The sequence below is a fragment of the Oryctolagus cuniculus genome, chromosome 14, assembly GCF_051225735.1.
Source record: "Oryctolagus cuniculus isolate XC-2025 breed Fujian yellow rabbit chromosome 14, ASM5122573v1, whole genome shotgun sequence".
NCBI lineage: Eukaryota > Metazoa > Chordata > Mammalia > Lagomorpha > Leporidae > Oryctolagus > Oryctolagus cuniculus.
The window spans coordinates 88,519,948-88,592,036 of record NC_142880.1 but is presented as its reverse complement, the minus strand read 5'-3'; the positions used below and the strand labels follow the sequence as shown (position 1 = coordinate 88,592,036).

General features: G+C 42.7%; 1 long non-coding RNA gene across 1 annotated transcript; it reads left to right on the top strand.

Annotated features, from left to right (window-relative positions):
• Positions 1 to 26,923: 26,923 nt before the first annotated feature.
• On the top strand, positions 26,924 to 54,184 carry LOC149122424 (uncharacterized). The gene is made up of 2 exons (XR_016220291.1): positions 26,924 to 27,480; positions 53,466 to 54,184. It is a non-coding gene; the product is annotated as an uncharacterized LOC149122424 (long non-coding RNA).
• The last annotated feature ends 17,905 nt before the right edge of the window (positions 54,185 to 72,089 follow it).

Genomic DNA, 72,089 nt, shown 5'->3' with positions numbered 1-72,089 from the left:
TTTTCCTTATTTTAACATATGATGCTTGTATGTTCACATTTCTTACAGTGGAATGCATTTTAAACTTGATATATGAATATAATGTAGAGTTAACTTTTCTTCCTAAAAAGTTACATAATGCATTATGTATTTTGCATTTGATGGTATCTTGCAAAGGAAGACTTGATTATAATACCTACATAAAATAGCATTTGTAAAGCACTTGAAAACAATGTGTACACATTCTATATATCAGTACCCAAATTCTACAGAACTATATGTTTGTTTATCTTGCCATCCCATCCCCCACTCAAACAATGCAAATTCCCCATAGTGTAGGAGGGATCATGTCAGAGAAAACTTAGGGCAGATTTCAGAAAAGAGCAGCCAGAAAGATAGTGAGGTAGTAAGATATGCATCGATGTGTGAGACAAGTTCTGCTTTCACAACTCCTTGAGCAAATCATTTAGCTTCTCACCTGTCAAACCAGGGCCAGAAAGTGTTTCTCCAAATTAGAATGGACTTGTAATTTCATGAAGCTGGAGCTAAATGGAAAAAAGTTCGTCATTACCTAACCTATGCATTGCTCAGATCATTTGACTGTTAGTATTTCCTTTTTTTTCTAAGCCAAATTAAGACATTTGATTTGATTTTCAGTTTGGCCCAGTGTTGATGACTGATATTTCTTCTCAGTTGTCTGATACCATTTCTAGGGTTAAACCTGAGTGAAGGCTACACCCTGTTAAGGCCAAATGGAAAGAAACAGGAACTATTAGGAGGGCAGGAAGGATAATATTTCCTCTTTTGGACTCAGTATTCACCAGAAAAAAACATGGATAAAAGCAACTCCAACAGCAATTCGAATTAACTTAAAAGGATGATGTATTGCAGTCCCAATAGTTCTCTTAGAAATCACACCTGAAGGGTATTTTAATGACCTGAAATAGCCTGGTCAATACTTGGTATTGAGATTATGGGGACACCAGGAAAGGTGAGAGAGAGTCTTTTTGTGTGGCCATAGTTGATTTCAATTCCCTGTTTCCGTATTTAGTTATGATTTCTGTTTTAATTAATCCCAGCCAAGTAGAGATTGCTGACACACTGATCATAGGAGGAGTGAGCCTTCCTATCTAGCAACATGGCCATTCCTTAGAGAAAGTGGGGATTGCCGTGTGTCTCTATGGCTAATGTGTTCTAGCTACTTACTATATTTTCTATTTTATGATAGTTTTCAAATCTGTCTTTCCTTTGAACAATCACAATGCACCATTCAAACAGCAGTAGCTCCCTTGCCTTAGACATGTCCCTAGTTCAATCTTTAGCACTCAAATCAAAATTTAGAGAAAAGTACAAAAAACACTTGATGCACAGAAAATTCATAAATTATGCTTCATCCAGGCTTGCTTGTTTCTCTTAACGTTTTTCTTTATTGGGAGGAAAGGAAAGCAGAGAACCCATTCCTGTCCATTGGTTGACTCCCCACATACCTATAATGATCAGGAGCAGGCCAGGCCAAAGCTAGGAGCCCGAAGTGCAATCCAGGTCTCCTACTTGGGTGTCAGGAACCCCCTTATTGGAGCCATCAGCACTGCCTGTAAGGTCTACATTAGCAGGAAGCTCTAGCAGATGCCAGAGCTGGGTATAAAATCCAGGCACTGTTATGTGGGATGCAGGATGTCAACCACCAGGCCAAATGCTTGCCCCTCCATTCAAGGTTTTGTTCCATAAGAGATTTTTTAAAATTCATCCAAAGTGGGAACTCCTAAGCACCAGCATATATAACACCTGCCAGGTCCCTATCAACAGTATATGCCTAAGACTGGCAGTTATCTTCTCTGTCAACATACTTGTCCCCTTGGTAACAATTTCCAGAGAAGGTGGCTGAATTTCCTCCACATCATGATCAATAAATCGTGCTATGACATGAACAGCAGAGAACGTGTTAATTCTGCTGATGAGAAGTTGACTCAGGTCACAGGAATTCACATCAGGGATTTATCAAAACAAAAACTGCAATGTAAAATATTACCTTCCCATCACTCCATGTTCCCGATAAATCTTTTTGTGAGTCTATTAATACACTCAGCTGAAAAAATGTTTATTTTTTAAATTTTAGGCACAGTCACACTACTAGGGGATTCATTTTGGTGGAAAGGTCTCTTCTTTCTTTTTCGACAATCTCCACTTGCCTAAAATATAGCAGCAATGATTCAGAAAAAAAATCTTGAACTGCATAAATGCTGTACAAAGAACTGATGGGAAATGCTGTTCCTTCAGATGGTCTAGCTATTTCATAACTACTCGAGAGAACTACCAACTCCTCTCCTCCCCCAGCCACACCCTGGGACCCCTGAGTTGACACGGTGCCAGGGCTATGAGGATGCAGAACATCTCAGCAAAGCCCTGCAGGTTCAGCCTTTAAAAGCATCTGATTCTCATTTTTTCATTTGGCATTTGCACACATATCCTTTTACACACTTGATTCATTTCTTTTTTAGCTCTGGAAAAATATTCTCCAGTTGGAATGAGAGGTCAGGAATGTGAGAATTCATACATTGCGTGCATGTGTGGTTAGTGCTGTGTGTGCCAATTGCACACATCACTGGCTGGGGGAAGTTAAATCATTTTTGGATGCAGTTTGTGGCAATAGCATCCAAAGTGCCAACTTGAGGTCTTTGAAGTAGCGTTCTGCACAACCTGTTATTGAGGCATTTCTTGCCAGCTTGAAGCAGAGGAAGTACCCATTGAAAGTGGAATATTTTCCATCTCTTGCCATTCAAGCCACTCAGGGACATTCTTTCAATTGATTTGAAAAATAGAACTTCTACACTTTTCTTTATTTTCTTTCCATCTGGGAGGACACAATGACTTATGATACAAATATTTTCTCTTCTTAAATCTTTATTTGCCTCTCATCTTTTCTAGAGCCGAATTTAAGAAACAGATGTGCAAATAAGAGATGGCTGAAGCGGGCAGGGATTGTGAACACAAGAACTGACTTTAGGAGGTGAGCGGCTGGCTTCCCTTAGGCAGACGTTAGAAGGGTAAATGGCACTCTTGCTCTGAGGTCTAAGGTTGGTTTCCGTGCCAAGTGCAGATGTAGACTCCAGCACTTCCAGCTTCCTGCTTCCTCTCTTGACCCTCCATGGAGGAAATGAAGATAGGATGTCTACGGCATCAGTCCCTCTCTCGGGGCTGTCCTCTCATCTCCCTGCACTCCGAGAAAAACACTTTGGGAGCACAAAGTGAACTGTAACAACCTTGGCTGACCTTGGTCCCTGTACTTTGTTCTCAGGGTTAACGGACCTGCTTCTCACAGAGCTTTTCTTAAACAGTTCATTCTACTGGGTTTTCAATGTGCTAAGAAGTAAAAAGCCACACGAGAAGAGAATTTTAAAAGACATTATCAGCTCCAACTGTGTGCAGCAAAGGTGTTGGATTTTCATTGTGGATCCGAGCTTTTCAAGCCAGCAACTGGCTGAAAGAGCCACCAACTTTGTCACAGAGGTGGGTTTGATTAACTCCTAATTCCTGAGTTGGCACCATGGCTCTCTGCTTCACGTCTGCTTTCCAATGAGAAAGACACGGGGCAGCCAGTTTCCTTCCCTGACTGTGGCTGAGAGTTGAGAACCTGAGTGAGGCCGACAAGCCCCTCGGCAGACCCTCCCAGGCACGGAGCTCTCTCTCCCTGCCCTGGCCCCCACAGAAGCAGAGGAAAGTTCCTGAATCCAGAGTCTGCAGCAGCCCGGAGGGGCCACAGGACAGCCTGGCTGGGCCCCTTCTTTCCAAAGGGCTCTGACTGTTACTCTAGGGAAAGGCACAAAGAAGAGGGAGTCAGAGCAAGGTGCAGGAGCTAAGTGGTGATTGTAAGAAACACAGAGATGTAAATTGCTACTGGCTTCCTCATCAGGTCAGAAAGGCCCTGGCTGAGAAACCTTACCCAGGCACCACCTGGGTAGCTGGTTGTTTCTGAGCAAAAAGGAAATGCTTCCCTAAGTATCACATGTGGCAGTGCTGTTGAATGACTCCCAAGGGACGCCTGCCTTTCCCTTTCTTCCATCAACATTACATTGTCACAATGAAATCTGTATTTTTTTAAAGCTCCCCAACTCTGTAACCCCACTCCAACCAGCCGTTCCCCTGGGGATTCTGAGAGCTGCGTTATCAGCTGTGAGATAGCTTGACATCTATCTGAGTCCTTTATGTTCTTGGCTCCTTGTGTCACCGAAAGGAGAGCTCACAGTACCTGCATGCAATTTCTGGTAGAGGTAGAGGCACCTGCTGGTGAGGTGTGGGTGCTTGTTTGAAAAACCCTTTTCCCCATCCCTGTCATTGACTAATAGATGCCCTTATTCTCAGAGACAGAGTCCTCTAAAAATCCACAGTGGACAATGTGAGAGGGTCCCAAATCAGGGTGGCATTTCTTAGGTCCAGAAGTTACTTTTGCTCCCCACTTGCACCCATTTACAAATTACCATTGATATGATGACGATGAGGGTTTTCTTTCTGGGGAAATCCCAATTCTCCTGCAGCTTTAGGTCTCTCTGTGTCCCTGTCCCAGTACCCGAGATGCCCTTTGCAAAGCGACCTGGGCCTTGTAGCGCACAGGCAGTGGGCAAGTATCACAGCTGGCAGAGAGGCCAGAGCTGCAGAAAGGAAGACTCCTCAGGACTAGGGGAGGGAGGAAACAGACAGGCCTGAAGCTCACATGCGCATTCCTCTGGCAAGCCTCATTAACAGAGTCTGGTCAAGGTAGTGGAAGCAGAGGTTCAAGAAGCTTCAACAACAAGATGGAGCCTCTTTGTAATACCAGGAGAGGTGGTTTTACTAGCTCTACAAAGTAAGGATGAGGGACTTCAGGCAGGAAACTGTCTTGACTCTCATGTGCCAGGAAATGTGCTAGACACTTGGGGTTTGTTCCATTTAATCCTCTCATTAACCGTGAGAAGTTGAAAGTGTCGTTCTTATTTTAAGGATAAAGAAACTGAAGCTTAGAGAGACTAAGCAACTTGCCCGTGGTGAGGCAGATAGTAGTATTGTAGTAGTCATAGGGTATGAACATTGGACTCAGATTCTGAAAACTATACATAACTCACTAAGCCAGTTCTGCTTGGACTTTTACTTTGAACTATTTATAAGACAACATCTGTGGTGGTGGCAATGTGGATGGGGAGGCTGTATGAATCAGCTTTTCCTCACTACAACCAAGTACCTAAGACAAGCTCCTTATGAAGGAAGGGGGTTTATTTTGGCTCATGGTTTTGGAGATTCACAGTCCAAGATTGTGTGGTCTTACTAGTTCAGCCATCAGATGAGAGGGAAAAGGGCTTTGGTGCAGTACATGTAGAGGAAGGGTCATATTGTGAGCCACGAAGCAGAGAGAGAGAGGCTGGGCCCTGCCCAAGCTTTATGACCAACCTCCTCTCAAGACTTTCATTCCAAGGGTACTCCCAGTGACATGGGAACATCTCACTTGGCCCACCATCATCGGACCACATCTCCACCTTTTGAGCTCCTTTAATCCCTGTTTGGGAAGTTCAAAGTCTCTTTTTAAAATTTTTAAACTTATTTATATAAAGAGAACAGACTTCATGTATTTCATATATATAATTGTAAGCATATGATGATACTTCCGGCCCACCCTTCCTGCTACCCTCTTCCTCCTCCCTCCCTTCTTTTTTGTCTCTTTTCATCTTTGTGATAACATGCTTTCAATTCACTTTATACTCACAGATTCAATCCTCCACCAAATAGAGAACTCAACAAGTAGAAAGCAGAAAGACTACTGTTCTGCAGGAGTGTAGACAAGGGCTATAAACAAGAAGTTCAAACTATAGTGGGGCTGAAGTGTTATTTGCAGATTCTAGTGTTACAGCATGTAGATGTCCGACAGTATCATACATTTTAAGGCCTCATGTTTTACCTTAAAAGTGAATGATGCTTATTTGTTTGCTTTAATACAAAAATTTAGCTTCTCTCTCTTTAATAATGTAATAGACCATTGGACTAGGGGGCTTGTTCAGAATGTGGCTTTGAATGTCTATTGGGTGCAACCAGCTGTAAATAACACGTCCACTTGGATGGTGCAGGTATCCAGTCTGACTAATGCCTGGCTCTACAGTGCTGCTCCCCTAATTGGAGGTTACAAAAGCCTTGACAACCATGTGGAGAGTGTGGTACCAAGCAGATCTGTGCATGCGGTAAAGGGTTGGACTAGAGGAGGCTGAAGGCCTGAGAACTTTCTGGGGAACAATAACATAACAGTTAAGTGCAAGCTTTTAGAGTCAGATGGACCTGGGATTTGAATTTGGGCTCTGACACCTGCCAGCTGTGTTGCTTTCGCCAAGCCTCAGTTTCCTCATGTGTAAAAAGGAGTTAATTATACCTGCTGCATAAAAAGCATCGTGAGGATTCAAGTCATTCTTGTGCGGCAGTCCTTAGCTCAGAGAGTGTTCACAGGTGTCGGTTACTGCTCTTGTTACCAAGGAGGCTTTGGGGCCTGACTGGAAATGAGTCCCCTACTCCAGTGATTTCCTGAAGCCTTTCTTCTCTGTGCCCTCTCCCCTTTCTGCTTTGCCCTAGGAATGGATGGAGATTGGAACCCTGCCTGGCAGGAGATGATGGACTGATGATGAGCCATTTCCTCTGCAGCAAATAAAAATGTTTGGCCTTTCTATTTCCTGCCTGTGGTTTTGCACTCCTGGGGAGGAATAGTCATCTGCCCAAATGCACTTCTTCCTCCCCTCAAGCGCTCCGTAGGTGCCTGGGAAGGAGCCTGTGGTCTTGGCTGTGGCCAAAGATGTTCACCAGGGGTGTTCGCCTTAGGACTGTGTAGTAGCACATCTAAGAGTGTGGCCTTCTAACATGTATCACAAATAATAAGAGCAAGTGATAAAATATGGTAAGGGGTGTGGCTTTTATACAGAGAAAGAAAAAGCAGGAACCTCTATTTTTTTATTTTTATTTTTTTTGGTTTGTTTGAATGAGTCAGACATTGTAACCACATCTCTTCACTAACCAGTTATTTGCAATACATAGAAATTCAGAGTCAGGAAGAGGCTGTCTTCTAGCACGAGCAGTGCCAAAGCCGGCAGAGGTATCTGCTGATGCTTCCACAACTGTGTGTGCCACTGGCCATGATTGATCATGAGCTGTCTTCCTGGCTGGGCTATAGCACAGTAGTCCCCACGTGCTTTTGTTCCTTGTTTCTTCTTCTTCTTCTTCTTCTTCTTCTTCTTCTTCTTCTTCTTCTTCTTCTTCTTCTTCCTCTTCTTCCTCTTCTTCCTCTTCTTCCTCTTCTTCCTCCTCCTCTTCCTCCTCCTCCTCCTCTTCTTCTTCTTCTTCTTCTTCTTCTTCTTCTTCTTCCTCTTCTTCCTCTTCTTCCCCTTCTTCCTCTTCTTCTTCCCCTTCTTCCTCTTCTTCTTCCTCTTCTTCCTCTTCTTCTCCTTCTTCTTCATTCTTCTTGGTATCAAAAACATCCATGTTGCTTTCTGTTTGTAAAAACTCTGCACCAAGCAAAATTTGCCAACAGTCAGATCCCTGGCTCAAACAAATTCACACTATCAAAGACCACAGCAGGAGGTGTGAAATGCTGAACAAAATCTCTTGCTCAAATGAGCTGTGCTGCAGTGACTTAGCATGAACCTTTCTCAAAACCATCAGATCCTGGGTGGGAAGCCAGGTGAATGGGTAGCTAACTGCTGATCCACCTTTTATTTCCGGTGAACAATTTGATCCCCTTAATTGCTATTTTTAATCACAAAAGGGCCCAATAAAAGGACCTTTTTGGTGGACATTCAAAATGAGAGTTATTGCAAGAGTGACCAAAAGGTTTGTGAATGGGGCTTCTTGTCCTGGCTAATGGAATATTTCCTTTGTCCTGGCTAATGGAATATTTCCTTTTGATGGAAATCAGTTGTTTGGCCAAGAAACCTGAGGGAGTGATTGGGAGATTTTTACATATTACGTAAGCAAGTTTATTTTGAGAGTTGGGGTATTGTGTGCTGTGGCTGCTGCTTTTAACCACATCTGCTCCATTTCCATAGCGACCACTGCACTCCTGGGCTGCACGGCATATATTAGTACCGACAGAGCAGCCTTGAAGAAGGAGTCAGACTTCAAAATTAGAGAAAGGCTCCCAGGAAGCTCGTTGAACTTCGCCTAGAAATCAACACAGTGATTTGGACATTGAAAGACCCCCACCAGTTGAATCTATCTACTACATTTCAACTCCCATTCACAAATGCACCAGGAGGTCCCTTACCATCTCGCCTTTTGCTCTCTGAGTGAATCTCTATTTTTTTTAAACTTTATTCAGTTAAAATAAATGTTGATTGGAATTTCCTAATAGAGTCACAATGCAAATTTCTGTGTGCTTCAAACTTCAAATCTTATGTAGTGTTATTTTCATCTGCGAAGTTCATGTCTTTCCCAGAATTTTCTCAGCTGGACTTGCTTCTATTCCCATCTTTGAAGTTGCTCTGCAGCCTACACACTTCTGAAGGGATATCCTTTTCAACTTCCTGAAGTTTGCACTTTATCTGCTTTCTCAAATTTGCATTTTAAACTGGTTTGACAGGGGCAGCCCTGTGGTGTAGAAGGTTAAGTCACAGTCTGCAGTGCTGGCATCTCATACTGATGCCGATGCCCTTGAGTCCCAGCTGCTCTGCATCTGAACCAGCTCCCTGCCGGTGCACTTGGGAAAGCAGCAGAGGATGGCACAGGTCCGTCGCCCCTGCCCCTCATGTGGGAGACTCAGAGGAGGCTCCTGACTTCTGGCTTCAGCCTGGCTGTTGCAGCCTTTTTGGAGTGGACCAACAGATGGATGATCTCTCTCTCTCTCTCTCTCTCTGTTATCTCTGCCTTTCAAATAAATAAACCTTAAAAATGGTTTGATGTTAGAGTATAATTTTTAAAAGGTAAAAATCATGATTCTTTAGCAAATATAAAATAAGTGCATGACAATAATTTTATCCAACTAATTACTAAAGGCAGAGGCTGATTCTATGTTAAAACCAGTTCCAAGAGCACTTGAAACATTATGTGTACTGTCAGTTCATCAAAGAAAGGTTAGGATAAGATTTCTGGTTTAGATACAGTACTGATAAAATCCAACATATCCATACACCTGGTTCACACTGGTAATCTACTTACTCTGGATTGAAATTACTTTTATCTCTACTGGTTAAAAATCTCCATGTTAATCTTTGCTACTACAGAGTTGTAAATTGCTGTAAAACAGTTGTAAAAAGTGGATCCTACCACTCTACAAAATTGCACTCAGTCATTGCCTTTCAAAATATTGGATATTTTTTCATATACAATCTAGTCACATTGCAAAAGAAAAGATAGAAAAACTTTAAAAAGGTTATTTTACTGGATTGCTCATCACTACCCTTTCTTCAGAAAGGCCCTGTCCCCTTTCACAGCCAGAGTACTAGAAAGAGTTGTTTAGTTTCAATGACTCCACTTCATTACCTCCCACTTGCTCTCCTACTCACATCAATATGATTTCTAGCTCCACCTTTTTTTTTAATTGTTCAACTTACGCTGTAGTTAATAGCGACCTCTTTGTTGAAGCCAATGAATTTGTTTTTATCTTATCTGACCTTTCAGTGGCCTTTGAATTTGATCATTCACTCCCTGACGCCCTGGCTCTTCTTCATGAGATGCTTTGTCTCTGTCACACACTTGTTCTAGTACCCTGCAACTCCACATTGGAATTTCTCTGTGTTGGATATAAGGTGCTCCCGTATTCAACACTGCCCTCTTTTCAGACGGCTAATCCTGTCAGTTATCCTCATTTGCAGACAAAGCACAAATTGGTATGTCCAGGCTACATGACTCAGCTCCTATATATACATCTGTCTACCAGGCTCCCTCTGTTGAATTCCAGAAACATCTCGAGTTTAATGAGAATAAACCCAAAATTATGAACTGGACCACAACACTCTTGACTGAAGCCAGTCATCCCATGTTCCCTGTCTTGCTGAATGACAACACTAATATTCAAACAATAGTCTAGGAGTCCTTTCACCTTCAGACCCACACTCAGTTTTTACCTCTATGCATAGAAGCTCTTGAGAGTTCAATGAAATGACCTTTAGACTGTAGAATACTCTCACAAATTATGAATTTTTTATATTTTTAAATATTTATTTATTTTAAAGAGTCACAGAGAGACAGAGACAGATAGAAAGAGAGAGAGAGAGAGAGAGAAATCTTCCATCCACCAGTTCACTCCCCAGATGGTTGCAACAGCCAGGGTGAGGCCAGGAGCCAGGAATTTTATCTGGGTCTCTTACTCGGGTGGCAGGGGCCCAATCACTTGGGCCATCTTCTGTTGCTTTTCCCAGGCCATTAGCAAGGAGCTAGATCGGAAGTGGAACAACTGGGACATGAACTAGCTCTGATATGGGATGCTGGCTTGGCAGGTGGAGGCTTTCCACACTATGCAACAACATTGGCCCTGGAGATTGATTATTTAACATGTCAGTTATGTCCGATAAATGTACGGTACTTTAGATTCTATTGTTATACTTTGGCATGTGCACCTGGGTCCAAATATATATAGTGTACAAATGGGAGTTAGTGTTCCAGGGAAGCATGAGTGTGTTGGTTCAAAAAGTCTAGAGATAGGCATGGAATACGCATCGTCCCGTGAGTTGAGTTAGTACTGCTTTTCCTTTAGATAGGGAAGAAACCACGATTGTGTTAAAAAAAGGGCTGAACTTGAAGCAGAGTTACTCAGGTTTTCCCATGTCCTACTTATTTCTTAATGATATTTACCTTTTTATTATGATTGCAAAAATAAATATTCAGGTGCAAGTGTTTGGCCTAGAGGTTAAAGGTCAGTCAGAATACTTGCATCTTATATCCAAGTACCTGTGTCCAATACACAACTCTGGCTGCTGACTCCAGTTTCCTGCTGACACAGACTCTGAAGGCAGTGATGGTGGTAACTGGGTTCCTGCCACTCACCTGGGAAACCTGGATTAAATTCCCAGCTTGTGGTTTTGGCCTGGTTGCGACAGCATTTTGGGAGCAAACTAGCAAATGATAGGGTTCTTTCTCTCCCACTCTCTCCCTTTCTCTTTGTTGGTCTCTCTAGTTCTCAGATAAATTTTTTTAAAAAGTATTCTCATGGGGGCAGGTGATTGGCGTAGCAATTAAGACATTGCTTGGAATAAAAGAGTGCCGAAGTTGGATTCCCAGCTCCACATCTGGCTTCAGCTCTGTGTTCATACACACTCTGGGAGGCAGCAGGTGATGGCTCAAGTACTGGTCCCTGCCACCCATATGGGAGACCTGGATTTAGTTCCTGCCTTCTCACTTCAGTCTATCCAGTTCTAGCTGATGCAAGCGTTTTGGGAGTGAACTAGCAGACGGAAGATCTCTCTGTCTCCTTCAAATAAATAAAAACACATTAATCTTTAAAATGTATTCTTGAAAATTTCTTAAAGCCCAGGAAAATATAATGTCTAGAATGCAAATCAACCTTAAACACATCGCCAAATGCAACTTGCTAATATTTTGTTGTGTATCATTTTAAATATTTCTACCTATAAGCATTTATATATATATATATATATATATATAATTAAAGTCCACACTGCTTATAACAATGGAGAAAAAAATTCCAATTTCAAGGGTAAAAACATATTGACTTTTAGTATCTGTTAGTTTTCTTAGATATTTACTTTCTGAAGTCCAAGCTTTCAAAGCCAATTTAGGTATATCTGGAATACTAGTCATTATATTTGGATATTTCTTCTGCTGCTTGCCATTATTAAGTTTTTCCGTTTTACTGTGTTCTGATCTTGAACCACACTCAAGGTACACAGTGCCGGTAAGAATAGCAAAGTATCGGCCGGTGCTGCAGCTCCCTAGGCTAATCCTGCGGCGCCGTCACACCAGGTTCTAGTCCTAGTTGGGGCACCGGATTCTGTCCTGGTTGCTCCTCTTCCAGTCCAGCTCTCTGCTGTGGCCCGAGAGGGCAGTGGAGGATGGCCCAGGTCCTTGGGCCCTGCACCCCATGGGAGACCAGGAGGAAGCACCTGGCTCCTGGCTTTGGATCGGCGCAGTGTGTGTTCTGCCTGTCCAAAAAAAAAAAAAAAAAAAAAAAAAAAAAGGCAAAGTGTCTGCCTTGGAAAAATTTGCACAGGTGAGAGATGGATAGTCACAACAGGGTTGGTGGTCTACTTGAGATACAACAGCCACTTGCTGACAATAGCAATGACTTCCTTGTGTTTTGTTTGTTGTTAACCTCCTCCATTTAATTGATTTTATTTTACGGTAGTGTGAAAAATGAAATCATAAGAGAAGGAACTGAGAATAGGCAGTGTGAAGTGTGTGTGTGTGTGTGTGTGGTAGATGTTAGATTAACTTGTGTCAAGGAACATATTTTTTATCTTGCTATGAAATTCCATGACAAAAATTGGAATGTACCACATCAGATATTAAGTTGTTTTGTAGTGAACACTTGATTTCAAACTGAGAAATTATGAATTCAAGGAATATTACTAGTACTTCTTTTATACTGGCTCAGATTACTATGGAAGAAATGTTTCTTTTCAAACATAAATAGTTTAAATTATAAATAATTTAAAAATAATAACATGGAATAAATATATCTGTCAGAATATTTGATGGAGAAATAATATATATATTTATTTCTCCCTACATGGAAAATGTGTTAGAAAGAAACTGTTACACAATAAAGGACTGGTGGTACCAACTGGGCACTCCTAATATGAAAATTCAAAATCCATAATAATGCAAAATCTGAAAGTTTTTGAGCACAATGTTAAGTTTGGTATAACATATGATTAGGGAATCTCGAACAATGGAGTCCATGAAAATATTCCAACATTCAAAAAATGTCAACATCTGAAACACTTATGTTCCCAAACATTTCTTACAAGTGCATATTATTTAAGCTGATTTTTCAGTATTGATCAATGCTTCAGAGTCTGTGCTTCCAACTCTCTGTTGGTATTAATGGAACCATATAGCCACATATAGAAAAGGAGTTGCAGTATCGAATTAAGTACTTGTGAATTCTTGTGATTTATTGAAAGTAGGATGGCACTCTGTGGGCAGTAGGCTGAGAGCGAAAGAGCTGAGGCAATTGTTACCTGTACGTGCTGCTAGGGATGGTTCTGCCCACATACTCAGCAATGCGCCTCGCTTCTTGGAAGAGGGCCAGAGAGGACCACATGTTCTAGTCCAGCTTTCCTCTTTCTCCTGGACAGCTCTAGGCTACATATTCCAGCCTTCCTCGCAGTTAGGTGTGATCTCGGAACTTAATTCTCTCCAGAGTGGACAGAGGTAACAGAGATCACACTCCAGTTGGCCCAGTGATAGTTCTCTCTCTCTCTTTGTTTCTTTGTTTCTCTCTCTCTCTCTTTCTTTCTCTCTCTCCTCCCTCCCTCCCTTCCTTCCTTTCTCTCTCCCTTTTCTCTCTCTTCCTTTCTCTCTCTCTCTCTCTCTCTCTATTTCTTCCTTTCTTTCTTTCTTTCTCTCCTCTCCCTCTTTTCCTCCCTATACCTGTTTGCTGACAGAAGCAAATGGCTTTGGATTCCCCCAGAGTATAAGGGCTGCAGGATGAAAGCAGACTGGGCCCCAGAATCTCTTCCTGAAAATCTGCCTACCACACATCAACTCTGTTACATCAGCCAGATATGAACTTCAATTCTGTGAAGCCACTAAGATGCTGGGATTTAGCAGGGAGAATGTGCTTTACTAAAAGAAATTCCAAAATTACGTATGTCCATTGTCCATGCTTTTGTGTTGATTCAGCGTAATCTGGTTTCTGTTGGGGCCACCCTTCCTGTCGATCTTTCTTTTGCTTCTGCCTAGGTTGCCTTTCCTTGATTTAGCCATTTTTAAGGAAAAAATCATTTTCCTCTCTCAAGAAACAATTTAAAGTCACTTCCTCTGTGAAGGCACTCAAATCTCTCAGTCCTTCCTCTTGGCTTCTTTCTTCTTCCATCCGTTCATCCTCCTTGCCATTCATTTAGCAAGCATTTGCTGAGCATAGCAATAGTATCGGGCCCCAAGCAATGGAGACCAAAAGTGAATGATGGGACTGGGGCTATGGCAGTTAAAGCCCTGGCCTGAAGCGCCAGCATCCCATATGGGCGCTGGTTCTACTCCCAGCTGCTCCTCTTCCAATTCGGCTCTTTGCTATCGTCTGGGAAAGCAGTAGAAGATAGCCAAGTCCTCGGGCCCCTGCACCTGTGTGGGAGACCTGGAAGAAGCTCCTGGCTCCTGGCTTCAGATCAGCGCAGCTCTGGCCATTGCCACCATCTGGGGGGTGAACCAGCAGATGAAAGACCTCTCTCTCTGTCTCTACCTCTCTCTCTGTAGTGCTGTCTTTCAAATAAATAAAATAACTCTTAAAAAAAGTGAATGATGGCACATACCGTCTTTCTCTGTGGTGAAATCAGGGTTCAGTTTGAGGGGAGAGACCTAGAAACTGACACTTAGATAGTCATGGGTGGAATAAAGCAGTAGAGAAATATTGGGTCCTCCAGAAACAAGAAGAGGCTTTGTGTTCCTCCCCTGGAATGTGCTTTCCCAGCAACACGCACAAGTGTTCCCTCCCCTTCCACCAGTCTCAGAACCCCAGGCATATTTTCTTCATATCAATAATCACAAACTGTCTCACTGTCTCCACTTTATCCCTCGGCCTGTTTGTTGTTTGTCCTTCTCACTAGGGTCTAAGAACTCGCCAGGACGGGATGCAGCCTTTCTTTGCACCACTGCCTTTCCGGCTTTAGCAAAATTACCCCCTCCCACACACACGTTGGACAAATGAGTGGAGGCCTGGAAGCAGCCTGCCTGGGGGTGGGAAGTTAGGACTGATTTCCTGAAAGAGTTGGTACCTGATGGAGACTGTGAGGAACAGTGGGAATGTGCGGGAAGACAAAACAGGGCAACTCCAGGTGCATGATGCACTGTGAGTAAGAACATAAAAGCTGGCTTGATGGGGTGGGAACAGAAAAGAAATGGGGACTTGTGGGAGCAGACACGCTAAGAGAGATGGCTGCGGTTGAAGTGTAAGCAGCAGGCAGGTTGTTGTTCCAACTTCAGGCATCCAACTAAATAAGTGTGTGTGTCGGGGTGGGGGCAGGAGTGGGCAGGGGGAGACAGAAAGAAAAGAGGAAAGGGAAAAATGAAAGCCACAATAGAAGCCAAGCGAAGACATAATAGAGGCTTGCACATCGCAGAAAGTGAGATTTTTAAGGGACTAATTAAATAAGCAAAACTCGACGGTAATAATCATCAGAAAAAGAGAGAAGGTACAAAAAAGAGAAAGTAAAGAGGTAGGGGCTGGCTCTGGCATAGTAGGCTAGGCCTCCATCTGGTGCACCAGCATCCCGTATGGGTTCTGGTTTGTGTCCTGGATGCTCCTCGTCTGACCCAGCTCTCTGCTGTGGCCTGAGAAAGCAGTAGAAGATGGCTCAAGTGCTTGGGCCCCTGCACCCACATGGAAGAGCCAGAAGAAGCTCCCGGCTCCTGACTTTGGATCAGTGCAGCTCCGGCAGTTATGGCCATCTGAGGAGTGAACCAGCAATGAAAGATATTTCTCTCTCTCTCACTCACTCTCTCTCTCTCTATGTAACTTTACCTCTCAAATTAATAAATAAAAACTTAAAAAAAACAAAGTGAACAGGTAGAATGCTGATAGAGATTAAGAAGATATTAGTGTCATAGAATGAATTTATTCTTGCCAGTGAATTTGAAAGCTTAGATAAAATGGATATTTTTCTTTACACCTAGAAAAACTGATTGTAGAGGGAAATGGAGAAGCTGAAAAGGTCTTTGACTATTGAATCAATATTTTAATTAATGGGAAAGTGCTTGGTGGGCCTAGGGGAAAGGGAACTCCCTTATTAGGCTCAAGGCATCTCAGAGCTGATGTATTTCAGTGGAAATCCAAGGGGTGAGAATGAGTGCACTATGCAAGAATCCAGAGAACAAATTTCAACAAATGTACGAAATGTCAAGTGGAGCCAGTGCTGTGGCATAGCAGGTTAAGATGCTGCCTGCAATGCCAGCATCCCATAAGGGCACCAGTTCAAGTCCTAGCTGCTCCACTTCCAATTCAACTCCCTGTTAAGACACCTAGGAAAGCAGCAAGCATGACCAAAGTACTTGGGCTCCTGCACACATATGGGAGACATGGAAGAAGCTCCTGGCTCCTGGATTTGGCCTGGCCCAACACTGCCCATTGCAGTCATCTGGGGAGTGAACCTACAGGTACAGAGTTCTCTCTCTGTCTCTTGCTCTCTCTCTCTGCCTCTCAAATAAATCAATTTTTTTAAATGTCAAAATGCAAAGTGTGTGAGGCAGTGATAAAGAAAACAACAAAAATCAGAAATCAACAAAAAAGTTCAATAAAACAACAAAAAATAAATTTTAGACCCTTTCAAATGTCTCATAGCAGACGTGTATTGAGTTCTACCTTGTGCCAGTCGACGGAGTCCAAGTTTCATATGTGATTCCCAGTCCTTCCATGTCCCTACAGGGCGGGTCCCTTCTCCATGTTACAGAAGATTTGATGGAGGCTTCATGAGATTAAATGACTTGGCCACGGGCACAGAGAGAGTGGCAGTCCAGGACTCAACCCAGCCTGCCAGCGAAATTTGAGATTTGTTTCCCTTGGTCTGGCCCTCAGGAAGAAGTGCTCCCACGAATGCCATCTAGGGTGGTGCCTCTCTGGGCGTGGTCCCTGAGCCAGTGGTGTCAGCCTCCCCTGGGAGATGATCCAATTTACAAATTCTGAAATTCTTGAACCATCAATGGCAGCAGCAAAGTCCAGCCATCTGTGCTTTCATAAACATTCCAGGTGATTCTGAACCTCTGATGTGGATCAACTGGAGAGGTTGAGTGCTCCGATGAAAATGACACAGACTTAAAAGTTAGAGACACCTGGGTCTGTGTCTCTATTGTATGATCTTGCACATCACTAACCATTTCTTTTAAATAAGGATTTATTAATTTACTTATTTGAAAGACATAGTGATGGGGGGGGGCAGCGATTTTCTGTCCACTGGTTCACTCCCCAAATGGCTGCAACAGCCAAGTCTGAGTCGGCAAAAGTTAGGAGCCAGAAACTTCATCATGGTCTCCCACATGAGTGGTAGGAGCCCAAATGCTTGAGCCATCATCTACTGCTTTCTGAACTCAGAAGAAGGGAGCTGGCCGGCGCTGCGGCTCACTAGGCTAATCCTCCCCCTAGCGGCGCCGGCACACCGGGTTCTAGTCCCGGTCGGGGCGCCGGATTCTGTCCCGGTTGCCCCTCTTCCAGGCCAGCTCTCTGCTGTGGCCAGGGAGTGCAGTGGAGGATGACCCAAGTGCTTGGGCCCTGCACCCCATGGGAGACCAGGAGAAGCACCTGGCTCCTGGCTTCGGATCAGCAAGCACGGTGTGCCTGCCCCAGCGCGGCCGCAGCAGCCATTGGAGGGTGAACCAATGGCAAAGGAAGACCTTTCTCTCCTTTCTCTCTGTCTCTCTCTCTCACTGTCCACTCTGCCTGTAAAAAAAAAAAAAAAAAAAAAAAAAAAAAAAAAAAAAAAAAAGAAGAAGAAGGGAGCTAAATCTGATTCACCAGGACTCAGTGCTGCCAGTGGTGGCTTAACTCTCTGTGCTACAACATCTGCCTCACTAAACATTTTTTTTTCTTTTCTTTCCCCGAAGATATTTGAAAGGCAAAGTCATGGGGTTGTTATGGGGGGTGTGGAGGGAGAGAGAGAGAGATCTTCCATCCATTGGTTCACTCCCCAAATGGCTGCAACAGCCAGGGCTGGACCAGGCCAAAGCCAGGAGTTTCTTCCAGGTCTCTGGTGTGCATGTAGGGGCCCAAGCACTTGAGTCATCTTCTGATGCTTCCCCCAACACATTAGCAGGGAGTTGGACTGGAAGCAGAGCAGCTGGGACTTGAACGGGTACTCATATGGGAGGCCGGCATCATAAGTGGTGTCTTAACTTGCTATGCCACAATGCCAGCCCCGCTTCCCACTAAATATTTCTTGCTTCAGTTCTTGTACCTATAAATTAGAGATAATTATGGCAACTACTTTCAAGTTTTATGAGAACTAAGTAAGGTAAATGTAAATGCTAAGAACCAGTTTTTAGCACATGGTATGAACTCAATAAAAGTTCTCAATATATGACTGGTATGACTCGTGTCTGGAACCTCTCTTCCCAACCCTTTTTCAGGAGCTCTCCATCTTCACTGGGCTCTGGGGGAGATGGGTTGGGGAGGTAGAACTATAATGCAGCTTAGAAAAACAGCAGGGGTTTGGTCCAGTAAAAGAAAATAGGTAACTACTATGCCAGAGCAATAGAAGTGCGAAAAGAGAGACAGGGAGGATGCAACAGATGTCTATCAGAAAACATGGCTAGATCCTGGCACCTAATCATGTGATGTGGGAGGGAGCACAGGAGATTCTGGACCCCTGGTTGGCTGCTGGGTGGTTCCAGTGGGAAATGAATTTAGGAGCAAGAACACATCTGGGGGTATGAGAGTGGGTTCACAGTTAGACATGGGAATTTGAAGGTAAGTGTGCGAGATAAAGATAGAGTATGAGAGAGAGAGAGAGGCTAGAATTATTAAAACTCTGTGACAACTTGATATTCTTTGCAATTGAAATTGTTCTCCTTACTGTGGGTACCAGGGTGACAGAAAAAGGTGCTATGTGCCAGCCAGCAGGCCCTCCTGGAAGTGCCACATTCGTTAGATACCCGCAGTCATGGCCAGCATTAAGCACAGCATTAACATGAAGAAGTGTCACTCAGCAGAGAGAATGTGGGAAGGGAATGAAGTCATCACTAATGAATAGCCTAATGGAACTTGACGGACAATGAATACCAATGAGGCAAAAACTGCCTGCCTTAAAACTTGAACCAGGTAAGATTGGATGAGGGCCTGATCTCAGCGTAGCTCAAGTGAATGCTCATCTTTACCCAGGGACACAGACAATCTCACTTCCATTGCGTGGCTCTACGTCACTGTGGGTTATGGGCCATGGTCATTAGTTCAGTTCATTCAATTCTTTAATATTACCTACATATTGTTGCAGATGCATGTTGGTCAGGTACTATGCAAGACAGAATGTAAAATTTGCTACTACTGTTTTCTAAAATTTTATTTATTTTTAATTTTATTTAACTCCAAGCACTCACCCACTGTTAGTACTCTTTTTTTATTTTTTTATTTTTATTTTTGACAGGCAGAGTGGACAGTGAGAGAGACAGAGAGAAAGGTCTTCCTTTGCCGTTGGTTCACCCTACAATGGCCACTGCGGCTGGAGCGCTGCAGCCAGCGTACTGCGCTGATCCGAAGCCAGGAGCCAGGTGCTTCTCCTGGTTTCACATGCAGGTGCAGGGCCCAAGCACTTGGGCCATCCTCCACTGCACTCCCTGGTCACAGCAGAGAGCTGGCCTGGAAGAGGGGCAACCGGGACAGAATCCGGCGCCCTGACCAGGACTAGAACCCAGTGTGCCGGCACCGCAAGGCGGAAGATTAGCCTAGTGAGCCGCGGCGCCGGCCTGTTAGTACTCTTATCATCATTGTTGTCATCATCATCACCATCACCATACTATTGTTTTCCCAATCACATCACCCATGGAGTACTTGTTGATCTCTTTAGCTGCTGTAGCTGCCTATTTTACAAAAATCATAATCCCTGTACCCAATTAAGACATTGTAATTGATATTTTTATCAACTGTCCAGGCAACAAAGCTGTGTCTAGGCCACTGTCTACCACTTCCTCTAGTACTAGGAATACTCATGACATCTGATGTGCAAATTATCTTGAACACCAAAATAAACTGACCTTTTAATTTCATTTTTTCAAGTACTCTGAAGTTCTCATATGTGCCAAGACTTCTGTGTGTCTGCCTGGATTTCTGACTTGAGGCATTGATGGCTTCTGGCTCATGGAGGCTCTTCCTACCTGCCCTGGATCCTGGGAGACTACATCTGTTCTCCACACATTCAGTACCTTGACCTGTGTTTCTGACTCCCACTCTCCCACTGTCCAGAAAACAACGCTAAGACAGGATTGTATAAAAGATGATTGACTGCCCTGAATGCGGCAGTTTATGCGGTTGGAGACGGGAGAGATGTCATGACAATTACTAAAGCACTATTTGTTTTTGCTATTTGGTATGTTCTAAAAACCACACAGGAACAGAAGGAGTTTGAACTCACTCTGCCCATCCGACTAAGGCCTTGCTTAGAGGACCTTGCTGTAGTTGAGACCTGTGGGTAAAGATCTTGCTGTTGCTACCTGTACCATATGCTTTTTAAAAAAGTTTTAAAAATTATTTGGAAATCGAGGTATAGGAAGGGGGTGGAGACAGAGATCTTCGGTCTGCTGGTTCACTCCCTGAATGGTCTAACAGCTGGAACTACCCAGACCAAAGACAGGAGCCAGGAGTTTCATCCAGGTTTCCCACGTGGGTGCAGGGGGCCCAAATACAAGGGCCACATTCTCTTGCTTTTCCCAGGCCATTAGCAGGGAGCTGGATCAGAACTGGCGTAGCCTGGACGCAAACTGATGCCCACATGGGATGCTGGTGTCGCAGGCAGTCGCTTTACCCACTATGCCACAGTGCCAGCCCCTGTACAAGGTGACTTGAATTAAACAAAGTGAATTGCACATTGTAAGAAAGGGATATTATTTCTGCCATTTTTGGCTGCCAACAAAATGCCAGGAAAATTACAGAATAATAGCCACTGCTGTGAAAAAGAATAAGAAATAAAATAAACTTTTTCTGTCTAGGGAGAAGCTTTCCACGCCCCGTGCTTTCAAAGGGCAGTTCAGAAGGCTTCTGCAGGTCCTGGCACCAGAAGCCACATAAACAATCATTTGCACCCCCTGGGAATCCAAATGTGCTCCCTTCCTGGGGTCTGTGTCCTTTACCTTAACAGAATGGAGAGAGGTTTAATCAGATTTGTTTTATACACAGCAATTGCCCCCTGCGTCAGCAGGAAAGAAATCCAGTCAAATGGCTATTCTTTTAAAAAGCAGCATAAGCATTTTGAAAATTAAATCACACCTTGTAAGACTTAGCTTTTCTTTCCTTTCTCCCATTTCCCTCCAAATTCACCCCCACAAACTTGGCAACGACCTACCTGCCTCTCCTTGCCTAGAACACTGGCAGGAACGCATGGAGACGGAGACAAGCTAATGCTCAGTAAGTGCTAAGGGAACATTCAACCACTGTTGAAAACTCCAAATAAAGGCCTGAAGAGGCAATGCACATTTCAACGTGGCTCCCTGGCATCTCCTACTCAGCTTAAGGATTGAAATCTGTAGCATCTAGGCAGAGGGTTGCTGGGGCATCCTGGAGTTTATAGAAAGTTGTCTGTCTAGAGCCAGGAAGTGTGCCCAGACTGAGAAAAACTATATTGTTGGAAGGAATTGCCTCCTGTGATTGCAGGGACCGAGAGGTCCCAAGATCTGTAGTCAGTAACCTGGACACTCAAGAGAATGGATGTTTAGTTTCAGTCTATACTGAAGACCTCAGAACCCGGAGAACTAATGGTGTGAGTTCATGTGTAAATGTGAGTATGATTGCAGGAGAAGCCCTGTGTTCCAGCTCAAAGACAGGTTGGTAGAGAGGAGGCTGGTGCAGGGAGGAGACAGAGAGACAGAGAGAGAAGGCTGGAGTGTAGGGGGAAGGGAGAGGAAAGGAAGAGAGGCAGAAAGGGGGGCAGGGAGGAGAGAGTAATTCATACTTTTTATTCTATTCGTTCCTTCAAAGGATTACCTGAGGTCCACTCACGGGGGAGGACGTTCTGCCTGACTCAATCCATCCAATCCCGTGTTGCTCTCCCACAGAAACGCCTTTACAGCCACACGCAGAATGATGTTGAACCCTGTAGTTTGTCCTGTTGCCTCATAAAGTGAACCATCCATGGAGATAGCAAGGAAACCTCAGACATGACTGTAAATTCATTGATTTGTTCAGTTTCAGACCAGATGAGGGCAAAGATGAATGCGCATGGTGTGGCTCCTCTATTCTGCCACTGACCTGGCCAGCACTGCAACTTACTTCACTAGGCTCCCAAACAAGGAGAAGATTCAGCTCCTCTAGGAGTTAGGACATTTTTTTCTGCTTTATTTTTGACATAGGAAGACCCTGAAGGAAAACCTGAGTCGTTATTTCTAGCCCTGAGCTCTCCCTCTTATATCGTGTCTAGTGCTCAGTGCGGTGCTCAGTTTTGAAAAAGAGCAGGAAGACAAAGGGTGGAAAATAGAATGAAATGTAAGCATCTTTGAATGGTGTGCACAGTGAGCACACTACAATTCACTAGGTGAATTGGATTGGATTGGTGACAGGTGTCACTTGCATCGGGTAGGTGACATGTGTCTGAACCCCATGGGAAAGACAGATAATTTTGGAGCAGCAAATTTGGATTCAAGTTCTGGTTCTGCCATTTCCTTGCAGTGAGATTTTGAGCATGTGCCTTCACCTCTCTGAGAAGTACATTTTATTCATCCACTGAGTGAGAATGATAATACTCACTTGTCTTGCTATCTCATGTGCTATTTGGAGGATGATGAAAAAGATAATGAAAGGGATTTGTACATACAATGTAGAGTGTGAAACAAAGCCATTCATTTAGCAAACATTATTTGACACCAAGATGAATTAAGCAGACTTCAGTTCTCCCAAAGCTAATAATCTAATCCAATAAACATCTATTACAATAACTGTGCTGGTTTGTGAGGAGAAGCAGATCCTTGGAGGCCTGGGCTCAAGGCTCCCGGTAAATGATGCCCAGAGAAACGATTTTAGAAGCAAGAGCAGTAAACATCCAGTCGGCTCTGTTAAATTCATCTCAGACTTGGTATCCAGAAAACAAGTGTAGAAGTTGCTTGGAGGGCTAGTGGGGCTCCATTCTGGTCATTGCTAGATAGCTTCTCAGCTCCTGATCAGACATTGTTCTCTCATGATCACTGCCTAGGAAATCCAGTAAGAAAAGAAGCTGAAAGGGAAATTTAAAAAAAAAATAAAACACTTGTTATCAAGGGGAGCTTAGGTGGTCTGGCAGCTTTCATCTACCTAATCAGTCCCAGGTCAAGATGAATATATACATATATTTAAAATGGTCTCAAATGTAACCAGTCTTTACCATCGACACACAAATGTGTATGGTGGTTCAAAGTCCCACCTGTGTAACTGTGAGAAGACCAACCTCATAGACCCCCCCCTCTAATCAGTTCCAGGAATCCAAGGAGATGCACACAATTGAGCCCAAGTCAACCTGCCATGTCTTCTTGTTGCTGGCCATCCAGACAAGTGTTTTAGAGTCTCCAAAGTTAAAGCTTTATTTTTAACCCAGTATTTTTCTGGACACAGCTGTTTTCACAGAGCTGCAAATCCAGGGAGCTCACCATAGTAAAAGTGGACATCACGGCTGTGCAACTGGAGTCTGCCTCGCTCCTTGCAATTGAGCAAGGGGCATTCCAGTTCTAAGCTTAGCTTGGTAGGAGAAGATGGGCCGTAGCAATGCGCATAGACACACCCATCTTCCTTCCTGGCGAGCACAGAGAACAGGAAGATGCCTGGGTCAGGATGACTTATGGTGTCCTCTGCTACACTGAACCTGGGTCCTCTACTCTCTTGCAACGCGGATGCATGCTGTCTATTTGGATTCATTTTTTTTAAAGAGTTTCTTCTTTTGTTGGGGCCACCTCAGCATACCTGTCACACTTGATGACTGTATCCCAATGAGTGAGCAGACTTCCACCCTGGGACATTTCTCATGCCCCATGTAAATCAAGTGGGTGAAAAAAGGCTTGGAGGAGGTGGGGCATTGCCTTCCTTCCTTGTCAGAACAGGGCGAGCCCTCCCTCCAGCCTCACCAGGGCCCATGCTGCTTTTCTCCAGCCCTTCTGGTCTTTGAGCTCTTTTTGCTTCAAAGACTTTGCATTTACCTTGTCTCTTGCATGTACACCTTCCCGCTGATGATTGCTCATTTGCCAAATGTCACTGAGTCTATATTGTATTGCTCTGTTTATTTTCTCCATAGCACAATCTGCATTCATATTGTTCAAGAGGGCACTTCCAAAAGTTTGTGGACAGATGGAATTCAAAGTTAAGTACATTTTGTGTTGAAAATTTTTGGGTATTTTTTGTAATATACATTTTCCATTATCTTTTTTCAAAAAATTATTTATTTACTTATTTACTTGAAAGGCAGCGCAACGAAAGAGAGGATGAGACAGAGATATTTTTCTATCCACTGGTTTACTCTCCAAATGGCCACAATAGCAGAGTCTGCCACAGGCCAAAGTCAAGAGCCAGGAACTTAATCCAGGGACTCTACATGGGTATCAGGGGCCTGGTACTTGGGTCATCTTTTCATTGCTTTTCCACATGCATTAGCAGGGAGTTGGATCAAAGTGGAGCATCTAGTACTGGAATTGAAACTCCAATATGAGATGCTAATGATGCAACTGGTGGCTTAACCTGCTGCACCACCATGCCAGCCCCTTTCCATAATCTTTTTGAAGACCACCTATATATGCTTGTTTCTTTGTTTCATGCAAGGAAATCAGAGTATCAGCTTGCCTGTTACTGCTACATCCCAGGGCCTCGCAGGTTGAATGGCAGATTAATCCATGATAACAACATTGACTGAGCGCTTGTAATTTGCCATGCATTGTACTAAGTACTTTTACAGGTACTAACTCATTGACACTTAACTGCAAGTCTGGAAATTGAGTACTATTATGCTTGTTTTTTTTCTATGGTATGAGAATTTGGGACTGGATTAGTGTAGTTAGTTGTCCAAGAGCAAACAGTTAGTGAGTGCTGGTGCTGCTTACAAACCTGTGCAATCTGACTCTAGGGTTCATGCACTTAACTACCATGACATATGACCTCCCAGGTTACAATATGGTCATTTTGCCTGTTGGAGGGATAAGGAAAAAGACAACATTACATGCTCCCACCACAAATGAGAACACAGCCATGTTGGCACAAGTGCAAGGGAAATGTCTAGAGGACACTGATGGACAACTAAGCACCTGTGGAGACTTGGTGGGCCAGACATTAAATTGCTGTATAAATATGATAATGCACTTTAGTTATACAACAGTAGAATTGAATACAGAAAGATAAAATAGATCCAAGGACAGATGGGAACGCACTATATGGCAAGGATGAGATTTTAATCATGGCAAAAAGGAAGTTTATTTTATAAATAGTGCTGAAATATCCAGAAAAAAACCAGGATAACCACAATACACCATACACAAAAACAGATGGAGGATGTATCTAAATCTTAAAAGTAAAGCGATAAAATATTAGTAGAAAATTTGGGAGATTGTGCTTGTGTAGCCATGGATTGGAGACAAGCTTTGAAGAAGACAAAATGCAGAATTCACCAAGAGAAACATTTATTCGAATAGAGAAAATTAAAAACATGTTATGGAAAAGGTATAAACAAATTAAAAAGTACATTGGGAAATATATTTGGTACAAAAGTACCGTAAGATTCCTTATGTTCAAAACTATTTGTGAAATAATGTCCCTCATTCCCTAAAGCTCCAAAGACAGCCTCTTAACTTATAAGACCAACAGATGGAAGTGCAAGGGGTTCTTTTGAAACCCCTTTATTTATTTACATTATTTTATTGTTTGACTTCACTGAATCTCACAGAAGTCCTTAGATCCTGTAATTATTGCTTCTCTCTCCCTTTTTACAGGTTAGGAAGCTGGAACTCATTGAAGGGTTAAGAGCCTGGCTGCGTGTTAGATACTAGGTAAGAGATCATTGGTCCCACCGTTGTGACTACACGGTTCAAGCTTTTGGTCTTATACCCTCTTCATCTGCTTTAATATTAATGTTACTATTATTTTATTTGAGAGGTAAGGGAAACACACATGGCAGGGTGGCAGTGGGGGAGGGAAACAGATCAAGAGAATTTCTGTCCATTGGTTCACACCTAAAATGCCTGCAGCATCCAGGTCAGGGACAGGTCAAAACTGGAAGCCAGAAATTCAGTCCAGAGCTCCCACATGGGTGTTAGGGACCAATTGCTTGAGCCATTACTGTTGCCTTCCAGGATCTGCATGTATAGAGAGACAGGATCAGGAGCCAGACCCAGGTATCAAGCTCAGGTAATCTGACGTGGGATGGAGGTGCTTTAACCTGTGTCTTAGCAACTAGGCCAAATGCCTGCCCTTCCTCCTCTGCTTCTAAGGATGGTCATGTCGGCATGGGCCAAGAACATGACTTGGTCCTACTGCCCGCCAGCAACCCCGCCCCTTAAAAAGTCTTCTCAGGTTGGATTCATTTGCCTATTAATCAATTCCTCCTAACTATTTCCCCCTCTACTTAGAGGGACATCTTACTGATGGGTGAGAGTGCCCTGGGTGGTCAGGGCCGTCAACAGATTGCTTCAGACCTGGCCTTTGAGATCTGTGTGCACACGCGCTCTCTAGAGCAGTTGGCCACTGGTGGAGGGCGGACAGTCACGCCTCTCTCACCCATCCTTCAACCCACAGACCCCGGCCAGAGGCTCTCTCCTCCCCATGACTAAGCCTTATTTTTCTTGTATGGGTGGTGTCTGTTCTGGTTTAAGCACATTTTTTTTTTCTCATTCTCTCTGTGTGCCGGGTCTGCTACTCTTTCCTCAATGCTTGCCTGCACACTGACTCCAGCTCCTCTGCACTTGATGCCCCCTTCTTCCTCCGCACGTAGACCTTGGAGTGAGGGGACACAGTGGGTTTCCTGCACTGAGATACATTGCTCCCCTTTCCCAGGAAGCAGCTCTTCTATGCTGTCTCTGGGGGACATGTTGCTTCTCTTGCCGGGAGCTGCCCTGGTTATGCAGTCTGGGCTCCTGTACAGCTCTAATTCAATTTACAACGCAGTTACATAACTGTTCCCAGTTTCCAGTTGACCTTGATGTCAAGCCACGGTCAACTTGTACCAGCCCGGAGAGAGGAGGAGGAATCTCTGGTCAGCTCTTGAGAACATTTCAGCTGGGGTTCTGGAATGGAATGTGGCACGGAAAGGCCAAACCAGACCAGCACATTCTGCGGAAGGTGGAGAAGGATTTGTTGATTGTTGTAAGATGGAGGCTGTTGACTTCCAGGGCCATCCTGTGTCACTCGTGCGTATGGTAGCTGTTCTCTGACTGAAGATGAAGGGCTGTCTCCTCTCTCTGTGAAGCGCTGTAAGCAGGCGAGGCTTTTGGCCCCGGCGGGAAATGCTCGGAGGAGTGCCTTCAGCTTGGACTCCTCTCAAGGACAGACTTTCAGCACATGCTTTTCCAAGGAGTCCTGGTTCCACTCAGTTCTGAACAGTGACAAGGGTAGCTGAGTTTGGATGCATTTGCTTCTGGTCTGAATAAAGCCAGGAAACCGGGGACATCAACATGGAGGCAAAAATATAAATGAAAGGCTGAGCTTACGAGCCAAAAATTCAGAAATTCAGCAGCAGGGACACTCCCTGAGAGCAGGTACTCTGCTTATTTTGTTCTCTGTTGTCTCCTTACACTGTCAACAGTATCTGGCATGGCTAGGACTCAAAGAATTGCTTTTCTTTTAAGATTTATTTCTTATTTGAAAGCAGAGCTAGGGGGTGGGGGAGAGACAGAGAGAGAGTGAGAGTGAAAGACATTGTCCATCTGCTGGTCCACTTCCCAAATGGCCTCAAAGGCAGAACTGGGCTGATTTGAAGTCAGGAGCCAGGAACTTCCTCTGGGTCTCCCATGTGGGTGCAGGGGCACAAGTACCTGAGCCATCTTCAGCTGCTTTCTAAGGCACATTAACAGGGAACTGGATGGGCAGTGGAGCAGCTGGGACTAGAACTGCTTACCCACGTAGGATGGGCACCCACTAAGCCACAGCACTGGCCCCTCAGAGAGTTGTTGCTGAATGGTGTAAACCACAGTGTATAATAAGATTTATGGATTGTGACAATTGATGGTTTTCTAGTCAATTTGGCAAGGCTCTTATGCCAGAAATTTCAAGAATTCTGTTTTACATATTTTAATCATACACAGGTCCTGTGTAAATATGCTAGATAACTATTGTCCAAATATACACACATTTCCATGTATATTGTGATTCGTGATCACTATTTTGTTGCCTATCCATGATAGACACATAGTAGATTTAAAAGTGTTTGCCTTAAACTAGTTCATTTATATCGCTTCGACTGTCCGCATTGGCAAGACTGGCTTCGTAGGTCTGAGTCTCATGCAGTTGGTTGTGCAATGTCCCTTGTTCAGAAGGACCCCTACTTGGTTTAGTGCTGAACTGTCACCATCTTGTAATTTTTAATAATTGTGAACAAGAGGACCACATTTGCATTTTATACTGAACCAAACAAACTATCTAGCTAACCCTGACAAAAGTGAAGACAGAGCGAGTGTAAAGAAATACCGTCTAATATCACCCGCATGTGCTAACAGCCTTAGGTGAGAAGAACAGCTGCTCGTTGCATAATATTGAAAGATATTAGCTGAGTCTTGCCCCTTTCTAATGACAAATACTCGATTCCTATGTATTTTGAGAAAGAATAATCAGGGATTTAATTCATGAATTCATTGAAATTCTTCCATTGTGAGTATCTGTTCCTGCTTTAATAGCTTTTCCCTGTCAAAATACTACTAATTTTCTGGGCCAAAAATATTTATAAATCACCCATATTTACTACCTCCACATTTTTGACAAAATGAATACTCTCATTCCTGACTATCCCTTTGTCTTGATTTGTATGCCATTTTAATATTTGTTCAAAATTGTGAAATTCAATAAATGCTATGTAACGCTTCTTTAAATTCCTCTTTTATTTTACAGTGACATATAAAGTGGTACATATTTATGGGATACCATCTGATGTTTCAGTACGTGTACACATTGTGTAATGTTTAACAAAGGGTTAAATGTTTATGATGAAATTATTCAAATTTGTCTTCTTTAATTTTTCTCTATCGTCATCCCACTGTGCAATAGAACACATCAAATTATTCCCAAAACCTTGCTCCCCAGAAAGTCTAGATAGAATGACACATATCATGCTCCTTGTTTTACTAGCAAATAGTCTGAAACTAGGCACAGGCTAACCAATGAGCAAATATCAAGGTAATGAAACTAACTAGCAACTAGTGATTTCTTTTCTACCACACACTAGTATACACGTAACTTTCATGTATCTCTCTTTTCTTTTTTAAAAGACTTATTTAGGGGCTAGTGCTGTGGTGTAGCAGGTAAAGCCGCCGCCCACAGTGCCGGCATTCCATGTGGGTACTGGTTCGAGTCCCGCCTGCTCCACTTCTGATCCAGCTCTCTGCCATGGCCTGGGAAAACAGTAGAAGATGGCCTAAGTCCTTGGGCCCCTGCACTGCACCCATGTGGGAGATCTGGAAGAAACTCCTGCCTTTGGATCAGCGCCGCTCCGGTCGTTGCGGCCAATTGGGGAGTGAACCAGCAGATGGAAAAACCTCTGTCTCTCTCTGCCTCTCCTTCTCTCTCTCTGTAACTCTTTCAAATAAATAAATAAATCTTTAAAATAAAAAAAAGATTTATTTATTTATTTGAAAAGCAGAATTAGAGAGAGGAAGAGGCAGAAAGAGAGAGAGAGAAAGTCTTTCATTTGCTGGTTTACTCCCCAAAGGGCTATAACAGCTGGAGCTGAGCCAATTGGAAGCCAGGAGCTTCTTCTTGGTCTCCCATGAGGGTGCAGGGGCCCAAGGACTTGAGAACTCTTCTATCGCTTCCCCAGGCCATAAGCAGGGAGCTGTATTGGAAGTGGAGCAGCTGGGACTCAAACCAGCACCCATATGAAATGCCAGTGCCGCAGGTACAAGCTTTATTCTCTAGGCCACAGTGCCAGCCCTCATGTATCCTTCTGAGTAAAAATTAAACTTTCTAAACCAATGTTTTTGCTCAAAAGATTTTGGAAGTTCCTATGCCATGCTTGTATACAAATGAATTCAAATCTTGTGTCATTACATACCAGCAACCTAAAAAAAAAAAAAAAAAAAAAAAAAAAAGTTGAGTGACACATAGCCAACTGGTGCTGGTCTTTTTGATAGATCCCATTTCCCAAAAGTTTCTCTCGATGCAAAGCCCACCAACTGCTCAGGACTTGTTTTGCTCCACCATGTCAATCCACTTGCAGCTCCTACAGCTTCCTGGGTTTGTAACTACAAAGGCAGTGTTGTGAGGATCTGCCTGGCCTGGGCAGAGCAGCCCCATTCTCACGTGCCCCTTGTCCATCTGCACATGGAGCAGAAAGTCGCTGTTCTATGTCCTGTTGGCGTAGACCCCACAGCCAGCTCCTTCTTCATTGCTTTAGACTCTATATAGGGATTTTCCTATGTTTTCTTTGTCATGGAGAAAAGCTTCTAAAAACTTTGCCTTCACTTCACACTGGGAAGAAGTGGGAAGAAAACAGATGGAAAGTAACAAGTTTCCTCAGTAATTGGATTGGTGGGGGAGTATTTTTTTTTAACTTTTATTTAATGAATATACGTTTCCAAAGTACGAATAATGGATTACTATGGCTTCCCCCCATACCGTCCCTCCCACCCACAACCCTCCCCTTTCCCACTCCCTCTCCCCTTCCATTCACATCAAGATTCATTTTCGATTATCTTAATATACAGAAGATCAGCTTAGTATACATTAAGTAAGGATTTCAACAGTTTGCTCCCACACAGAAACATAAAGTGAAAAATAATAGATGATTTTTTTTTTAATGATGATGAAATCAGATCAGACCTATTGTCATATTTAATCCCAGTGAGAGTCAAGTTGGGAGTTGATAGTTTCTTTTCTTTTTTTTTTTTTTTTTTTTTTTTACAGAGGATCAGTTTAGTATGCATTAAGTAAAGATTTCAACAGTTTGCACCCCCATAGAAACACAAAGTGAAATATATTGTTTGAGTACTCGTTATAGCATTAAATCTCAATGCACAGCACATTAAGGACAGAGATCCTACATGAGGAGTAAGTGCACAGTGACTCCTGTTGTTGACTTTACCAATTGACACTCCTGTCTATGGCATCAGTAATCTCCCTATGCTCCAGTCATGAGTTTCCAAGGCTATGGAAGCCCTCTGAATTCTCCGATTCTTATCTTGTTTAGACAAGGTCATAGTCAAAGTGGAGGTTCTCTCCTCCCTTCAGAGAAAGGTACCTCCTTCTTTGAAGACCTGTTCTTTCCACTGAGATCTCACTCACAGAGATCTTTTGCCAGAGTGTCTTGGCTTTCCATGCCTGAAATACTCTCATGGGCTTTTCAGCCAGATCCGAATGCCTTTAGGGCTGATTCTGAGGCCAGACAGCTATTTAGGACATCTGCCATTCTATGAGTCTGCTGAGTATCTCACTTCCCATGTTGGATCACTCTCGGTGGGGGAGTATTTTTTCAGACTCCATCTTTTTGGACATATTCAGGCAACACCACAACTCTGTTTCTTTCTTTTTTTTTTTTGTTTTAAAGATTTATCTATTTATTTGAAATACAGATTACACAGAGAGAGAAGGAGAGGCAGAGAGAGAGAGAGAGAAAGAGGTCTTCCATCTTCTGGTTCACTCTCCAATTGGGAGCAACAGCCAGAGCAGTGCCGATCCAAAGCCAGGAGCCAGGAGCTTCTTCCTGGTCTCCCACGTGGGTGTAGGGACCCAAGAACTTGAGCCATCTTCTACTGCCTTCCCAGGCCATAACAGAGAACCGGATCTGAAGTGGAGCTGCCGGGTCTTGAACCAGCGCCCATATGGGATGCCAGCACTTTGGGCAGAAACTTTACCTGCTATGCCAGAGCATCAGCCCCAACTCTGTTTCTTATTGGTTTGGTTCTTGTTCATGGCACCACATGCTTTGTGGGGTGAGATAATAGATGGGTGTCATTCTACCATCCTCCAGGGCCCAGAGAAGAGGGCAGGCTCACAAACCTTGACCTTGCTAGAGCAGCTGAGATACAAACTCAGGCTGCCACACCCATCCTGGCAAAGGGCATCCTGTCTATGCATTATTTTGAAAAGACACTGGATTATTTTTCTTAAAAAGGGAATAATTTAAAAAAAAATCCCTAGTCAAAAATAAGGAAAAATAGGAATGGGCATCGTGGCACAGTGGAGTAAGTCCCTGCTTGGGGCACTCACATCTGAGTGCCAGCTGGAGTCCCGGCTGCTCTGCTCCAATCTGGCTTCTTGCTAATGCATCCTGGGAGGCATCCATTGACGGCTCATCCTGGACCTCCGCTGCCCACAGGGAAGACCCAGATGAAGTTCTGAACTCCTGGCTTTAGCTTAGCCAGCATCTGGCTATTATAATCATTTGGAGAGTTCATCAGCAGATAGAAGATGTCTCTCTCTTGCGCGCGCCCTCCCTTTCTCTCTCTCTCTTTATCACTCTCTATATATTTCTTTGTCACTCTGCCTTTCAAGTAGATGAAATATTAAATAGACATTAAAAAAGCTAAAAAGAAAAGAACACAGTGAAATGACTTACCACATATAAACAGGTAACAAATAAGTAAGGTACCTCTGAGAGAATCAATGTAAACTGTTTACAGAGCTATTAATTTAGTCATAACAATTATCTTAAGCCTACACATCCAGGCGTACAGAAACAGAAAAATTAGGCCTACATGGAATCAGTAGACATCTAAAAATGTGTACGTATCTCATCATTTGCTGCTTTTGAATGATTTTTTTCATAAATCATTGTCATTGGGGAAATCAGTCTTTAATATGCTGCAAGCAGCTAATTCTCTTATTTTCAAGTCTATGCCACTAGGATCCAGATAATACAGCCGTTTTTTTCTCAGGTCTTTCAGGTTTTCTTGATGTCAAAAATATATTTTCTCCATATGTGCTCACCTACATTCAAAACATAAAACACTTACAGGCAACCTACGTACCTTTAGTAATGGATTTATGCACTCATTCCAAAAAGGGAAAAGGGAAAACAAGAGGAGGAGCTTGAAGGAATTTTGAGAAGTGGAGATATTGGGACTAAGTGGTTCCTAGACATGACCTTGAACAATATCCTTGCTTTCCAGACTGTGGAACCCTGAGGGGATGGCCCTGGGGAGGGTGGCATGCAGGTAAGTGTCTGCTCAGTGATCAGGGTGGCAAAGCCAGACAGCAGGCCCAGGCGTCTGCTGATCCCCGGTCTCTAACCAGCCATTTGGAAGGGCTGACAACCTATCTTGGCTGACAACCTATCTTTTGATAGCCAGTCATATATTGTTATAAATTATTATGTAGAGTTAATGCCTATTTTATTTTAAAGTCAGAGTTACACAGAGAGAGACAGGAGAGGCAGAGAGAGAGAGAGGTTTTCCATCCGCTGGTTCACTCCCCAGTTGGCTGCAATGGCTGGAGCTGAGCTGATCCGAAGCCAGGAACCAGGAGCTTCCTCTGGGTCTCCCACGTGGTGCGGGGGCCAAGGACTTGGGCCCTCTTCCACTGCTTTCCCAGGCCATAGCAGAGAGCTGGATTGGAAGTGAAGCAGCCGGGACTAGAACCAGTGCCCATATGGGATGCCAGCACTTCAGGCCAGGGCGTTAACTTGCTGTACCACAGCACCGGCCCCAAGTTAATACCTATTTTAGAGGAGAGGTTAGATTGTTTGTGTCTCATGGTAAAGGAAATTTTTAAGCACAAATGATACAAGCATCACAATTCCCTGACTGGCAGTTACCCACACTAGCACAAAGACGTCTGCTGAGCCGGGAGCAATACTCCTGAGCTGGGCTAATAAATTGAAGTCCTGCCAAGGATGATGGGAAAGGAGGAAGCACACATATCTTGGGAAGGTACGAACTGTACAGGGGGCTGTGGCAGAACAGAACAACCATGGCATGTGCAGTGTGCATATGTGTCATATGACACAGTAGTGTATGCAAGAGTCATGTGTTGTGTACAGTGCACACAAGTGTAGTATAATGTATGAAGTACATGCGTGTGTAGTATGGCATGTACACAGCATGCAGGTAGTTTGATGCATGCAGTGAGCATGTGCCATGTGGCATGAGGAGTGTACACATGTGTAATGTGGTGTGTGCAGTGTGTACAAGTGCATGGCATATGCACATATACATTTGTATTATGGTACATGCAGTGCATGTGACATGTGAATTACATACATGTTGTGTTTTGTGCATATGTATGTAGTATGATGTGCATGTATGAGCAATGTATATGTGAATCATGTGTACATTCAGCGTATACAGTGTAGTAGGGCATGTACAGTCTATATATATGTAATACACATGTGTAGTATAGCTTGTGTAGTAAACGTACTGCAATATGGAGCACATAATGCATGCATGTATAATATGGTAAGGGCAATGTGTCCATGTGGAGTATGGCTTGTGCTGTATATGCATTGTAGTGTGGCATGTGTGATGTATACATGTGCAGTATGGCAATGCAGTATATGCATGTGTAGTATGGTATGTATACTATGTTTGTATACATGTGAAATATGTTGTGTGCAGCATAGTTGGTATAGTATGGTGTGTATAGTGTATACATATGTAGCATGACAGCTGCAGTATGTATGTGTAGTGTGGTGTGTGTCGTATATAGATGAATCTTACGGCATATGTAGTATAATGTGGCATGTGCAGTACGTACATTTATGATATGGCTCATGCAGTAAGCTACATGTGGTGAGTACGAATACAGTATGGTGTGTCTATGCACTCTGCCCGGCTTGGGCAGGAAGCTTCTGTCGAGAAGTAGTGGCAGGCTAGGTTGGAGAAATCAGGGGGAGAAGGAAGTACAGCTCACGTGCTGTTTCCCAAAGGTGAGAATGAGGAGAACACATGTGTACGATGTCGGGACAGTCCTCTCCCTTTGTGGGCAGTGCCATCTCTGGCCCTCTGTCACAGCTTAGTGAGTGATGCTTCCTGTTGAGACATATTTGCAAGTAACTGAACATCATGACGCATCTCTCCTTAAGGAAAATGAAACTTTACAAACCTCTTAAGGATGCTTCTCCCCTAAAATAGAAGTACATTGTGTTTCATGATGAACGAAAGGTATCTGCACCTTGCATCTTACACAGGGTGAATCTTTGAACTTATGTATTTAAGAGGAACAAAAAGAGCTTGAAAAAAAAAATGGTTTAGCAATAGTAAAGGCATTTACAGATAAACTCAAGTGGAAATAGATCAGATTGCATGCAGTGACTCTGTGCTTCTGAACTAATTCATCAGGGTATCCAGGGGAGTCCGACTAGCACTTGGTCTTCTTAGGTCAAAATAAAGGCAAATCTTGGAGAGAAGCAGACTTGCCAGGCATTTTCTCTTTTCTCCAATGCCCTCAGGAATTCTTAGTTGAATTCTTACAGCCAGGCGATATGTTTAAGTGTTTGTCACCCTAATGCTACGATAGGTATCACAGCAGACGCTTCCAAGCAGAGGTACTTAAATAAGCAGCATAATATAAAGAGGACTGTGGTCCAGTGGAGGAAAGCCAGGACCTCTGCTTACCCTGGCTATTCGGTGCAGCAACGCTTAGTCTTAAAGTTGCCAGGCTGATGAGCAAAGCCAGACTTCCATTTGATAGCAATGGCAGGTCACAAATGCACTTTTGCCAGATTCGGGGTAAAACGAACCTAGGGAAATATAAAGAGCTGTATGTGCAGAGTCCAACGGCAGAGGCAAATCTCTCCTGGATGTGGCATTTTTAAAATGTCCCTCCTCCTTGCCATTTCCTACTGCATTTGTAAATTTCCTTGACCTGCACTGGCAACTAAATCTGGACAGAGTCAAATGCAGTCGGGAGACAGGAGAGCCAGAAACGTGGGGCCTCAAACGGCAGCATCCTCCCCTTCATCTGTGAACGAGGCGATGACGGTGCCTTCAGAGCAGTATTGCTCCTAGAAGTGATGCCAGAGCGCAGAAAATACTTTGCACAGACCACATTCCATTCACAGACACGGTCCTTCCTCCCTCTCCACGTCCATCCCTCCAGCCGAGCTCCGTTTTGAAGGATCCCAAAGACTTCTTCTAGCGCCTTCCTTGCCCGCTTGCTGGGCCTCTGTCTTCCTGTTGTTGAGAGCAGACCTACCCAGGCTGCCTCTGCTGCTGCTTTGTGTGACTTGCGCATGGAGAGGGTTGGAGTGAAGACAGCCACCCAGGAGTCAGGAGGAACGAAGCCCACAGAAGTGGCGGGAATGCGAGTTGCTGGCTTTCTATGGGGGACGTGGGCTCCGCTCCTATAATGGGGGTTGGGTCTGCCATGGGCTTGGATTGAGCCTCATTTGCTATGGGCGGGGTTTCTTTGCCTCTAGCAGGAGATAGGCTACACCTGTGCCTTCAATGCCTGCTTTGTGGATGAGGCTCAGTGGAGCCACAGGCCTTCTTTTCACCACATAAACCAGCCACGTGTGTCGGGGACCACGGTTTGCCTTCCAGAGACAGGTCTGGTCTGACAAGGGAGAACCAGCTTGCCCGTTGGCACAGCAGGCTCAGTGTGGAGATCCCAGAATTCTTTAGAGTCCACAAAGGTACTTCAATTGCTTTTGAAACCAGAAAGAAAAAATGAGATTTTAGGTAAACAGTAATGGTTTACTATATACTATCAATACATTTCTTCCCAGGCTGTCAAAATTTTATTATGTGCTTGTTTGTTTTTACTTGTTTATTTTTTGAAGGAAGGGGCCTACAAAGGCAGAAGTAACTCAAGGCCTCTGAAAACCATGTATGGCCCAGGGACTGCGCTCTGCCACTCTTCTTCTTGTTGCTGAGCTGGCATAAGCAGCTTTGCTAGTAGCACCCGCCGTGTGGGGAAGGACATTAAGACCCTCACTTTGCTTTTAATCTCAGGTCTCATTGCCACTTGATTCCTTGTGACATTGAGAATTTGCTCATCCACGAAGCTGCCCTTGATTGCTTGGCTTGCTTTTGCTCATTTCTTTTTGTCTGTGTTATTTTCTTCTCTAATTTCCATCTGACTATCAATCTATTGTGTCTGTTTTGTATCAAGTAAAAGCTGGCAGGCAAGAGAGGTATCTTAGGGCCCGTAATGTGCAAAAGACTTCCTCAATTGATCATGATCAACTTTTCCTGTCTCTTCTATATTTCTCTTTGCAAGTTTTGGCCCTACTTTATTTCCATTAGAAAATTAATAATTTGGGGCTGACATTGGGGTGTAGTGGAATAAACCATCACTTGTCACGCAAGCATCCGACATAAGGAATGCCAGTTTAAGTCTTAGCTGCTGTTTCTTTCCAACGTACCTTGTAAGGCAGGGAATGATGGCCAAAGTGCTGGGGGCCCTGCCACCCATATTGCAGACCTGGAACTCGGCCTGGCCCAGCCTGGGCTGTTTCAGCCATTTGGAGAATGTACCAGCAGATGGAAGATCTTTCTCCCACTCTCTGTTTTTCTCTTCCCTCACGGCTTTGTTTCAAATAAATAAATAAGTAAATAAATAAATTAATCTTTTTTAGGATACACAAAATAAAATGGAATTTATTAAGAAACAACACAATAGGTCTCTGAATTTATGGGAAAGCTGAAGAAACAAACTCGGAATGTGGGACAAAATTTGGAGTCTCAACAGCAGCAAAAATTCCACCCTCTGAAAACTTGGTGATGATGCTTCTTCCATTGTCACTGGGTACCCGTTCCCAGGACAACAGGCCTTATTGCCAGCACTACCACCAACCCTAGACACTCTGATATTCCTTCTTGCACCTTTTTCCCTGACTTAGGGGTCTGTTTGAGCTGATTTTGTGAACATAATTCTAAGGCATTCCACCAGAATTTATTGATTGATTACTACATTTAAGTTCATATGCTTGACCCTGGGGTTCATAAGTCTGTATAGAAGGGTACTGGGTAGGGTTCGGTGACCATTATGCATCGAATTGTATCTCCCCCAAGGTTGTAGGTTGAATCCCTTGCCCCCAGTACCTCAGAATGTGAACTTATTAGGAAATTTCAGATGCAATTAATTAAGATAAAATCATTAGGGTAGGCTCTATTCCAATATAATTGATGTTCATGTACATAGGAGAAATTTGGACACAAAGAGACGCACACAAGGAAAATGCCATGCGAGGATGAAGACAGGCCCTGGATGATGTTTGCCAAGAAATGCCATAGATGGCCAGCAAGCCAGCAACAAGGCAAGAGGCATAGGGCAGACTAAGCCACCGCAGTCTGAGGGAACCAGCCTTGCTGACTCCTAGATCTTGAGCTGGTAGCCTTCAGAACTGTGAGACAATCCATCTCTCCTGTTTAAGGCCTTCAGTTTGTGGTTCATGCTATGACAATCTTAGGGAACCAACTACCTGAGCCCCTCACAGGAAACAATGGTAACAAATAATTGCTGCTGAAATAAATGTGGGCTCTAAAAAAGGCAGTTATTATGCCAAAAGAAGACATCATGAAGATACTGAAGCCTGTTAAATATTTCCATTCTGGAAAATGAAATTTATCTTTAAAACTTCTCCAGGCAAGCTCCAGTTCAGTTTTGCTCGTCATATTTGGAAGAGAGGGAAGTTGGATTTTTCCATTAACACCTCCCGCTGCTTTCCTCTCCTGCCTGGGTGGGTGGTGACCACGTGGCTGTCAGCCTCTTCATACCTCTTAGCCGTGGTCAGTGTTGGCCTTCTCTTGCTACTGGCTTTGGTGTGGCCCTTTCAACAGCCTCCTCTGCTGACAGATCTCCTGCCACCACGGAGAGAATTTTTGCCCAGGTTGTAGCAACCTGCAATAAAGGGATAAATATAAGTGGAACTCTCTGTACTTTTTCATCATAGAAATAGTCAATATTTAGTACTCAGATGATACACTGCACTCTTCTCCGAATTACTCTGCAGGAAGCAATTTTAAATATATCTAGGTCTCAAAATAAACAGGACATAATGGCTTCAGATCAACTCTGGAGTGGAGAGGTGACTTGGCAGAGCCTTCTATGGCATGACAAGTAGTGGGGCCAGTCTCCTATCCCAGTACATGGGTATGACGATGATAGATTTTCGAGGGGCCCAAGATGTTTCTGGGACTGAAAGATCTCTGATCTTAACATAGGATTTTCACAATGTCTGCGGATATCCAGCCTATGCAGACATCTACAATGCTGCAAGTAGGAAAAAAAAAAAAAGCACAATCAAAGTGAGGCTCAGATTAAGGTTGAAACATGCAGATAACTAGATCTAGAACTGGCAGCCTAGATGTTTTTTGGAATAAAAAACCAACCTTAGAATGAAGTACAATATTCAGGTTAGAGAATTTATCTTCTTCAAGAAAAGAAACAACCAACAGCCAGATGCTCAGAATGTATTTGTTCATTCACTTCTTTCATAACCAAATGCATGTAATTTGCTGAACAAAATGGGCCTGCACTGTTTCTCCTGGTGGTTCTCAAAGGACACAGGGGAGGAGAACACAGACAATTGAGACAGCGGAGGACAAAGGAGAGAGGCAGGAGCTGCTGTGGGAATTCACACCATCTTAGTTTTCAAATGCTCTGAGATTTCTCCTAGGCTTCTGGAATAAACCTGCTGCCATTACTTTTAGGGTCAATGGTGTATAAGTAAATGGAACAGAATTTTTAGATACCTGGCATATGATAAAATGCTTCCTAAGTTAAAATCACTGTGGGCATAATCTAATCTTCCCTTGGGGGTTTAGAAAGCCAAGACTAGGAAAATACTGTTCAAAAATGAGTTCACTGCATTTACTGCTGATTTCTCAATAGGATCTAGTGATTCAAAGAAAGGGAAACTGACATTCTTTGGCTTTAAAAGCCTATGAAAATGTAGAGTTTAGCGTAGATTTTCTCCTGATTCTTTGAGAAAAGTGATGACTTTCCCCCTTCAGCTGGATGATCAGCAGGTCCTGAGGACGCTCCCTACAGAGCATATCTCAGATCCCAGTCATTTCTCTACCTGCTCTGCAACCACCAACACCTCACACAGTATCGCGCTGCAGCTGGGTTACTGTGGCTGCTTCATTAACAGATCTGTTTTCTCTTTGAACATCTCCTGCAACCCCATGCACTTTTGAGTGAGCTCTTAAAGATATAAATCATGTCACATCAGCTCTTCCTTGTAAGTGTCACACTGCTTCTCATCAAGCAGTGTATTCTCACTGGGACATGCAAAGCCCTTAGCCTCAGCCTGCGTCTCCCGATTTCTGTCTTGGACTCTCTCCTTTACCACGTGGTCTTTCTGTTTCTCCAATACACATTCCTACCTTGGGGCCTTCCCAATAGCTTTTGATCTCTCTTCCTAAAATCCATTTCCCTTATTTCTCAAATGGACATTTCTTGTCCTTTGGATTTCAGTCTAATTGTCACCTCTTCAGAGAGAGTAGTCACCCACCTACTGTCTTACTACCACCTTCAACTTTCAGTATGGCATGTAATACTATCTCGCATCTTTATCAATTGCTTTTATCCTCCTTCAATTATTTCCCTTTACACAGGACTGTTAGCTCCATGATGAAAGAGACCTTGTCTGTGTTGGTCAATGATGGGCACTCAACTGCCATCTGTTGCATTACTAAATGTATTCCTGTTTTACTGTTTGCTCAGGGTATTGGTCAGTTCCATTCAAGTGGCAAGGAACACGGGTTATGCTAAAGTTAATTTTATTTGTAGAAGGCACTAAAGAAGAATGGGTTTCAGCCTAACGAATTCCCAGCCAGAATACAGGGACTGCAGAGTTGTTCACAAAACTTCTCTAATCCCAGAAATATGTTCAGTTAGTATGCGTTATTCAGAAAATTTTAAAAAATGGTTTAAGGAAGTGGATAAATGATCTACACTGATTTGACCATTACACACTGTATTCATGTATTGAAGTATCTGTTACACTGTACCACACTAGCATGTACTTTTTTTCATTTTATTTGAGTGACTGAGATGATTGATATGTAGATAGATGGATAGATGGATGATAGATAGATCTAGCTGATGGTTCACTCTACTCCCTAAATACACACAGTAGTCAGGGCTGGTCCAGCACGAAGCCAGGAGCCAGGAACAAAACCTGGTTTCCTCATGTGGGAGGCAAGGACTCAAGCACTTCAGCCATCCTTAGCTTCCTCCCAGGGTATGCATTAGCAAGAAACTGGAATCAAGAGTGGAGTCTGGACCCCAACTCAGGTATTGAAGATGGGATGCAATAAACCCAAGCAGTGGCTTAATTAGTATGCCAAATGCTTTCCCTTATCACTATTATTTTATGTTATTATTATTTATTTTATTATTTATTATGATTATTTTTAAAGTATGCTTTAAAGTATGCATAAAGGTATGCTTGTTTACAAACTTAAGAAAGTGGATATAAAATTGTCTGTAGGTTTAGGCAACGATGCTAAAGCTTCAATGTTTGCGGCTTGGGAGAATGGTGCATTTGTTTGTAAGACTTTTTCAATACAGCCTCAGTGGAAGGCAGTTTGGCTCAGCTCTTGTCAATAAATTTGCATATGTGAGCAAACAGCTGTCTACAGGGATATTCATTGCATTATGATTTGTAGCTGCCGAAGTCTGGAAATAGCCTAAATTCCTATGAGTAAGAGACAGATTAAATCAATTATTGTACTCACTTAAAGCAGAATGCTTTATAGTTATTAAATTGAAAGAGATCAATCTGCATATATTGAGGTATTAAAAATGCCTCCATATATATACTTATTTTTCATCTGCTTATGTGAAAAATAATTGTGGCCTACAAAAAGAAGGCCTAGCTGGGGTGGGAAAAATTTTATTCTTTAATTGTAAGCTATTTTACTATTTTTTAAAGTCTTATGCATATATTGCTTGGAAAATAAAATCAAAACCTCATTTATCATACTAAGAAAAAGATGTGTAAACTTGATTTCCACTGAGTTTAGAAGAAATAGAAAAGGAATTTGAATATTTAATGTTTCTTATACTGAGAAGACCAAACCTGTCTCTAGCTAAAGAAAATTCTCAGTTTTTACCATTATATCAACTTAGTTTATGTTATTTATAAAAGGAAGGACTTAAAAACAGAAAATCCTTAAATATCTTTCAAGGATTAAAAGAATTTACTATTCAAGAAACTACTTAGAATCAAATTGAATGTTTCCCCGAGGGAGAACTAGTTGGGCAAGGACTCTCATCATGTCACTGGGCTGTCCTGGGCATTCAGCATATGACACATGAATTATGGAATTCTACAATTAATGTCAAGAACACTGTGTATCTCTGTTCTACTTTAGCCGCTAAGAGTGAAGGCAGAATGAACAACCAAGGAAGCAGGCTTTTGGCATAGAGATCACGAGGTTGCGTAGGATGCCCACATGCCACATCAGAGTGCCTAGGTTGGAGTCCTGGCTTCAAATTCCCATCACAGCTTCCTGCTGATGAGCTCCCCGGGAGATGGCTGGGGATGGTTCATGTACTTGGGTCCCTGCCACCGCTTAGGAGACCAGGATTGAGTTCCAGGCTCTTCCTTTGTCCTGGCTTAATCCTGGCTGTTGCAGGCCTCCAGGGAATGAACCAGAAGGCTGGGAGACCTTGTCTCTGTATCATTTTGTGTTCCATCTCTGCCTTTCAAATAAATAAATAAAAGGATTTAAATATAGTTGAGATATTGAGCTTACACTGCTAACATGACCCTTATCTTCTCTGGCTTGCTTTAATATTTACTCGTATAATAATTGCTAATCACTTAACATATTAAGAAGATAGAGCATTAAAGGCAAACACATTTCTTCTCATGACAGAATTGTCAGCTCACAATTTTAGGCATCTCAAGTGTTGCAAACACATAACAATGGGGAAAAATCCCCACAGATAAGATTAAAAAAAAAAGACATTTATGTGGACCAGGGTAGAACAGCTGGTCAAAATCAAAGGGAACTTTGGTCGGGACTTTGGGGCTCTGAGTCTTGACAATAAAGACAGTGGTTTTTTTATCCCTGTGTGGCTACTAAAGCTAAAATGGCCTGATGTTAAGTGAAGAGTATTGTACTGGAGCCTATCCAACCTCTTCAAAGTAGAGGCTGGCACAGGGTGGCCTCAAATATACGTGAGGCTGGAAGGAAACTGTTATCTTTCCTTGTTTTGAGCTGTAGGGTCTGCAAAGCAATGTGAATAAGGAAGCAGGAGGAGAAATACAGCTTCAAGCTCAGGAGTTGAGCCAAACTTTCAGTAGCTTGGGGCTGGACAGGCAATGTTTTCATAATTTTCTAGCATACAGGAACTGAATGCAAATTCTACCATCAGATATCTATTTTTTCAAGAGTAAGAGTTTAAAATATGTTATCATTCATAATCATTGCTAATAAACCATGAACGGACATGCAGAGAATGGAACCCACAGAAATAGCATGAGCCATCAGGAAGAAGGGTGATTGTGGACATTATTAAAGTGTATTCATGTGACAGATTACATGTTCCAAGAATCACAGCAGCATTTCCAGTCCGTGCTAACAGAGAGTGTTTCCACATGACCATTCAGAGAGAGAACCTATTTTGCTAACCTTTGAACTGTGGGCAGCTTGTGGCTCCATTAACGACCAGGTTTATGTGAGAGTGGCAGTTGTGACTTTCAAGGCTAAGGCAACATGACCTCCGTCTGCCCATCTCTTGCCTGGGACATTGCCCTGGGCACCCAGGCACCACACTCTGAGTTCCCAAACTATTTCACACAGAAAAACCAAATGGAAAGAAATGGAAGCCCCCAGACAAGAGCCAAACTGCAATGGAGAGAAACTATCCCTAATTTGCCCTGCTTCAGGTTCTGACCCACAGAGTTCAGGAGCATGATACTAATATTTGATGTCATTCCATTTTGGAGCAATTTGTTATAAAACCACATTGATTGAAATGGGATAATTCACTATGGAAAGTTAAGATTTTGGTAACTAATAATAATATTAAGGAAAATGCTGATAGTGAATAAAAGTTTGGCAGCTAATTTGCTTGATTTGAGAGAAAGCTAGAACTCATTAATAAATTGGGGCTTTGAGAGCCTTACAGTTATAAGTTTTTAGCTTAACTTTTTAAGACAAATATTCAGAAGACTAGACATTCAATCAAAGTCCTAGGGGGCAGGTGCTGTGGCATAGTAGGCTAAGCCTCTGCCTGCAGCACCAGCATCCCATATGGGCACTGGTTTAAGTCCCAGCTTTTCCTCTTCTAATCTAGTTCTCTGCTGTGGCCTGGGAAAGCAGTAGAAGATGGCTCAAGTGCTTGGGCTCCTGCACCCATGTAAGAGACCTTGAAGAAACTCCTGGCTTCAGATCAGCTCAGCTCCAAACATTGTGGCCATCTGGGGAGTACCAACAGATGAAAGATCTCTCCCTCTCTCTCTCTCTCTCTCTCCCCCTCTCTCTGCTTATAACTCTTCTTCTCAAATAAATAAAATCTCAAAAAAGTTCTACTCATCAATGAGGTGAGAAGTATAATAAAGAAAACTTCATAAACACATACAGAGGCAAAAAACATAACAATTATTAATTCACATTAATTATACACATTTCTTTTCAAATTATTGAAATTCTTGTGGACCTAGCTCACAATAAATAAAGAAGATTGAGAGATAGGAATAACATTCATGTCTCAGATTTTTAGATAGTATAATTTTCATAAAGTTTTAATCTTTTCAATTATTTGATTCATTAGTTATATTTGAACATTTATAGCTTTAAAATATACTTCAGATAAACAAAGATCAGATTAAAATAGTTTCTATTAGATCATGTATCATGGTATTTTAGTTAGAAAATGGTAGCATCCCAGTGATCAAGAAAAGTGACTCTCTAAATATACTGGAAGAATGTGGTAGGGGATTATTCTTTTTCTTTTTTTTTTTTTTTGAAGGATTTATTTATTTATTTGAAAAGCAGAGATACAGAAAGAGAAGGAGAGAGAGAGACATTATCTTCCATCCACTGACTCACTCCCCAAATGACCACCACAGCTGGAGCTGCACTGATCCAAAGCCATGAGCCAGGAACTTCTGGGTCTCACATGGATGTCAGGGTCCAAGGACTTTGGCCATCTTCTACCACTTTCCCAGGCCATAGCAGAGAGCTGGGTTGGAAGTGGAGCAGGCAGGACTCGAAACAGTGCCTAAATGGGATGCCGGTGCCACAGGCAGAGGATTAACCTACTGCAGCCCAGGGAATAATTTTAATATCTAATGTGATAATTGACTCATTAAGGAAGAGAATGGTAATAGACTTCTCTCAGCTAGGAACAGTTGTTTGTTCATCTATCTTATTTTTACTCAGAACAGTTAACAAAAAATAGCTACTACTTGTTACGGAGAATATTTGGTTCAATTTGTTCACACATTTTTCAAAGGTTTTTTATTTGGGGCTGCAGCTGTGGTATAGTAGTTAGTTAAGCCTCCACCTGCAGTGCCAGCATCCCATACAGGTACCAGTTTGTGTCCTGGCTGCTCCACTTCTGATCTAGCTTTCTGCTAATGGCTTGGGAAAGCACTGGAAGATAGCCCAAGTCCTTGGGCCCCTGCACCCATATGGGAGACATGGAAGAAACTCCTTGCTCCTGGCTTCAAATAGGCCTAGCTCCAGCCATTGCAGCTATTTGGGGATTAAACCAGTGGATGGAAGACCTCTTTTTCTTCCTGTCTGTCTGTAACTCTGCCTTTCAAATAAATCTTTTTTTTTGAAAGATTTTTTTTATATGAAAGATAGAGTTACAGAGAGGAGAGATGGGAAGAGATGAGGAGGGAGGGAGAGAGAGAGAGATTTTTTTCCATCTGCTGTTCATTCCCTAAATGGCTGTAACAGGCAGGGCTGGGCCAGGCCAAAGCTGGAAGCCAGAAGCTCCACCTGGGTCTCCCAGGTGAATAGCATCTCCTGCTGCCTTTCCCAGGCCCTTAGCAGGGAGCTGAATCCGAAGTGGAGCAACAAGGACTCAAACCAGCGCCCACATGGGATACTGGCATTGTAGTCGGTGGTGTTACCCATTATACCCCAGCACTGGCCCCTGCCCACACATTTTACTAATTATTTACCATTGTTATCCACATCTCCTCCCTCCTCCTGTGGTTCCATGGGATGCAGTAATGCATGTTTTGCAGCTCATTGTGGAACTGGGAAAAGAGAAGCAGATGTTACAGCTCTCTGCTTCTCAGCAGTGTGCTCTGTCTCACTCTTCTCACTCTGTGCCAGTGGGATCTGGCCAATATGGTGGCCAGCAAAGAAAAATATAGATGAGGATGCCAGAGAGAATTGTGATGGGTTTGCTTGTCTATGTTTTCCCAAGTCAAGAGAACTTTCCCTTTTCCTTCAAGGAGAGTAATAACACTTACTACTTTTTACTGAAAGTTGATGTAACTATAAATGTTCTCTCTCTTTACTCAATCTGTACACTCTTTGAGAGGTGGTATTCTATGAATCTTAATATTTCCAGCTTTCAATATGGTATGGGCACATAGTAAGTATAAAATGGTGAGAAAATATATACTATGGATGAGAAGGAAACTTCCTCTATAAAAAGAGATTAAGAAGCCCATGCAAGGAATTGAGTGATAGCAGCAGAACAAGACAGCACAGGCTTTGCTCTCCTGCACTTCCAGGCTCGCCACACTTTGCACAGGACCACCCCTGTAGGTACAGGAAGCACATCCACGCTCGGGAGCCTTGAGACCCTTCCTGGCACTGTCTGTGTTCTGCCCACCTGACTTGTGGGATGATGTCTATGGGATCTGGTGGATATAAGATACCATAACCATGAACCAGGTGGCTTTAGTGTCTACCAACAATTGCAAGAAAGAGAGGCAATTTAATGCAAGGTGTACGATGGGTGCAATTCTGAGGCTCTATTTGCAATTATGGTAGTTTTTAATGGAAGTGAACCATTTCATCCTTCCATCTGTAGCTCTCTATCCATGGAACAGTCCCAGGTATCAACCCTGAGAGATGACTTCCTATTTGTCATTATTATAAGCATATGTGTTTATCTAATTTTACATACCATTCCTTTTTAGCCTCCATATTAATAATTCAATATTCGGGGGTGTATTATCTCCTCAGAGCCCATAGACAGTAGGTGGTAAGTTTTCTTCTCCTAAGCGTCATTCCTTTTATATTTTATAAGCTTCCCAGTTTAAGACAAGGATGTTCAAAGAACACTAAAAATCAGTTGGTAAGAAAATTATAAGTCATGAATAATAGCACAATTCCCCAGTTACTTCCCCTGATTGCTTAGACTTTTACTTTTTTTTTTTTTTTTTTTTTTTATTAGAGAGAACTTACAGGTTCATTGATCAGGACATGGCTTTCTCCCTTTCAATCATATCTTCTAAAGGTCTTGTGAAGTTTTCTGTACTTTTTTTTTTTTTTTTTTGTCTAGCAGACAAGAAGGACAGGGGAGAAGTGGTGGCGAGAGCAGCTGAATGGGAGTGTTGATTCTGATTGACAAAGAACCGCAGTGTGCGGGGAAACAAAGGGACTCTGTGTGGGAGGGAAGCGTGTGACCAGCTGCCCCAGTGCGGTCCAAGCAGTTCCATTTGTTAGTCTACTCTTCTGGATTTTCTTCCAGATTCTGATTGAACCTGGCTTTCTCAACCCCTCCCCTCTTTCCCCAAGTCATTGTCAGGAATCAGAGCAAGCCGGATATCTAACAACAACCTCAACAACCTTTCTCTAGAATACTGATTCCCAATGCGCTTGATCATGGAGTCAATCAGCCTGACATGGGTCTCCTCTTACAAAGTACGTGCTTGCACTGTTTTAAGGTTATGCTATCATGTACCTGATAAAAGTCACAAAATACAAGACAGATGCGAAAAAAGAGTCCCTTGCACTCTGCGCCTCTTCTTGAGTATTGCTGGGATGTTGTTATCCTATTTTGAAGGCTCCTGACTAAATGATAGCTGGGAGTTGACCAAAGGAGAACATCTGAGGAGTTGCATCTTTCTTTGGAAATCATCTGGAAATAGGACAACTAGGCAACTTCTTGTTTCTGTATACTCTGGAAAAAAATCATGCAGGAAAATGCCCCCAAATGCTCCACCCCAACTTTTTAGAGACCTGACATCTAACCCCAGTCCTTCATTAACCATTTTCTATGGCTCTGAGAACACCATTTAAACTCAAGGGTGTTGTCACTGGTAAACATAATCACTGTTTCTCCTAACTGCGGTAATCTTCGCATAAAGCAATGAGTTTGCAGTAGTTTTGTAAAGAGCAGCATACAATACAAATATAACACAGTATTTCTATGATTTTTGAATATCATGGGAGGAAGTGTTATCCCCTCACCGCATTGTCAAAGCAAAACTAATCCCACACAGATTTCCTTGCCTGCCTTTTGTATTCCCCTATGCTAGAAATGGTCATTGGTGAAAATTCAAGTTTTAGATCTGAGTGGATACTTTTCCTATTCTTCCTTGGAAGGTGTTAGGAATATTACAGAGATGATGAGGAATCAAAAGAAGATCATCTCAGCTAGAGTTATACTTTTATGGATTAAGAGAAAAGGCTGAGAGGCTAAGTGATGAGTCAGGGGTCACATGTGAATATGAGAGCCAGTTAGAAGCTATTGCCAAAGCCAAAGTTGACCCATAATGCTCCTACAATTTCTATTTTTAAAAGATTTATTTATCTATTTGAAAGAGAATGAGAGAGAGAGGGAGAGGGAGAGGGAGAGAGAGAGAGAGAGAGAGAGAGAGAGAGAGAGAGTTGGATTTTCCATCCACTGGTTTACTCCCCAGATGGATGCAATGGCCACAGCTGGGTCTATAAAAAGCCAGGAGCCAGGAGCTTCCTCGGGGTCTCCCACCTGGATGCAAGGGCCCAAGCACTTTGGCCATTTTTCTCTGCTTTCCCAGGTACATTAGCAGGGAGCTGGATTGGAAGTGGAGCAGCTGGGACTTGAACCAGTGCCCATATGGGATGCTGTTGCCACAGCTTAACCTGACACACCACAGCACCAGCACCTGATCCTACAATTTCTTCCTGTCAGTGCCACTTTTGAGGGCTGACCCCATCATCACAGTTTTCTAGCAAATCATTCATAACTCTGTGCGGGCGCTACCTCTCAGGAGTGGAACATGCCCTGACTAATTCATGCTCTGTCTCTATTCTGCATTGCCAGCCAGTTTCTCCCTTCCTAAGACCTGGAATCTAACAAGTCAATTCCACACTCCTGTCTCCCCCCACCACACTGTCTCCAATTCTGTCTTACTTTTATCTGACTCCTACTCTGACCATTTTGTCAGCTCTCGGGGATGGTTTCTTGTCAAGAAACAGTTGTGGCATGGCTGCAGAGGTGGCTACTCAGGTTGTCGGAGAAAGCACCTGCTCCTTCAAAGCCCTGACAGCTGTCCCATGAGTCATGCTGGCTACACAGCCTTTCACATAGGGTAAAAGTGAGAAGGTAAAAAGCACCTTCTCACAGAAGTCTCGCACCCGCAGTAGGTGTGATTATGTATCAGGCAATAATGTAGACATGGGTGACAGAGACAAGGCAGAGGCTGGCTGACTAGGCATGTTCCCCTTGGAGGCGCTTTCTTTGCTAAGTCTTGTTCCTCTGAACAGGAGAGTCTTCCTTTATTTATTTATTTATTTATTTTGACAGGCAGAGTGGACAGTAAGAGAGAGAGACAGAGGGAAAGGTCTTCCTTTTCCGTTGGTTCACCCTCCAATGGCCGCTGCGGCTGGCGTGCTGCACCTCACTGATCAGAAGCCAGGAGCCAGGTGCTTCCTCCTGGTCTCCCATGCGGGTGCAGGGAGCACTTGGGCCATCCTCCACTGCCCTCCCGGGCCACAGCAGAGAGCTGGACTGGAAGAGGGGCAACCCGGACAGAATCCGGTGCCCCGACCGGGACCAGAAGCCAGGGTACCGGCGCTGCAGGCGGAGGATTAGCCTATTGTGCTGCCACGCCGGCCTGAGTCTTCCTCTTTCGTCTCTCATTTTTCCTTGTGACCCCAGCCACTCCACCTCCCAGACCTCCCACCCAAGGCAATCTCTGATCTGACGTGAAATCGTGCTCAGGTTATATTCCAAGTGGATCTCATTTTCCCTAACTTTGGTCATCTTTAATTATTTCTTTTTTTCCTCTTAGAAAACAATATTTAGGGGCTGGTGAAGCGGTGTAGTAGGCTAAGCCTCCACCTGCAGCACCAGCATCCCATATGGGCTCTGGTTCATGTCCTGGCTTCTCCTCTTCTGATCCAGCTCTCTGCTAATGGCCTGAGAAAGCAGTGGAAGATGATACAAGTACTTCAGTTCCTGCATCCACATAGGAGACCTGCATGAAGCTCCTGGCTCCTGGCTTCAGATTGGCCCAGCTCTGGCTATTGTGACCATTTGGGGAGTGAACCAGTGGATGGAAGACTTCGCTCTCTGTCTTTCCCTCTCTCTGTCTGTAACTCTACGTCCCAAATAAATAAATAACATCTTTTTATAAAGAAAAAAAAAGAAAGCAGTATTTGCTGTGCAATGGTAGTTAGGTCAGTTTTCTAGAAAACAGTTTATGGATACATAGATTAATATTAATAATATAGAAAAACTGAAGGGAAAATACATTCACCAGACTAGTGACAACGATCTTTTTTTCTGACATATTTAAAATATTTTTGAGGTAACATATTTTAGAATACAAGATAGACAAAGGTTTGATGAATGTACTGACTAAAAAGTTCAATCATGAAAACTAAAAGGTAAGAGTTAAGCAGGACAATATGCAAGGGTTATAAACAATACTCAAATGAAAAGACGTTCAACTTCATTCATATAAAGTGAATCTTAAAACAGTCACAAAATCATTAATACTACAATGATATATAATTCCTACCCATTTGTTTGACAAAGATTTAAAACAAAGTTTGACAAACCCCCATATTTACAGCAAAACTGATATCCATAGCCATTTCTTTCTTTTTTCTTATTAATTTTAGCTCCCACATATAAAGGAGAACATGTGATGTTTGTCCTTAGGTATTTAATGGAAAATAATTCTCTGCAAGTGAGATATTAAATCTCAGAAGCTTTGTTTCTAATGGGGTAAAAACAAATTATTGAGCACTTTTAATAAAGTGTCTGAAAATGAAGCCTTTACCATAGGATGAACAGCCAGAGAAACAAGGCCAAGGACTGGCAAGAGTTTTTGACATTTCTATTCATTCTTGGTTTTGTTTTCATAAAATAGCCACTTGTAATATCCTTGTAATAGGATCAGAATGTAATAGGATCACCATTGTGACATTTGAGAACCAAAAATAAAACTCTATTGGGCTGGTGGTGTATTGGGAAAAGCTGCCGCCTGCAGTGCCAGCATCCCATGTGGGCTTTGTTTCGAGTCCCGGCTGCTCCACTTCCAATCCAACTCTCTGCTGTGGCCTGGGAAAGCAGTAGAGGATGGCCCAAATGCTTGGGCCCCTGCACCCATGTGGGAGGCCCAGAAGAAGTTCCTGAATCCTGGCTTCTGATCCACGCAGCTCCTGCTATTGCTGCCAACTGGGGAGTGAACCAGTGGATGGAAGATCTCTCTTTTTTCTCTCTCTCTCTCTGCCTCTCCTCTCTCTGTGTAACTGTGACTTTCAAATAAATAAATAAATTTTTAAAAAAAGTAAAACTGTTTAATGCATATATTTATATATATTAACAGTTTGACTTTTAGGAATATCTGGCCATTTAAGTATTTATGGCACTTGATCTGTGCATGGAAGAAAGATCTTACATTTCTCAGTTTGGTTTTTCCCCACCTGAGAGTTACATGGTGTATCTGACACCAAAGCACCTAGCCAGGCCCCCAGCACATAGCAGGTGTTCCAGCTAACCCGAATGATGGTCAAAGCCAGGAAAACTACAGTCAAGAATTTGGAATGCTTTTCTTTGTCTAAATGTTAATGTTAAACACGAGGTGAACTCAAGTTTTAAAAAGAAAAAGGAAACAGAAAATGATGAGTTAGGAGGGGAGAGGAGTTAGGATAGCAGACAATAGCACTGGGAGCTGCTCCAAAACATTTCAAGAAGTGCGAGAAGTGAAAGGCCAGTGCTTCCTGGAATGTGTCAAAAGACTCAGCAGACAAGAAGCCTCCTGAATATTCACGGAAAGGAAGCGAATCTTGAACACAGGAGACCTAGGAGGGCTAGAGGTGGGCTGGGAGGTGCCTGTGGGCGAGGAAGGAGCCTGGGTTTGCCTCACCCATCATCTCCTCGGCCTTTGCTCCCATTCTAGACCCCACACATGGGCTCTCATTCCAGGGAGTGGACTGGGGGCATGAGGTAACTCTTTTTCCAGGCTCATTCCACTGGAGTCCACAGAGAAGCAGGAGGGAGTAACTTTATGCTTCTCCACCTCTCCCTTACCTCTGCCAGAAGTTAAAAAAAATATTTGATGGCAGAAGTTAAAAAAAATATTTGATGGCACAGAAAGCAGGCTTTTGGATTGCTAAACTCTGACACTGCACACAACCTTTCCCAAACATGTCCGCTGCTGGCGTTCGCTAGCGAAGCTTTTGGTCTGAAGACACAAGTATGTGTGTGTGTGTATGTGTGTGTGTGTCTGTGTAGAGGGAGCGAGCTATATCCTTCGGCCAGATGCATCTTGCTAACAGGTTTTCCTAATTTCTGAAGGTTACTGGGTTTACACTAGGGCATTTGGCTTAGTACAAATGCTAATAGGTGAATTTCTAAGATCATATATTTAGATATAAGGTAAAATAAATCAACAACAATAGCGACAAAAATCTATTCCGATATTCAAAACTTACTCTCAAGGCTACTTTAAAAAGATTTCACAATAAAATTAGTGCTTTAGAACTTGCAAAGGTTTGTTTTACAAACACTTGGAATATTTCGCCAGCCTTGATCAAACACTTTCGCTTTCTGTTCCTTCACTGCTGCACAAGCGTTAGTTCTTTCTTTAAAGACCTCAGAAGCCCCACTCAGCCTGTCTGATAACCTATCAACCAGAGTTTATAGGCACAGGTGATTTGCAAAACTCTAACTTTATCCCAAAGCATTCATTTCCCCCAGTTTCATTTGCTGCGCTGGAAGAGCTGGTTGAAAAGAAGCACAGAAGGCTTACAGCTACTCTCTGCAGTGCAGTAGCCACGAGTGGTTATTGAGCCCCTGACATTCAGTGAGTGTGACTGCAGAAAATTTCAATATGTTTGAAACATACTTTTCAATTTGAGGTTCATGAAATATAAGTACAGAGCTAATGTGTTTGATAAAAAGTCAGCTTCAGAATTGGTTTGCTGCGAGTACAAATTACATACCAGCTCCCAAGCCCTTTAAAGGAAAAGAGCAATCGTACGAACATACATTTGTAATTTGGTGTAGGAATGATAATGCTTTCTATATGTGGAGTTGAATAAAATACTGTTAATAACATACTGTTAAAATTAATTAATTTTGCCTCATTTGACACCTGTGGTGTGGCCACTGGAAAACTTGGCACGATACACATGTGATGCTCACTTTGGATTTTTATTTGATAGTTCTGTTTCAAAGGGAAGTTTTGAGTTGATATGAACTTTTTTTTTTTTTTTGACAGGCAGAGTGGACAATGAGAGAGAGCGAGACAGAGAGAAAGGTCTTCCTTTTCCGTTGTTTCACCCCCCAAGTGGCTGCTGCAGCTGGCGCACTGTACTGATCCGAAGCCGGGAGCCAGGTGTTTCTCCTGGTCTCCCATGCAGGTGCAGGAACCAAGCACTTGGGCCATCCTCCACTGCCTTCCTGGGCCACAGCAGAGAGCTGGACTGGAAGAGGAGCAACCAGGACAGAATCCGGCGCCCTGACCGGGACTAGAACCCGATGTTCCAGCGCCGCAGGTGGACAATTAGCCTATTGAGCCGCGGGACCAGCCTGATATGAACTTTTGTCATTCATACACTTGCCTAATCATCTCTCTCTGGTGATAGATCTCAATGTTTCTCTGGCTAGTATTTTTTTTTTCTTAATTTTCAAAGAGAATCACCTAAATCTTTAAAGGGACATTGAGACTGGGGAGGGAAGCAGAACGAGACAAAGATTGTAGCTAGTGATCTTTCCCCCATGAACAAACAAATGCAACTGCTTCCTATTAGAGTCTCAAAACCACACAAGGTCTAAGTCTCAACTGAAAGCTGTATTTAGTCACTGAGAGAGTGAAAGAAGCGGCAATTACAGCAAGGTGAGAAGGAAATTGTATTCTGACCACTTTTCCATGACACTGTATAGGAAAAACTGGAAATGGGAGAGGGATACTGCAAGAATAAATAAATTATGACTTTCTGTTTTGCTTATGTTGCTTCTCCATCTGGAACACCTTTCCAACTTATTTTCATATGACGCATCTTTAGTTTCAATTTAGTTCCAGTCTCTTCTCTGAAAGCCTTCCCTGAACCTCTAGGGTGGGCTATGCTCATTTTACTCTGTATTTCCATAGTAGGGGTCAAAGAATTACAGTTCAGTACCAAACATGTTGTCTTGAAATTATCAAAATTATCTGTTTGATGTCTGCTTCTTCTACTAAATTCTAAGACACACTAATGCAAGGACCCAAACTTACTTGTCTTAGCTGTTGTACTGTTTAGATCATGTGACTTTTGATAAATGTTAGTTGGAATGAACTGACTGGGGGGGAAGTGTGCAAAGGAGTGAGATTGGAAGTTTCTCTACCTATTAAGACAGAGCTTAAATTCTGGGTTGTCACCGTATAAACAGTACATTGATATAATTAATGACACGGGTGACAGAAAGACAGTGAGAGATGAAAGTAGCCATAAGCGGTTCATATTTATATATATAAATATTTATATAAGACACACACACACACATATATATATATAGGGACTTATATAATCATTGAATATATGGGGTGGTCCATATTGGCAACCTGTAGCTAGAGCCCTCTCTTGTAGCCCTAACCCTCAGGAACTACGTGGCCTTCCTTCTTAGAATATTGTCACTGCCAGACCTTTAATTCTATCCTTGAAACCTGTTCTTTTTAGATTTCAACTGCATAGAAATTATGGAAATTCAAGAGATATAATTTTTCAAAGTGCAAACAAGCCTGAATCTGTTTATGATGAAATCAAGATCTAATGAATATAAGAGTCAGCTCTTAGGAAACCAAGACTTCAACTTTCAGTATGAAGAAATGAAGGAGCTGGGCCCTGTGTTGTGGCGTAGCAGAGCAGCTGCTGCCTGCAATGCTGGCATCTCATATGAGTGCTGGTTTGAGTCCCAACTCTTCTACATCTGGTCCAGCTCTCTGTGAATGTGCCTGGGAAAGAAGCAGAAGGTAGCCCAAGTATTTGACCCCTACCACCAACATGACAGACCTGGATGAAGCTTTGGGCTCTTGGCTTCAGTATGGCCCAGTGTTGGCCATTATGGCCATTTGGGGAGTGAATGAGTAGATGGAAGATCTCTCTCTCAATCTCTCTCTGTCCCCCTCCCTCTCTCCTCTCTGTCTCTCCTGCTCTCTCTTTCTCTCTCTCTCTCTCTCTCTATATATATATATATATATATATATTCCTTAAAAAAGAAATATTTTATAAAATCTTACAGGTGCCTTCAAAATACTGTGTGGAGTAAGCAATTGCCTCTTCTAGTGGCTAATGAGTTTGTAATTTTAAACTTGGCTATTTAAAGTCTTGTTACCCGCAGTTTTGTATTCTCCAAACACTAAAAATCAGATTTACTGCTCATGAAGTTAAAATATTGTTTGTTCTATGTTTAAATGTGTCCTTTTTTAGGTTCCAAAGGATCTCTTTTTCCCTAACCTTTATTGTATTCAATACTTTGGGAAAATTTTGTAAGCATATAAAGCCAATAATGGATTACACGTTTCAACTGAGCAAAAATATGATTAATTCAGTTTACTAAGAGCAGGAAATAATTCTAATCAATTGATGGTAATTAAGAAGCAGATTTTAAGAAACTTACTGATACTGCTTTACTGTCCTATCTTGTATGTTACATTATCTGTGTACATATTGTATGTCTACATGGGAAAATTTTATTAAGAACTCTGTTTTAATTGGTCCATAGATAAAAGATTGCTCATGAATTTAAACTGCTAAATTAATTGAAGATACTTTTTTTGGTTCGTGTGACCTAGATAAATCTCTGTATCAGATGCTTTAAATTTGTTGGCAGAAAGAAACTAAAAATGTTTTATACATATCTGTGCTTCAGCTGGCTGGTCAAACAAGTCACACTTATGTTAGATATTTAAGAAATGCTTCCAAATACATGTATTCTTATCTTAAAATTTATAAAAGACATTGGACCTTTTGGTAAGTGTTTTCCTAAGTTAGTTTATTTGACAGTTAAAATTGCTTGACATTTTATTTGACATTAAGTTATTGACAGCAAGCAATCTGGGAAGCCTGACTTGTTTCCACATTTCTTGTTCTTTTCAAGATGGAAACTGATTCTATTCTGAAGGACTCTCCATGGTTTGATCTTCAGACTTTATAAAAGTAACTAATATTTTTCTGTAATAATAGCATAGCCAAAAGAAGAGCTTAAATCATGATTTCACAGCTAGATTTACTTTGCCATGGGCACAGTAAACAGGCAAATCTTCTCTTTTCAAACCAAACAAAGGGAGAGAAAATTTTATTATTGACTTTGAGTTTTATAGATAAGGTGGTCATCATATTTGTTAAAGCAAGGACATAGCTTTCCTCATGAGCATTGCCTACATCACAATAAAACCACTATAAGAACATGCCTGTGAGTATAGATTCCTAGCTTAGGCCATGAAAGATTAGAGATGAGACTAAACACCCACTTGTCTTACATCCTCTTAAAGGTTTCCTCTGGTCTGCTTTAACAAAAACGAGGAGGAAGAGGGAGCTAGGCAGCAGAAGCAACACAAAGATAGTTGCAGGCCAATTAATGGCTGCTTTACACAGTGATCTGCCATCAGGAGACCCAACAGGCCAGTCCACTGCATTTTTTAAGATTTATTTATTTATTTGAAAGTCAGAGTTACATAGAGAAAGAAGGAGAGTCAGAGAGAGAGAGGGAGAGAAAGAGAGAGAGAGAGGGGGGTCTTCTATCTGCTGGTTCACTCCTCAATTGACTGCAATGGCCAGAGCTGAGCCTATCTGAAGCCAGGAGCTAGGAGCTTCTTCTGGTTCTCCCATGTGGGTTCAGGGGCCCAAGGGCTTGGGCCATCTTCCACTGCTTTCCCAGGCCATAGCAGAGAGCTGAATTGGAAGTGGAGCTTCCAGGACTTGAACCAGTGTCCATGTGACATACTGGCACTGCAGGCAGTGGCTTTACTCCTCGCTACACCACAGCACTGGCCACTGCATTGGTTTTTGATGTAGAAAGCCAGGGATTCAGCAGAAGCCAGCTTATGAAGAGCCCTAGCAGCTCTGCCAGCCAAGAGTTGGGTCACTGGAAATGGAACTGCCCTGGAGTCAAAGGACTGCCAGATCAGAGCCACAGACCTTTTTGGCTCTGAGATGAAAAGCCCTTCACTCAGCCTAGCTTCCAAAAGCAACCACTACTGTTGAGGGGATTGCCAAGTAGAGTCAGCAACATTGCAGGCAGAACTGTAAATTTCCTTTTCAAGATGCCACCTGCCTTCTCTTCAGGCCAACTCTCCTCCAGTAATGGAAGTTAACAGGGTAGCTTCTCTAAGAAGGATCACACCTCCCTTATGATGTCTCTTCCAGTACCCCATATGAAGAGATAGATTGGCATGGGCCTCATACCTGGCCAGTCCTTAAAGCCCACCTGATCATTATCAAGCCCCTCTGTTAATGTCTATTTGCCTCTCAATGGGAAACTGGCTTGTGGTTTAGACAGTACCTTTCTAAGGTCCTGTAATAATACTCTATGTTTTGTTTTAGACCCTGTGAGTTTAAACTGCCTGTTAGATTCATTTTCTCCAGACTTGAAACAGCAAAATTCTAGATGACCATGCACAGGATACCTCGGATGGAAGCAGTTTCTGCAAGCTGGCACTGCATCACCCTGGAGAAGCCACCTCCTCCTGAGAAGCCACCTCTGGCTGGCACCCTGTCTTGACTTCAGTTCCCAACGTTGTCCCCTTTCAGCATGAAGCAACCAGAGAGATCATCGCCCAGTTCCCCTAACAGAAGTTAGGTTCCATTCTTCTGGAGGGGGGATGTGAGGAGTCAGATGGGTTTATAGGCAATTGGGGTGGTCCCAGTGGAAATTGGGGTGCCACTGGTCCTTTCAGGTTTTTTCCCTCTTTTGGGAGCCCCCCTCTATGCCACTCTGGCTGAAGGTCTCTGACTCTAATAAATCTTGCTTTTAAATCTAAAAAAGAAAAAAGAAAAAAAAGAAAAAAAGGAAAAGAAACGAAGGAGCTGAGCCAAGAGCAGAAAGACCCAAATGGCTTAGTCAAGGACTGTTTAAAGACAGTTTTTTGATTACTTTCCCAATTAGCAACAAGAACCTAGCAGCCCAAGTGTAATTGGTCTGTATTTCCTGTCCAGAAATCAGTGGAACCTGGAAGGTTACATTGGCACCTTTAATTTCTGGCGTAGCACTAAAGGCTTTGTGCGGATGGACTTTGCCTAATGGCAAAGCTGACTTTCTTTTATGTTCAGGTGCACACCCTACACGGTATGGATTTATAGTAACTAACTTTCTCATCTTTCACTTGGTTGAGATATCTCTTTAGATGTTATCTAAGTCCCTGAAATTCAGCAAATCCCCATCATGAAGAGCTGTGGTCCAGAGTGGAATCAGTGGAGAGGGGAGTTGCCTTCTTGGAGCCTCATGCTTGTACTTGGCTATAGTACAGCAGGGAACCAGTCACTGTAAGAAGAGTTGATCTTGTGGCTTCAGATTTTCCAAGCCAGATGTGCAATTGAATGTGCAGATTAACAACAGGAAAGCATATTTGAAAAGCTCTCAAGTCCACTTGAATTTGCGTAGGTTTCACATGCACTCTGTGAGCCCAAGGCTTATGAAAGAGTCTGTGTTCTAGGACTGTGGTGCCTGGAGGCTTGTGGACAGGCAGGTATTTCCAGACCAAGACACTGAGACAACTGCAGCCCTGGAAAATGAGCAGAGCAGTACCTCCCTCCATGTCCCACCCTTCTGGGCAGAGAATTTGCCCCAGGAAAGGGTAGCGTGAACTGGTGCAGCAGGAAGAGATAGATAGACTAGCAGTGACAGGAGAAAGAGCAACGAGGTCAAGACTAATAGCAGAGTAGCAGAGGGAGGTGATGGTCTGGGAAGAGAGGCAAGTCTGACAACCCTGCATTATGCTGTCAAATGCTAAACCAAGCGAATTTGACTCCCCTCTTAGACTGTGGGAAAGGGTGATTGTGATGGAGTCTAGTTTCCCACATCATTCTCTGGTGATCTACCCCTCCAAATGTGAAGCAAGTCAAAGATTCTATCGGGTGCAGTACGTGGAGGTGATGGAAAGGGTCTAATCTTGTGCTTTGTCTATATTCTAGATTCTTGTCTATATTCCTATGAGACAGTTGTCTTTCTACTTCTTACTTGTTGAACACCATATGTAGTGGAACATTAAGCCTGTGATTATAAAGTAGATGGAAATCTTGCTATTGCAAAAATTATAAAACAAAAGAAAGGAAAGAAGGCAGAGGGAAGAATGTATCATTATATTCTTAGAATGAGATCTATTAAATACATGAAATTTGCTGTTTATAGTGAAAAAAAGTTTTTAAAATATTGTCAGTGTTACCCATACACAAGTGCACAGATCTTGACATGCAGTTTTCTGTAGGACAGTCTCTTCGTACTGTGCCTTGCAATCAGAAAGCTCCCTTAACAGTTTTCTGTGTTGTCAGATATTTCACTCTTGTGGGTGAAATGCCTGCCCCATAAGGGCTCAGTCATTGGAGCTGGTGAGCTGATAACCCAGATGGGTTCTTCATATGAAATGAACATGGTATATAACACCATATACATATCACAATGTAGCCACTGTTATACCCACAATGGACTGGTGCTGGCCGGATCTCCACAGGTAAATCTCAGTGGCCAAATTGTCCTTGTCCTAACACAGAACCTCTCCTGCTTGGGTAAAGCATGCAAGATGTCAGAGACTCTGTGACCCTGCTTCCTTGCTTCCCCCTAACGCAGAGTAATTACCTGCACTGTATCTCTGCTCACACAGCGGATCTCATTGAATCGTCACAGCAGCTATTAACCCTTCAGTCTCATCCCCTACTGCATTTTCCCCTAGCTCACCTACTTTATTTATGAAAATCTTCTTATTCAAGGAGACTCCCAAAAATGCATGGAAAATGTATGTTACAAAAAATTGTGCATGGATTTAAAAAAATGTTCTTGCAACAAAATAAACTTACCTTTTAATTCCAATTTTCCATGAATGTTTTGAAGTATGTATATACTTCTTTCTTCATTTCTGGGCCTTGTGGGTTAAAAGTTCTCCCTTAGGTCTTTTTGCAGGTTTAACTTCCTGGTTCATTTTTTTGTTGTTGTTGTTGAAAATCACAACCGCAGAAAGGCTTTCCCTGTTCTGGTCAACTCACTCCTCTGACTCACCTATCCCTTTCTCTACACATTTTTTTTGACAGGCGGAATTAGTGAGAGAGAGACAGAAAGAAAGGTCTTCCTTCTGTTGGTTCACTCCTCAAATGTCCGCCACGGCCAGCGCACTGCGCCGATCCAAAGCCAGGAGCCAGGTGCCTCCTCCTGGTCTACACATTCTATCACCCAAATCTCTGTTACATTTTCTTCGGGTATTTTAACTATTTGAAAATCATTTGATGGTGTTGTTAAAACTGTGAATATATATGTACATGTATATGTATATGTGTACATGTATGCACATATGTAGAAGAATAAAATTAGATCCATACCTCTCACCATACACAAAAATCAACCCAAGGAAAGACCTACATTTAAGACCCGAGATTTTGAAGTGACTGCAAGAAAATATGGGGGAAACATTTCAAGATGTTTGTGTAGGTGATGACTTTTTACATAAGGCACCCAAAGCACAGGCAACAAAAGCAAAACTAGGCAAAAGGGATTGTATCAAACTCAGAAGCTTCTGTACAGCAAAGGAAACGATCGATAGGGTGACAAGACATCCACCAGAATGGGAAAAATGTTTACAACCACCTGACAAAGGATTAATATCCAGATTATAGCAGCAACTCACAATATTCAGCAACACAAAAGCAACCAATCCAGTCGAGAAGTGGGCCAAGGACCTCAACAGGCAGTTCTCAAAAGCAGAAATACAAATGAACAACTTAAGTGTGAAAAAATGCTCAACATTACTAGCCATCAGGGAAATGCAAACCAAAGCCACAATAAGATATCACCTCACCCTTGTCAGGATGGCTAAAATACAAAAGACAGAGAGTAGCAAATCCTGATGAAGATGTGGACCAAGGGAAAAACTTATACACCATTGGTAGGAATGTAAAGTAGTGCGCTCACTATGGAAGACAATACAGAGATTTCTTCCCAGGCTAGAAATAAACTTGCCTTATGATACAGCAATCCCACTTCTGACTATATACCCAAAAGACCTGAAAACATTGCATCAAAGAGATACCTGCGCCACCATGTTTATAGCAGTACTGTTCACAATAGCCAAAAAAGCGGAATCAATTAAGGTGTCCATCATCAGATAGAGAAATGTGCTATATATACACAATGGAGTATTATTGTTATAAAAATGAATGAAATTCTGCCATTTGCATCAAACAGATGCAAGTGAAGGGCATCAGGTTGAGTGAAATAAACCAGACACATAAAGACAAATATTACATATTCCCCCTTGTATAAATGGCAGCTAAAATTTAAAAAGAAAAATTAAATCAAAAACAAAATTAAAAAAGAGAAATAAATGTCTGTGTATATCAACATTTCTACTAATGTATTTTGTCAAACCTTGTTTTATATCTTTGTCAAACCAATGGTTAAGAATGATGTGCTACTATAGTTTTAAAGACCTGTGATTATTTTAAAATTTACTGGGATATGAGTAAAACAGTTATCTTTTCATTTGATTGTTTTATTTTTTATTTTTCAAAGACTTATATTTGAAAGACAGTTACAGAGAGAGAGGCAGAGACAGAGGGAGAGAAGTCTTTCATCCTTTGGTTCACTCCCCAAATGGCTGAAACAGCCAGAGCAGAGCTGATGCAAATCCAGGAGCAAGGAGTTTCTTCCGGGTCTCCCACATGGGTGCAGGGGCCCAAGGACTTGGGCCATCCTCCACTGCTTTCCTAGACACAATAGCAGGGAGCTGGATCAGAAGTAGAACAGCTGAGACTAGAACCAGCACCCATATGGGATGCCAGCACTGCAGGCCTGGGCTTTAACCTGCTCTGCCACAGTGCGGGCAAGATTATTATTATTATTATTTGCTGTGTAATAAAATGTGATTACTGTAGTATAAAACAATGTTATCATTACTTGTGAGAAAATTTATAAAGCATGCTTTTGATCTTTAGGTGTTGTTTTGAAACCCAAAGAGCAACTATCCCACTTTTTTTTTTTACCCCAATGAAACCTTTTATTTAATGAGTACAAATTTTGTAAATACAACTTTAGGAATATAGTGATTCTTTCCACCATACTCACCCCACCCCCACTCCTTCCCCAGTTACTCCTCCCTCTCCCATTCCAAGTCCCATTCTATATTAAGATTAATTTTTTTTTGACAGGCAGAGTGGACAGTGAGAGAGAGAGACACCGTTGGTTCACCCCACAATGGCCGCTGTGGCCGGTGCGCTGCAGGCGGCACACTGTGCTGATCCGAAGCCAGGAGCCAGGTGGTGCTTCTCCTGGTCTCTCATGCGGGTGCAGGGCCCAAGGACTTGGGTCATCCTCCACTGCACTTCCTGGGCCATAGCAGAAAGCTGGACTGGAAGAGGAGCAACCGGGACGGAATCCAGTGCCCCGAACAGGACTAGAACCCGGGGTGCCGGCGCCGCAGGCAGAGGATTAGCCTATTGAGCGGCAGATTCATTTTCAATTAACTTTATACACAGAACACCAACTCTATACTAAGTAAAGATTTCCACAATTTGTGCACACACACACACACACACACACACTGTTTGAGAACAAGTTTTACAGTTAATTCTCACAATTCAACTCATTGAGGACAGAGGTCCTGCATGTGAAGTAAGTGTACAGTAACTCCTGTTGTTAATTTAACAATTACTTCTCTTATTTATGATGTCAGTGATCACCCGATGCTCTTGCCATGAGCTGCCAAGGCTATGGAAGCCTTTTGTGACACAAACTCCATCAGTATTTAGACAAAGCCATAAGCAAAGTGGAAGTTTTCTCCTCCCTTCAGAGTAAAATACGTCCTTCTTTGATGGCCACTTCTTTCCACTGTGGTCTCACTCACAGAAATCCTTCATGTAGGATTTTTTTTTTTCCACAGTGTCTTATCTTTTCATGCCTGAAATGCTCCCATGGGCTTTTCAGCCAGACCAGAATGTCTTAAGTGCTGATTCTGAGGTCAGAGTGCTATTTAAAAATGTTGTAATTCTATGAGTCTGCTGTGTGGACTGCTTCCCAAGTTGGATCTTTCCCTCCTTTTTAATTCTATCTATTTTTATTACCAGACATTTGATCTTATTTATATGATCCCTTTAACAATTAATCCTATCTATCTTTTAGGACTATATTGAATAGAAATGGTGGGAGTGGGCATCCTTGTTTGCTTCAGGATCTCAGTGGGAGAGATGTTGTCTTCCTTATTCTTGTTTCTTGAAATGGTGCGTTTGTTGTTCAACATTTGTAGAGATACTCGTTGGTTTCTTCTTTGATTTTATGCTGTGGCAGCTTTTGTCTTTGGAATATGTCTGTGTGGACTTGTGGAATGTGTGTGTTCAGAGAATACCTATAGGCATGTGGTGGGTGTGGCCCACGAGCTCTGTTCAGTGCTCCAGGGTGTGCCTAAGGAGATACACTCAGGTTTGGTGTGATAAGTCTCCTCTTTTTTTCCTTTTATCAGAGGGGAGGTTTGTTCTTGTCTGTTGGTATAGCCTCAGCTGAGCTCCTCTCCTCAAAGGAGACCAGTGCCTGGGTGCTAGCCCCAGTGGGTATATTATTCATCCACTCTACCACAAGGACAACACAAAGGATCTGTGCAGTCCTCATTGTAAGCTCAGACTTCCCAGCAACGTCGCTCAGCAGGGAACCAGGGAGCCCTGATTGTGTGGAGCCTCCCACAGTGACTGCCAAAGTCCCAGTCACCCTAAGTCTGCCCACACAGCCTCAGTGTTTTCACAGTCCTAGCACACAAGCCTCCCACAGTCACAAGCACCCAGCTGCTTCTCTGCTCTCCCCACCAGACCCAGGCATTTGCTTTGCTGGTTGCTGGGCACAGACACGAGCTGACGCAGCTGTTACGTATGTCCAAAATGGCACCAGCTCTCTATCAGCTGATGCCGTTTCAGGGTGATTGGGGAAAGAGAAAATGTACCCCCATCCTAGTTTTTTCCTCTAAATTGGCAGGTACACTATCTCCCACAGGGCTTTAAGCCAGATTCCCTCCATGCTCTTCCTGCAATTTTTTCCCCAGTGGCTTGGGCTGCAGCCGTCTGGTCTCACCTCCCTCTTCAATGCTGGTGTGCAGGCTCTTGACTGCTGGGTTGTGCGTGTTCTTGTCCTCCATGTAGGTCCACTGTGTCCCTAAATTTGTATAGAGTTACCGCTGCTGTTTTCTCCCTAACTCTTCCCTGAGACTGCACTCTTTCCACTTTTTTAAAACTAACTTCTGCTGGACTAGAGCAGCAAGCTCCCTCCCTACTCTGCCATCTTAACCCAATCCATCATGATTATTGTTTAAAGCTCTTGCCTATATTCCTGCTGAGATTTTTACTTGTTGAATTCTTTATTTAGTGGAGTATTAAGCTTTTGACTATAATGTAAACTAAAAATATTTTATGTCAAAGAGAGTGGGAGAGAAGGGAAGAGGGAAAGAAGGGGGGGAGGGAAGAGATATCATTATATTCTTAGAATTGTATCTATGAAGTACAATGAATCTGTTCTTTATATTAATATCACATTAACATGAGAATTGATGAGAATTGTGTTACTGGAATTATCACGCATTTGTTATGACCCTGAGAATCTAATGTATTAATATATTCCTTTAAAATTTAAAAAAATATAACATTTGACAACCTAAAAAATTAAAATCATATCAATGTTTATTTGACTTGTCCTGTTGTTAGTGCACGCAACTAAAATATAGAGTCCATATATAGGCGGCTTTTCTGCTTTTGCTGATTTCTAGCATGATGACAGCACTTGATGTATGATAGTGGGGAGGTAAATTTTTGTGGACATAGTGAATGATGGAAGAAAAAGTACAGTTAATTGGCTTGCTCCACATTACTCAACTATGCAGAGGAGGGGGATATGACTCAAACAAGGTCTTTGGACTTCAAATTCCATGTTATTTCCTGTACACAAGTTTGCTCCTATTGCAAAACTTGCATTTGGTTTTAATGTTTATTCCTAGAAAAGTAAACTAATCTAGATACAGATCCTAAGGGCTCTATCACAGTTCTCATGTTCTGGAATCCACATGTTATCAGACACACTCCCTCTGTTGAGATCTGGGTCTCTGGATTGACCCTCTGTGTATTCCTTGTCATGAGGATCCACATATATAAGAGGTTACACATTCTGCAAATTGTATTAAGTACTCATTAAGTATGTATTAAACATTTATATTTTGTTTGTAAGTATTTTTCACATGGAGAGTAATATGCTCATTACATAAAATTTGGGATCTAAAACTCCTAAATGAGAATGTAATTTATATTTCCACATATTTTCACAGATGAACAATAGAAACATTTACTCAGATTCAAAAAAGAAAAATTATACTGGGATTATATTTCATATTTATATTTCATTAAATTTATAAATTACTATGTGAAGAATGGACACGTTATATTTTCTTTAAACCTGTAGCATGCTATATATCCTCACGTGTTTGATGTTTTTAAAAATGTCTAACTGTACATATCCATGTATATTCAAGATATGCGTATGTATTCATTTAACACACAGACATATTCATTTGCTAATTAGGTGTAGACTTTCTATGAAGATAAGATTTTACTGAGTTATATAAAATGTTTTTGTACTTGAATTATATATATATTATATGTTATAATATATTATATATAATATATATAACCATATATATATTCCTCATATATATGGAAACTTCAAAAATTCATGGAAAAGGGGAATTAAAAGTTTAACTTATTTTAGCGCACTTATGAAATTGATGAATAACTTTTTCACAAAACATATTCCTATGAAATTTTTAATACCTCTCATATTATATGTGTGTAGATATATTCATATTAACTAATATATGAATCATTCTGCATAAAGCTTAACAATGTTTTTGAATTTGAAAAAATATGTTTTCATTTAAAATTTATTTATTTTAGAGACAGGATTACAGAGAGAGGGTGAGAGAGATAGGATCTTCCATTTGCTAATTCACTCCCCAAATGGCAACAATGACAAGTGTTGGGACAGGACATAGCTATGAGCCTGGAGATCCATCGGGTGTCTGTGTGGGGGGCAGGGGCCCAAGTGTTTGGGCCATCTTCTGTTGCTTGCCTAGGTGCATTAGCAGGGATCCCGATCAGAAGTGGAGCATCACAGGCAGAGGCTCAACCCACTGGGCAGCAACACCAGCTCCTGGAAAAATAATTTAATAGCTCCATTATAGCCCATTATATGATTGTTGCATACATTATTTAACTGTGGTCCTTGCGTTGGCTCTTTAAGAAATTTTAAGATTCAGTCTAAACAGTATTGAAACGAACGCCCTTATACATAAGTCATTCCCTGCATCTTTGATCGTTTCCCCTAGATTTTCAGTAGTGGAATAATAGAACGAAATATAGGAACTCCTTACAGACTCTTGACATATGCTGCCAGATATCTTTCCTTTGGTGTCTCAAGTCAGTTCACTGGTTCTCCTTTTAATCCTTGCTAATTTGTAGGCAAAAAAGTGTCTACCGCTAATGTTAGCCCATGTTCCTTTGAATAGTAATGAGGTTGACAGTGGGGGAAAACAGAATAGCAGATTGATTGTGCTTCGACAAAATTCCTTTCTTCCGATTCTAGAACTGATTTGATTTCAGGTTCCTTTAGGGTGATCTTCAGTGCTGTGCCAGTGAATATTTAACAATTAGCTCTCTGGGTCGAGGCTGGGGGTTCATTTGTAGTGTTTGTTGAGTTCTGTGATGTAACTACTACCATGGCCTGTTTTCAGTTACCAACATAATATCCCTGAACACAGAACCAGAAAAAAGTGGATATCGAGTGGAAAGTTGCAAATTGGAATGAGTTGGAGTTGGCTTTAGCACATCATTGGAAAATAGAATGCTATGAGTTTTTTAGAGTTTTTTTTTTTTTTTTTGAAAGAGTTACAGAAAGGCAGAGGCTGAGGCTGAGGCTGAGGCAGAGAGAGAGTGAGAGAGAGAGAGAGAGAGAGAGGCCTTCCATCTGCTGGTTCACTCCCTTGATGGCTGCATTGGCCAGAGGTAGGCTGATCTGAAACCAGGAGCCAGGAGCTTCTTCCATATGGGTCAGGAGCTAAAAGACTTGGGCTATCTTCCACTGCTTTCCCAGGACACAGCAGAAAGCTAGATCAGAAGTAGAGCAGCTGGGATTCAAACCGGCACCCATATGGGATGCTGGAACTTCAGGTGGTGGCTGTACCCACTACACCACAGCGCCAGCACTAGCACTATGATTAAATAATGAGTTTAAAGTAGGCCAGACTTGGGTTTGTATCCCATAAGCTACTTACTTCACAATATTGGGCATACACATTATACACAATTATTTTTAAGCTAAAATAAGGTAATGAATATATGTTAACATGCTATCTGTTTCAGCATAAAAATAATTATTCTTTATTTTTTCATATAGCCTTATTATTTGTGGGGAGCAATCCGGACTGGACTGAGTTACTGGAATTAAGACTTATTCTATGCGTCTGCTCTCCCACAGTATGGCGCTGGGAGAGAAGTAAACAGCTTCCGCACAGCTGCCTCCAGTTCAACCAATAAACTGTAAGACTTGCTACTGATTGGAGGAGAGCAGCGTACTCGGCGTGTGGGCAGCCGAGTTGGGATTGGCGGAGGAGGACTATAAAGGAGGAGAGAGACGGCATGCACCAGGAACATCTAAGGGGAACATCTAAGGGGAACACCTGTGCAGCCCCCCGAGAGAACCGGCCGGCGGTGTGCCGCTCCCCTGTGGAAGTGGGGAATGTGGCCAGGGGGAACTGCCCTTCCACGGAGGTGGAAGGGATAGTAGCCAACCCAGGAAGAACCAGCAGCAAACCCGGGGAGGGCCGAGCAGACGAAAGAACAGCGCAGGGTCCTGTGTCGTTCCTCCACGAAGAGGGGGAGCGACAATTATTTATTTTTTCTTTTGTGAGTTATACACTGTTAATCTTTGATCTTTTGCTTTCAGAGTGTTACTGCTTTTCTTATTGACTGTTATAAGTATTTTATTTATTTATTTATTTATTTATTTATTTTTGACAGGCAGAGTTAGACAGTGAGAGAGAGAGAGAGAGAGAGAGAGAGAAAGGTCTTCCTTTCCGTTGGTTCACCCCCCAATGGCCGCTACGGCCAGCGCGCTGCACCAATCCGAAGCCAGGAGCCAGGTGCTTTTCCTGGTCTCCCATGCAGGTGCAGGGCCCAAGCACCTGGGCCATCCTCCACTGCACTCCCGGGCCACAGCAGAGAGCTGGACTGGAAGAGGAGCAACCGGGACAGAATCTGGCACTCCAACCGGGACTAGAACCCGGGGTGCTGGTGCTGCAGGTGGAGGATTAGCCAAGTGAGCCGCGGTGCCAGCAGTATTTTACTTATTAAATATAGTAGCTATTAGGAATATTTTTGGCTTTTTTGAATGATGCATTTCCTAACTTTTTATGCTTTTAGATACTTAGAAAGCAAAAAACAGATGTCTAGATATATTGATACTTTCCTTTGTGATTTCTTCCATTGTATTTTTGCTTAGAAAATATACTACCTCATCAGACATCATACGTATTTTAAAAATTCTCATTTTTCTGATTTCATTTTGTGCATTTAAGTATCTAAATGTCTTAGAAATTAGTTTGATATAAGATATAAAGAAGGAGGTAATTTTTAAGTATTTTATAGCCATGTGCATTGATCCATGTACCACAAAATTAATGTCTCACTTCTGTGTTCTTATTTTAAGTTATAAATTTTATCAGTTACTTTATAAGTTTGTTAAGAGACTTACTCTGAGGTATAGCATGTGAAGTGCAGAGGACCGTGGATGATGTATTATGAGTGTTAGATGAAGTTAGCTACCTTATCATAAACAATATCATGGTCATCATCATCACCATCTTCACTTACATCACTCCCATTTCCTTATTAATTCTTGATATTTTAAATAAACATTTTCTCTTTTTAATGATTTATTTATTTATTTGTATGAAAGGTAGAGTTACAGAGAGAGAGGGAGACACACTACACCACACACACACACACACACACACACACACAGAAGGGGTGGGAGGAGAAAGAGATAATCCATTCTCTGGTTCACTCTCCAAATGATTGAAAAGGCCAGGGATGAGTCAGTCCAAAGCCAGTGGCCTGGGACTACAATCAGATCTCCCACTTGAGTGGCAGGTGCCCAAGGACTTGGCTATCTTCTGTTGCACATTAACAGGGAGCTGGATCAGAAGTGAAGCAGCCATGACTGGAACCAGTGCTCATGCGGGTGTCACAGGCAGTGGTTTAACCTGTTGTGCAACAACGCTGGCTACATAACCATGGGTTTACACTTTTTAAAAACAAGACGCTTTATTAACAATACAAACAAGATACCACTATCAACAAATATACTCCAGCACACCTCTGCTGAGAGCTGAGGTCTAGCTTCCATGGCTGCAAACACAGCTGGGAGAGTCACTGTGCGATGAGTGCTTCCTTCACCCTGAGCTGCCAGAAACATGACCTTGGGGATGCTGACTTCCACCTTGTAGGTCTTCATGCACAGAGACTAGGTGCTCCCGGGCATGGTCGGTGTCCCAGGCTGAACCTAAAATTGGATCTCTGACCTGCTTGTCATGGATGATTCAGTTCTACAAGAGAGTCACAAGACAGATCTTTTTCAGAAAAGCAGAACTTTTAAGGGAACTTTGTTTGCAACAAAGAGAAGCCATTGTCTTTCCGACACTCAAGCTTTGATTGTCAGGACCTGGCTGCACTGTGATTTCAGGTGCTCGTGCAAAGCCACCCAGGCCTAGCCCAAGTCTCCCACCTGCAAACTGGGAACACAGCATGCAGCTCTTCTCCACTTCAGTGTCAGCACAGTACATGAACCGACTTGGGAGAGGCGCTCAGTCAGCTCTTCTGTGTGATTAGTCACACCAAGGTGCCCTTGGCTGAGAGTAGGGAGACCCGGTAGTGCCAGCTACGGTACATTTAAAGGGAGTGGGAGATCGGTCCAGATAGAGGCAAGAGGCAGAATGACAAACAGGAATATCAAGACAGCCCGGCTCTGCGCAGGACGGCTGTATTTCATTTCAGCCCCTAGGCAATGTCCTGGTTCTCTAAAAGGTGGCTTTCTCTCATTGTGCCACCATTTGTTGCATCAAAGAAAGTTCGTGTGTGTGCTTCTTATTACATAATTCTCAACGAATCAATCGTTACTCATAGGCAATATCTGTTAGACACTAATTTAATGTTTCATTTTCCTAGTGTGAGCCCTGCAGTGGTTGTTCAGCTTTCAAGGGAAAGTTTCCCAGGGTTGCGTGGTTTTGGTACTGGCCTGGTGACACATGCGCAGAAGAGAAGCCTTGCAGGGAGCTGTAGCCCTGATGCAGCTGCCTCCTGCCTTGCAACTCTTCACGTCGCTGTGCAACTGGCTGGCCCTATATTTGGTTGTTCCACTCGAGACCACTGCTGGCTATGCTGTATCAGACTAGGTGTACCCCCTGATGTCACTTAGCTCTCATTCTTTCTTAGGTGCTTCCTCTCTTTATGAAGACCTGAGTTTCTGACCCATAGCATTCGCCTTGTCTTTGAAGAACTTCTGTTAGAATTTCTTATTTTAAAATTATTTATTTTATTTACTTGAAAGGCAGAGTGACAGAGAAAGAGAGAAAGGGACAGAGAGAAAGTGGATGGAAAATATCCACTTACTTTTTTTTTAAAGATTTATTTGAAAGGCAGAGTTACAGAAGGAAGGAGAGGCAGAGAGGAAGAGAGAGGTCTCCCATCCATTGGTTCACTCCCCAAATGGCCACAATGGCCAGAGCTGAGTGGATCCAAAGCCAGTAGCCAGGAGCTTCTTCTGGGTCTCCCACACGGGTGCAGGGGCCCAAGGACTCAGGCCCACCTTCTATTGCTTTCCCAGGACGTAGCAAAGAGCTGGATCGGAAGTGGAGCAGCCGGGTCTCGAACAGGCACGCACATGGGATGCCGTTACTGCAGGCGGTGGCTTTACCCGCTACCACAGCGCTGACCCTGACTCACTTTCCAAATGTTCAAAGTGGCCAGGCTGGGCCAGGCCAAATCCAGGAGTCAGCAGCTCCATCAGGTCTTCCACGTGAGTGGTAGGAACCCACTTAAACCATGACCTTATGCCTCCCAGGGTGTGCATTAACAGGAAGCTGTGGAATAGCTGGGACTAACTTGAACCAGGAACTCTATTTTGGGATATGGATATCCCAAGTGTTGTTTTAACTGTCCACCCGTTTTCATTCTTGAAGGATAATTTCTAAGTGTACAGGATTCTAGTTAGGTTTTTTGCCCCCCTCAACATTTTATGTATCTCACTGCACTCTGCCCTCACTTCGTGTGGCTTACGAGAAGTCAGATGTACTTTGTTCTCCTGTAGGTAAAGGATTTGTTTTTCCTCTGGTTTATTTCAAGATTTTGTGTTTATCTCTGATTTTTTTTTTTTTTTTTTGACAGGCAGAGTGGACAGTGAGAGAGAGAGACAGAGAGAAAGGTCTTCCTTTTGCCGTTGGTTCACCCTCCAATGGCCGCCGCTGCAGCCGGTGCACCGCGCTGATCCTGGCAGGAGCCAGGAGCCAGGTGCTTTTCCTGGTCTCCCATGGGGTGCAGGGCCCAAGCACCTGGGCCATCCTCCACTGCACTCCCTGGCCATAGCA